At 49.1% G+C, this 67,707-nt stretch overlaps 2 protein-coding genes and 1 long non-coding RNA gene across 3 annotated transcripts; 2 read left to right on the forward strand and 1 right to left on the reverse strand.

Moving 5' to 3' along the window:
* Window positions 1-22,325: 22,325 nt before the first annotated feature.
* Window positions 22,326-23,842, forward strand: LOC136477240 (myb-related protein Hv1-like). Its single transcript, XM_066475352.1, has 3 exons — window positions 22,326-22,561; window positions 22,685-22,814; window positions 22,973-23,842. Exons 1-3 carry the CDS (start codon window positions 22,426-22,428, stop codon window positions 23,685-23,687), a joined length of 981 nt encoding a protein of 326 aa, XP_066331449.1. The 5' UTR covers window positions 22,326-22,425; the 3' UTR covers window positions 23,688-23,842.
* A 2,552-nt stretch (window positions 23,843-26,394) lies between these two features.
* On the reverse strand, window positions 26,395-27,486 carry LOC136477249 (uncharacterized). Its single transcript, XR_010763956.1, has 4 exons — window positions 27,359-27,486; window positions 27,096-27,269; window positions 26,632-27,021; window positions 26,395-26,547 (listed from the first exon to the last, which is right to left on the reverse strand). It is a non-coding gene; the product is annotated as an uncharacterized lncRNA (long non-coding RNA).
* Window positions 27,487-45,250: 17,764 nt separating this feature from the next.
* LOC136477253 (uncharacterized) lies at window positions 45,251-48,013 on the forward strand. The gene is made up of 9 exons (XM_066475372.1): window positions 45,251-45,549; window positions 45,649-45,710; window positions 45,801-45,862; window positions 45,959-46,817; window positions 46,911-47,000; window positions 47,090-47,188; window positions 47,277-47,336; window positions 47,425-47,573; window positions 47,670-48,013. The coding sequence occupies exons 1-9, from the start codon at window positions 45,393-45,395 to the stop codon at window positions 47,749-47,751; spliced, it is 1,620 nt and encodes a 539-aa protein (XP_066331469.1). The 5' UTR covers window positions 45,251-45,392; the 3' UTR covers window positions 47,752-48,013.
* The last annotated feature ends 19,694 nt before the right edge of the window (window positions 48,014-67,707 follow it).

The raw sequence follows: 67,707 nt of genomic DNA on the forward strand, positions 1-67,707 counted from the left end.
AAGTTTACACCCGCACACCATGCCTTCGGTTTTTAAACATAAGGAGGGGTCAGGCGAAGAGAACGTCTAAATGAGTAGACACTCTCAATAGCCCCGAGCGATGTCTGCGTCCCTACAGTTGCTGGGATCGGAGTCTCGGTAGTGAAATTAATACGTAAAGTAGGTAAATAAGCATGCTTATCTTTTAGCGGCTGTTTGGTTCCTCAACCCTATCGCTCGGTGTTCGCTTGTTCTGTCCGATCAACTCAGGAGGCCTGTTGGTCTCCCCTTTATGGAGGTTCTGTTGTTGGGCCCTTATAGGTCCTGCCTGGGAAGGCAGAGAGCTGCCTACATGCGGCTGCGCCTTGTTTCTCATGCCCAGCATGTGGTAGTGGTGGGCCATGCCCAGACCATGTCCCATTTGACCAGACGTCGTCTCATCGAGCAGGGCGCGTCCCATCGGTCAGGACACGTCCCATTGAATTCCCATCTGCATTGAATAGGGGAAGGGAGAGGGTTTTTTTGCCCCAATCCTTCACCTTCCTCCAACTACTGCGTCTCCTCCTTAAATAGGGGAAGAGTGAGGGTTCTCATCCCATTCCTCCGCTTATTCTTGAGCTGCTGCCTCTCTTCCTTCTTCCTTCTCGCTGAGTGCGTTCGTGCGTCGCGGCGGTTCCTAAGTGAGAGAGGGTAAAGCGAGGGAGAGGAGAACTCATAGATCCATTCGTGAATCAAGAGCATGATGTCAAGCTAGGGGTCATCCAACATAGATGAGATGGTGTTGGCCGCCTTCGCCGAGAAGGGGTCGCTTCCGTTGAAGGAGGAGGCGCACTAGAGGGTGCTGCATGTCACCGGCCTTGTCATCGTCTATGAGACCTTCATTGAGATGGAGTTGTACGTAGACTTCTCCTAGCAAATCTTCTCTGGGTGAGCCTTATTGGTGGGGAACCCACCTAGGACTGCGCCGATGGGGGTTTTGCCCTTGCAGCCACTTAGGACGACCAGTTCATAAAGTTTGATGAGATGTCGAAGACATCCACCAGCCATGGCAGCCATACTTCGGTGGGCAGTGGCCCCATCCAGGAGCTGCCTCATCTCGAGGTGCCATTGTCTGGGGTGTGGCTGATCACGATGGCGTAGTCCCTGGATGCCCTGGCGAAGACACCATGGTCGCCGACGTGTTGCTCGACATTGTAGATGATGGCACCCTCAGGGATCCCATAGAGCGGTAGGACGTTGTCGATGGAGAGCGTGGCGCGGCGGCCACAGTAGTATTTAGAGTAGAAGTTGTTAGCAAATGTAACTGTTTAAGTTGTGCAGGAGGCCCCGTGTGAACAGTTTTTTGTATTCATGAATACATCAGTCCCTTTTCGTGATGAAATCACTTTGTAAGGGGAAGCTTGTTCCATCTGTTTCTTGGCAATGGTCGTGTTGCTCGGTCGATTCGGTCTACCTGTTGAAACAAGAATTCCCTATGGATTTAAAGGATACGGATATCCTACGCAAGAATTTAGTTGGGTAGATAAGCCAAGCGATGAATTTGTGCGAAAATGAACAAGTTCTCAGATTTTGCTACAGCAAACAGCTTTTCAGCTCTTCTCCCTCTTTTTGTAAAAGAGGTTTAGTGCCTTCTGACCCTTCCCATAGTTAAGTTCATAAAAGCTTGAAGCACGGGTGAGCTAGCTCTGATCACGCTGGTGAGCAAAGGCGCCATAGCCGCTGGGGCGTAGGTGCCTCACAGTCCTCCCAGTTTTACTCAGAGCTTGTTCCCGAAATCCTAGCTCTTAGGATTTACTATGAGAAAAGAGGGCAGGCACAGAGGATGTTCGCAGGATAAATGTACTCATACCAGCCCCTGAGTGAGACCCAACCCCTCGCACTTGCAGGGGTTGGATGTCACAAAAGATCGGGGATTGCAATGATAAAAGTGATAAGAAAAAGTATGCGTTTATTTAGGGGTAAAAATGACATAGCTGCTCGATGTTCCAGGCATTGGTGAAGACCTTGCCATCGATGGTTTTCAGCTTGTAGGTGCCTGGCCAGAGTATTTCTGTGATGACGTACGACCCCTCCTAGGGCGGGAAGAGCTTATGGAGGTCCTTGTTGCTCTATATGAGACGGAGAACTAGGTCCCCGATGTTGAAGGCTCGGCCCCGCACCCGTCGGCTGTGGTACCTTCGTAACGCCTGTTGGTACTTAGCCAAGCAGAGGAGGGTGATGTCACGTTCTTTGTCCAGCTAGTCCATGGCATCCTCGTGGGATGCCTTGACTTCCTATTCATCATATGCCCTGATCCTTGGCGCTCTATAGTTGAGGTCGGTTGGGAGGATGGCCTCGGAACCATAGACCATGAAGAAGGGCGTGTAGCCAGTGGCTCGACTGGGAGTTGTCCTCAGACTCCAAAGTACCGTGGGGAGCTTGGTGACCCATCGTGTGCCAAATTTGTTCAACCGGTTGAAGATCCTAGGCTTAAGGCCCTGTAGGACCATGCCATTTGCATGCTCGACCTGCCCATTTGTTCGAGGGTGCGCGATGGCGGTCCAATCGACCCGGATGTGGTATTCATCGTAGAATCGAAGGAACTTCTTGCCGGTGAACTGTGTGCCATTGTCTGTGATGATGGAGTTCAGTACTCCAAAGCGATGGATGATGTCAAGGAAGAACAGCACGGCTTGCTCAGACTTGGTCGCGGAGAATGGCCGAGCTTCTATCCATTTGGTAAACTTATCTATAGTGATGAGCAAGTGGGTGTATCCTTTAGGCGCCTTCTTGAGAGGTCCAACTAGATCGAGGCCCCAGACCATGAAGGGCCACATGATGGGGATCATCTAGAGTGCCTAGGCCGGGAGGTGAGTTTGCCAAGCATAGTACTGACACCCTTTGCATGTGCGCATGATCTGCTCAGCATTGGCTACTGCAGTGGGCCAGTAGAAACCCTGTCGGAATGCATTTCCAACCAAGGTTCTAGGTGTGGCATGGTGATCGTAGACCCCACCGTGGATATCGCTCAGCAAGCGCTTCCCCTACTTAATGGGGATGCAGTACTATAGGATCCTGGTGTGGCTTCGTTTGTAGAGTTCGCCCTCCACAAGAACAAAGGACTTGGCGCTGCGTGTGAGCCATCGAGCCTCCACCTTGTCTATCGGCAGTGCATCATGGAGTAGGTAGTTGAGGTAGAGTGTTCTCCAGTCGACTAGAGGGTCGGGCTCTGTCGCTGGATCTTGTTCAAGCTCCATGACCTCAGGGCCAGACGGAGCCATCGGTTGGTTAGCCCCCGAGGCTAGATCGGGTAGACCATCATTGGCCTATTCTGATCCTTTGTAGCACATCAAGGGCTTGTGTTGGTCACTGGCAAAGACACCTATTGGCACCAGCTCTTGGCTAGATGCTGCCTTCGCAAGTGTGTCGGCCGCCTCAGGATGTGATTGAGTTCGAGGCCGTCGAATTTGTCCTCCTACCGTTGGACTTCTCAGCAGTATGCAGCCATCTTGGCATCATGACAGCTTGACTCCTTCATGACTTGGTCGACGACCAGCTGGGAGTCGCCCTGGACGTCGAGGCGTCGGATGCCTAACTCGATGGCAATGCGTAGGCCGTTGATGAGTGCTTCATACTCAACCACATTATTGGATGAGGGGAAATAGAGATGAACCATGTACCTCATGCGTACCCCAAGAGGCGATACGAAGACCAACCCCATGCTGGCACCCCTCTTCATCACCAACTCGTCGACATACATTGTCCAGTACTCTTGGTCGATGATCGTCAGGGGCATTTGGACCTCGGTCTATTCCATGACGAAGTCAGCCAACACCTAGGACTTGATCGCTATTCGGGAGGCATACATAATGCCCTGATCCATCAACTCGAGTGCCCATTTTGTGGTTCTTCCCATGGCATCCTGGCTTTGGATGACGTCGCCGAGGAGGAATGATGTCACGACCATCACCGGGTGTGACTCAAAGTAGTGGTGTAGCTTCCTTTTGGTGATGAGGACGTCATACTAGAGCTTCTGGATTTGGGAGTAGCGGGTCTTAGAGTTAGATAGTACCTCGCTGATGAAGTACATAGGGTGTTCCACCTTGAGGGCATGCCCCTCTTCTTCCCGCTCTACTACCAGGGTGGCGCTGACCACTTGTGTGGTGCCCGCTATGTAGAGCAGGAGGGATTCTCTATCAGTAGGAGGAACTAGGATCAGGGCCTTCGTCAAAAGCTACTTGACCAAGTCAAGTGCCTCCTGGGCCTCGGACATCGATTCAAAGTGATCGGCCTTCTTTAGAAGTCGATAAAGGGGGAGACCTCATTCGCCGAGGCGTGAGATGAAGCTACTGAGTGCGACGAGGCTTCCTATAACCCGTTGTACCCCCTTTATGTTCTGAATTGGGCCCATCCTTGTGATGGCTGAGATCTTCTCTGGGTTGGCTTTGATGCCACACTCGGAGATAATGAAACCAAGCAGCATACCTCTCGAGACCCTGAAAACACACTTCTCAGGATTGAGTTTGATGCCATTTGCTCGGAGTTTTGCAAAGGTCTACTCAAGATCGACAATGAGGTGGTCAGCCTATTTGGACTTAACCATGATGTCATCAACGTAGGCCTCAACTGTTCGCCCAATGAGGTCTCGAAACACTTGAGCATACAACGCTGGTATGTAGCCCTAGCGTTCTTCAGACCGAATAGCATTGAGACGTAGCAGAATAATCCAAAGGGGGTGATAAAAGATGTCGTGAGCTAGTCAGACTCTTTCATCATGATTTGATGGTACCCGGAGTACGCATCAAGGAAGCAGAGGGTTTCACACCCCGATGTAGAGTCAACTATTTGGTCTATGCGTGGCAAAGGAAATAGAACGTTTGGGCACACTTTGTTGAGACCCATATAGTCAACACACATCCTCCATTTCCCACTCTTCTTTTGTACAAGAATGGGATTGGCTAACCACTATGGGTGGTATACTTCCTTGATGAATCTGGCCATCAAAAGTTTTGCTATCTCTTCGCCGATGGTCCTGCGTTTCCCCTCGTCGAAGCAACACAGGCGTTGCTTCACCGGCTTGGAGCCTGGGTGGATCTTTAAGGTATGCTCGACGACTTCCCTCGGAATGCCTGGCATATCCAAGGGCTTCCATGCAAAGATGTCTTTGTTGCCACGAAGGAAGTCGATGAGCGCTGTCCTATTTAGAGGAAAGCGTGGTACTAATACGCACCATTTTGCCCTCGGACCTATCGAGATCTATGAGGACCTCTTTGGAGCCCTCCGTAGGTTCGAAAGACCCGGTCGACTTCTTTGTGTCGGATGCTTCCTCGGTGACCTCCTTCTTGACAGTGGTGAGCTCTCCAGAGGCGACGATTGCTGCGGTGTGACCGCAGCACTTGACCTCACACTCATAGGCGCACTAGAAGGAGGTGCCAATGGTGATGACCCCACCAGGGCCTACTATTTTTAGCTTGAGGTATGTATAGATGGGGACGGCCATGAACTTCACGTAGCATGGATGTTCTAGGATGGCATGAAAGGTTTCGGGGAACCCGACCACCTCGAAGGTGAGGGTTTTCATCCTATAATTGGATGGATCCCCGAGGTAACGGGCAGATCAATCTACCCAAGTGGCATGGCCTGCTTTCTGGGCACGATGCCGTGGAAAGGTGCTAAGGTTGGGCAGAGGCGTGTTCAGTCGATGCCCATTTCATCAAGCGTCTTGGCGTACATGATGTTGAGGCCGCTGCCTCCATCCATCAGTATTTTGGTGAGCCACTTCGGGCTAATGATCGGGTTGACCACGAGTGGATATCTCCTTGGATGTGGGACGCTCTCTGGGTGGTCGGTCCGATTGAAGGTTATGGCGGACTCTAACCACCAGATAAAGCCAGGTGTGGCCGGTTTGGTCGTATAGACCTCACAGTGCGTGACCTTCTGACGGTGTTTGGAGTCATAGGCCGCTGATCCTCCAAAGATCATGAGACACCCATCTGGTGTTGGAAAGTTGTCGTCCTTCTCCTCGGTGTCATCCACGGTGGGGGTAGGGTCCTTTCTGAGCTCCCCTTTATTGGAGCCCCTGGATAAGAACCGTCGCATGAGGTTGCAGTCCTTGTATAGATGCTTGACCGGGAAAGCATGGTTTGCGCATGGCCCCTTGAGTAGTTTTTCAAAAATGTTCGGAGTGCCCTCCACAGGTTTCCAACCACCCTTGTGGTTAGCAGCGGCCACGTGTGAGTCCTCATGTTGTTGTTTCTTGTTCTTCCTTTTGGCAGAACGATTGGAGGCGCCTTCATTGGCGCCCTCATCCCGCCTTGCCTTGCCATCGAGACGATCGAAGATTGCCCTGACCGCTTCTTCACCTGAGGCGTGGCTGGTGGTGATGTCCAAGAGTTCTTTGGTGGTTCGTGGGCCCTTGCATCCCAGCTTATGAACCAAAGACTCGTAGGTAGTCCCGGAAAAGAAAGCTCCTATAACGTCGGCGTCGGTGACATTAGGTAGCTCGTTGCACTGCCGGGAGAAGCGCTAGATGTACCCACAGAGGGTTTTACTAGCCTTCTATCGGCAGTTTTTGAGGTCCCATGGGTTTCCAGGGTGCTTGTATGTGCCCTGGAAGTTTCCCACAAAGATCTCCCTCAGGTCCTCCCAACTCTAGATTATGTTGGACGACAGGTGTTCCAACCACGCTCGTGCCGAATCGGCCAAGAACAGTGGAAGGTTGCGGATAATGAAGTCGTCATTATCCGCACCACCGGCTTGGAGGCAAGCCGATAGTCTTCGAGCCATAGTCTAGGGTTTATCTCCCTAGAGTACTTTGGGATGTCGGTTGGTGGTCGGTACCTTGGCAGGAATGCAGCATTGAGGATGTGCCGGCCAAAGGCCTGAGGCCCCGGTAGGCCAGGGTTCGGGCTTCGGTCCTCACCGTTGTCGTAGCGTCTACCACCACAAGGGTGATAGCCACGTCTGGCTCCCTCTCTCAGGTCGTTGTAGGCGTGTATGTGGGCATCGAGGGTGCTGCGTGCATCACGGTTGCGGCCGAGATGCTGATTCACTAGGACTGCGGTGTGCTACCTACTTCCTTATGGCTCCTGGTGGACCGACGCATCCCTGCCAGGGCATGCACTGGCTGGCATCGAGCTTGTGTCACCAAGACAACGAGCTTTTGACCTATTGCGCCGCCGCACGCTTGAGCAGCGTGCGAATCTCATGATGGACCCGACGATCCTCAGGCGTCGCGACCTCTAGAAGACCATGTAGCAAGGCAGTCGCAGTGGCGATGTTCTGGCTTGCCCGAGAAAAGCGAGGGAGGGCTTCGTCATCGGCGATGATCCTCCGGTTAACATCATGGGCCATGGCACATGCGCGTCCACTGTCTTCGCGGCGCTTGATCTCCTGATCGAGCTCCACGCATTCCTGCTCGAGCTGGAGTCGCGCTTCATCGAGCTCTCGGTGTCGGGCTCTCAGCTGCTCCACCCTTATGAGAGGTGGGGACGCCGTCTCCCCTTTGGCATCATCGTTGAGGTTGTTCGCCAAGGTAGCCTCCTCCTCAGGGATGCTTTTGACGTGCCCCTTGAGGGTGTCCGCCATGAAGCATTCATGAGAGGGGTGATGGCTCCCCCTACTAGAGTCAGAGCCACAGGACGACCCTGGCTCCTCTACGCGGAGGTTGTGGAGAAATTCCATGACGTGTTCGATCACCCCTACGAACTCATTGTTCGCGGGAGGTGAGACCATGCATTGTGCCGCAAGGTGGCTAACGGTCATCATGGCATTGCAAAGACCAGATGGAAGCACCGTCGGGGCGCTCCATATGTGTTCTAGAGAGAAGGGTTTCCCTCCGGCGAGCCATGCTGTGTTGTTGGCATCAAAAAAGGTGAGGTGGTGCCGGTCCTCCCTGGACAGGTGGGGTCCCAAGGAGACACCACGCTCAAGCCTCTCATGGTTGAGGTCGATGGAGGGGAGTGGTTGGATGGCGGCATGAGCCAACGCCAACTCTCCTCCCACCGTGACAATGAAGTCTAGGTCCTCAAAGCGCATGTGTGCGCCTAGGACCCAGTAGATACCATGGCTAACCATCTGTGGCCTAATGTTAATGTCGGAACACGTAAAGGTCCCCTACCTGGCGCTCCAACTGTCGGTGTTTCGAGTAAACACCAACTACTAAATTTGTATTTGTTGCACGTTGGGCCCAGATGGTGTGCTAAAAGACACAAGGTTTATATTGGTTCGGGCAGAATGTCCCTATGTCTAGTTTGAGGCTACTGCTCATGTTATTAGCACTAAAAGGTTTGTAGTAGGGGGTAGAAACGGTCGAGAGAGGGACGGGTCCTAAGTCTCTGATGGAAAGGTCGAACGGGCACTGAGAGCTTGGTTGCTGCTCACTTGTGTGTTATGGGGTGCATGGTGTGTTGAATCGATCGGTCCCCTTAGTGGGGTGCCTGGCCCTCCCTTTTATAGATCAAGGGGGAGCAGGGATTACAAAATGGGAGAAAGATGAAGAACCAGAGGCTAAGAAGGCCCTTTAAAGATGTTGGGTCTTCTTTTTTCTCTGAGCAAGTCCCGCTGACATGGCAGACGATGCTAGTGGTAGCACTTTTGCTGATCCTGATAGGGCCATACCCTGGCTTCATTCAGCAAGTGGTCACGTCTTGTCCCGCCCCGATGGGCGGCGTGACGCACTAGGGTGCCGAGCCATGACCCTACGGGGAGCAGATGGCATAGAGGCCCCATGTTCGTTACTATAGATGACATGAGTTTCCTTCTGGACTGTAGTGGTTGTCGTATGTTTCTGTCAGGATTCGTGTCCGAGGGCAAATGCCGGCGCCCATAACACCGTAGGATAAATGTCGGCGCCCGCAACACTGTTTGGGCTTTGACATGCCTGGAAGGGCTTAAAGCGCTCATCTGGTCATATCCTGATGGTACTTTCCTACAGGCATGTAGGATATGGTCCTCGATATTGCGGTTGACTTGAGTGCCCCGCCTTATCTGCACACGTAGTTATGAAGAAGCAGCACATAGACATCGAGCGAGGTGGAGTCTACCCTACGACATCGGGCGAGACAGAGTCTGCCCCTAGACGTCGGGCGAGGTGGAGCCCAACCCCTAGACGTCGAGCGAGGCGGAGCTAGCACTCAGACATCGGGCGAGGCAGAGCCTGTCCCCAAATGTCGGGCGAGGCGGAGCAAGCCCTTGGACGTCAGGCAAGGCGAAGCCTACCCCCACACGTCGGGCGAGGTGGAGCCAGCCTCGGACGTCGGGCGAGGCGGAGCCTGCCCCTAGACGTCGGGCGAGGCGGAGCCAGCCCTCAGTCGTTGGGCGAGGCGGAGTCTACCCTCGGACGTCGGGCGAGGCAGAGTCCAGCCCTCGGGGGTCGAGCGAGGTGGAGCCAGCCCTCAGAGGTTGGGCGAGGCGAAGCAAACCTTTGGTCGTTTAGGCAAGAAGTGTAGTTGCGTTCTTGTCTATTCGGAAGCATCAACATTTGATGGTTATTAGCTCCTCCTCTTTAGGTACCCTAGTATTTGGTCCTCGACATGTACGTTATGATCGGATGTGGCCTAGCACTAAATGACACAGGGTTTATACTAGTTTAGGCAACGTGCCCTACGTCTAGTTTGAGTCGGTCGATGACTTTATTCCTGAGCCTAGGTGCTCGAAGTTTGCTGCGGGGTTACAAATGAGAGAGAGTAAGATGGGGGGTATCAGAGGTCTGGTCGGACTCTGGACCGAAGGGCTAAGAGTGACGGGAGCTCCTACGTGCGCTAAGTATTGGAACGTATGCTCTGTGTAGCTTTAGAATGTCTAAAGCTAGCAGAGAGTGCGTCGGAATGATCTGTGTGTTGTCTGTTGTTCATCGAATCGAACTTCCTTTTGGGAGAGGGCGCATCCCTTTTTATAGATGAAGGGGATGGCCTTACAAGTGAGAGAGAGGGAGTGTGTGCTACCTAGTCTTGTTGCCCACGCCATCGGGTACGAGATGGTTTGTCGGCGCCTACAATACTGTTGACGCCCTGATGCATGTGGTTGGTTCCATCGTGTTCTTCTAGTATGGCAAATGTCGGCGCCTACCATACTATAGGACAAATGTCGGCGCCCACAACATTGTTCATGTCCTACCATGTAAGAAGGTTGCAAAGTACCCTTCTGACATGGCCTGACAGTACTGTCCTACAGGTGTGCAGGGTACGGTTCTCGGTATTACGGTTGACGTGTGCGCCTTACCTTATCTGCTTCGCCTGATTTCTTAGGTCCTCACCGAGCGGGCGTCGTAGTTCGGTCGTTCCCAGTTGGCTTCGACCGCGTCGGCCGGAGAAGACCGCAGGTAGAGGTTTGGTGTGTTCCCGGTCGGAGAGGCAGGTCGGAGTCGTAAGCGAGCGTCGCCCCTCCTTGGCCAGGCCTTCCGGTCGGAGAGGCGGGTTCGAGCGTCGTCCCTCCTTGGCCAGGCCTTCTGGTCGGAGAGGCGGGTCGGAGTCAAAAGCAAGCGTCGTCCCTCCTTGGCTAGGCCTTTCGGTCGCAGAGGCGGGTCGGAGTCAGAAACGAGCGTCGTCCCTCCTTGGCCAGGCCTTCCGGTTGGAGACTGGATCGCCTTTCCGACCTGTCGTTAGGTATCCGGGCCGGCCCAGGAGTTGCGCATCGTTCGCAACGTCGTCTGCTGGGCCGAGCTTTTGCTGGGAAGCAGATCCATTAGGAACCCGGGTTTATGAACCCGACAAACATGTATTATGATATTTATTCAATCATATTAGTAAATATAAGTAGCATAATTTCACCACGATTCCCGCAGCAACGCGCGAGACGTTCTTCTAGTTTTTTTTATTTTTATGGCCCATAGAGGTAGCCGAGTGGTAATCAAATAATTAGTTCTCTTCAAAAACAAACAAGAGGATCTATTGGGGTCATATTAGGTTATGGGTCAGTTTAGGTACAGTTATATTCTAGTGGCACGGTTCAATATAGTCCACGTACGGGCACCACCCGTTATTTCTGAAAATATAAAGAAATAGTTTTTAATGTCTGTAATATACCCTTCAGCATATCAACACAATACTGCTATTGCCTATGAGTGTGTTGACACGCAAAATGTGCCAACGTTAAATGTGGGTTAGACCATCAAGTTTCTGACATTAAGAATGTGCCGAAAAATATTTGGGACAATATAATTCGAAGCACCAAGTCAAAATAAGGAAAAAGGAAGAAGATGGCGTTGCCTTGGCCGGCCCCTTGCGGAGGCCCGAGGAAACCGGCCAGGCCGGTTTGCCTGCACTAGTACGAACCAATTTATTTCCAAATCGGTTTTAGATCTATTTTAGGCGTGGGAAACTTGAACACGTTTTAGAGTTATTTCCTACTAGGATCATGATCGATTGAGGATCCCAACTTTCAATCATAAAAAACACCACGCATACCCTCATTTGCCCTACTATACTTTCTCTCTACCTTGCTGTTCACCACGTCTCCCGGCAAGATTTGGCGGCGTTCTAGGTGGCCTTGTCAATCCAAGGACACGCTCTACGTGCTCAACATCATGTGCTCTAGGTGGCCGTGCTGATCGTCACGTCTCCTTGGAGGTGTTTGGGAGTCTACCGAGCGAAGAACGGGCTCAACATCGGTCTAACCGGTTCATCGGCCGGTTTCGTCGATCCGCTGCGTTCTTGCTACGATATAGGTTGTTTACAACCTCGGGCACGCTAGACCTTGCTGGTGTGTGATCCAGATCTCTATTCGACGTCAACAGAGTGAAACCAACTTTTCAACGCTATCACTCTAAAAGCCTATCATTGCCGGTTCTAGAGGCCTATCACTGCCGGACCTTGGAACCAGCAGTGCATAGTTGGCAGTGATGGTGAGGGGCTACCACTATTGGTGATACAAATTTGCAGTGATGTGCCTTAAGAAAAGAAAACAATCTGGAGTAAGCCGTTGTTGCTGCCTGCGCATCTTTTGTTGTTGTCACCTACCCTCCCTGCCTCCCCCATCGCCGCCTCTCACCCCCCACGCCTGGGACGCACCCATGCACCGAGAAGCTCCTCTGCTCGCGCCTAGAGAGCTTAACCCACACCGAGGAGCTCTATGCGCACTGGAACCGCATCCACCTGCCCTGGTGATCATGCACCAGATCCGCCTACACCCGCTGGAACTGCCACCACATCTTGACATGCCGCCACTCCTCACAGCTACCGCGAGTGGATGGTCAGCCTAGGAGGGACAGGTGGAGGAGGAATGGGAGGGGCATCAGGGGCTTCACGAGCAAGATGAGAGAGAGAGAAGGAGGAGGAGGAGGAATGGAGTCTAGAGATAAATTTGGCTTGAATTCAAGGGGTGATGACTTAAGTGTTCTTTATGTTAATTTTGAGTCAGGGCATACAATACTGTTGGTTTTGGTTCCCACCTAATGAGAGTCTAACATAGGGGTATGCTAAAAGTCCCCAAAAGGAGGACACGACAGTCCCGCTAACTCCCTGGCCAACTCTCCGAAGTGCATTTATATATGCCTCGTTCGGCTGGCTAAATTTTGGCTGAAACTGGCTGAAAAACACTGTTCTGGCTGAATTGTTGTAGAGAAAAACACTGTTCCGGCTGGAAAAAAAAAAAGAAGCCGAACAAGCTGAATATGGGGTAAGCTGAACGGGACCTCGGCTGAAAAAAAAACCGAACAAGCTGAATATGGGGTAAGCTGAACGAGACCTTTGATGAGACAAATTTCAAATACTCGAAGTGCACTTATTTTAGAACGGATCGAGTATACTGTAACAAATAGACTATGTAGCATACGGAATAGTAGCTAATTAGAGAATAAAAAGGCATTCAATGCTGATAACAGTTAACCAAAAATTCTCCCCGCCTTCAACCAATATCAATCTTGTGAAAGTGCCGGCACAAGTTAACCACACAATGCACACACTATCATGATTTGAAGGATGCATGTCCAATCAAGGTGTAAAGTTGAGATCTGACAGGATGCTCTAATTGCTTGTAAAAGTAAACTTTGGAGTAGGATCAGATCAGATCACTAACAAATACGGATTGGAACTTTGCACCAACGCATGAAGCCATGAACTTATCCAACTATAATAACTGAACAAGTGATATATATTCGAAAAAATCCCAAAAAAAGGCTTCAATTCAAAATATTTGCCTGAAAAAATTACCAGATCGAGATTAAGCTGAAATTTAACCCATACACACTACAACGGTATTTGATGAGGGAGAGGGACACAAATTAAGAAGCAGCTTAGCTAGAGTATGTCCCCCACCAGCTAGCCACACCGGCGTCCATCGGACCGGCCCTAGCTAGCACTCATCAGATGAGAGAGGAGACCGTGTCTTCTGCTCGTCCTGTCAAATCTAGCTAGCTCTCATCAGTAAAGCCACCAGCTTGCCAGCCAGCGTGTAGGCCTCAGGCCTCAGCCAGCTGGTGGACTGAACAGTAAATTTTAGATAGTTCTAGATGATTCCATAGGGGTCTGTAAGCTGAAATAAGCTGAGACATGAGCAACCGAACGTGGTGATGATCCCGCTCCCGTCTCGTCCCCAGCCAGTCGGCAATGCCTTGAGGATCTGTGCTATCTTGACCTATAGATCAGATGTCCTTGTTGGGCTCCAGCGCGCCTCAAGGGAGGAATATAACGAGCAAACAGCAAAACTGCAAAAGAGATCGCGTGACATATAGAAAGTGAACAACAAAGTACTATGACCGTCAGCATAAGTCGCTGTTAACCACCAAACAGCTGTAATTTGCACTGCCTAACCACCGGTCAGGGATCATTTATATATATGCAGGTACAATCGACCCGGAATTGTTCATAGATGCATGCATGATGCATATATATATATATAGAGAGATAGTTCTATATGCAGAACGCAGACTCGTAGTGTCACGATCGTGCATAGTATGTGTTTCATCTGAAATATAACCAAAGGATATAATAGTCAAAGAATCCCATGTCGAACTGTACGGATGGGACTTAAAGCCTTCCCTTATCACGTCGTCCTTTCGTGCACCCCTAGCTAGACAGTACCCCTGGAGTAGACACTACTATGCTATGGTTGATGCTACGTGGCCTCGTCTGCCTTGTCGTAGGTATCCTTTCTTTCTCGCAGTATTTTATGCGGTACGTACGTACCTGGCCTTTGTGTTCATATTACTGTTGATGTGCGTATGAAGTTAGCTCACCCCAGATGGATCCGACTATCTGAGTCCCCTATGTTCAAAACAAAAAAATGCACATTACATTATTTTCTTAGAAGTTTTAAGTTTGATCATATGTATAGAAAATATTATGAACATTCGTATCTAAGTTTACTATAAAAAATATACTACATGGTTAATCCTATTTTACATGTTTTGTACCATAAATATTAGGGAAAATGGTGTTCTTGCCCCTTACACAGATGTGCAATTGTGATTTTGCCCTCGTTTTTCTAACTTTGTGATTTTGCCCTTAACTGTTCACAAGTCAACGCGATTTTTCCCCTGGTCAACGCGAATTTGCCCCTGTTTTTACCGTTGACCAGGGGCAAAATCGCGTTGACTTGTGAACAGTTAAGGGCAAAATCACAAAGTTAGAAAAACGAGGGCAAAATCACAATTTAACAACAAAGTAGGGACAAGAACACAAGAGCCCCTAAATATTATACTTCTTATATTTATTTAATTATATTTAAGTTTTTTTACTCATCGAAAAGCGTGATATGCACTCCTTTTGTGTGATGGAGAAAATATATGCTTATATTATACAGAATGTCCAATGTTTGTTAGGCCCTATTTAGATCACCCAAAACAAGTTTAGATGGACTAAAACTTAGATAGTCCAGTACTATACATGGATTACAACAAGCAATGGACGACAGACTAATGTGCACCTTTCAAATAGTCCATATTAGTCCACAATTGCCAGATAACGAGCTAATGGTTATTGTTAGTTGGGTTGGAAACTAAAAATTAGTTAGGCCACCTCTTTGGAATCTAGACCTAAAATTTAGTCTATAAAGTATCAAACACGCCCTTAGGATCGTGGAGCTGGAAAAAGGGAAACCAAATCCACACCTCGAGTATTTAGGTTGTTCGTGAGGTACAGTAGTTCAAATGTCCATTTCATGGATTCCGAGCGAGGAGATTAATGGCAGATTTGTCGTTAATTACCCAGCAGCATTTGGGGAGGTGTTTAAGACAGTAAAAGTTCAGAAGTTCAGGCACCAGGATATTATATATGCAAAAAAAACAGTAAAATGCTAACTGTAGTATAAGACTAGGGCAAGGTCCATGCAAGTGCAAAAAGACGAAGGTGGTGTTCGGATCTAGTGACTAAAATTTAGAAAGTGTGTCGGGAGGCTGTTGTATGGGGTGTTCGGATACTAATAAAAACATAAATTACATAATCCGTCAGTACTCCACGAGACGAATTTTTAAGCCTAATTAAGCCATCATTAGCATATGTTACTGTAGCACCACATTGTCAAATCATGGACTAATTATGATTAAAAAATTCGTCTCACAAATTAGTCGCAAACTATATAATTAATTTCATAATTAACCTATATTTAATATTCCATGCATGCATTGGACCGACCAACAACAAAAATTTTGGAGGGGCACCCAACACCACCGAAGGCAAGCAGCCAAGCACGGTAACGGTAAAACAAGCATACTCCTGCAGGCATGCATGGCGGGACCTACGAGGCAGGGTAGGGTACTGACTGACAACTGCGGCCCTGAATCTGGTCGGAGCTCGGCGCGAATCGCGGGGGTTCGATCGAGCTGGCTCATGCATGGGTGCCGTGCCAGTGCCACTGCCGCAGACCGCGTGCAGCAAGCTATAGATGGGCAACCGGCCGGCCCAGCAAGGCACGGCACAGGCCATGGGCTTTGGGCCCGAGCACGGTACTCTGGGCTGGGCCGTCTTTCGTGCCATGCCAGCCTAAAAAGCACGGCCAGGCTAGCAGGTCAGGCTGGCCTGTGGCCCACTGGCGATAGAGAGAGAGCAGAGAGGGAAAGGGAGGCTAGGAGGGTGCCACCGCCGGTGCTTGAGACCAGCACGCTTGACGCCGCAAGGCCGGTGCCTACGGTGCGCCCGCGTGGGGGGCGTGGAAGAGGCGGCCGCGCGGCCGGTGGTGCGGGGGCGCGGAGACTGCCTCACGCCGAGGATAGGTCGGAGAGGACAGATCCAGACCGAATCCATGGAGGATGCCTGCGTGGAGGGAGGACGGTGGCGCCTGGGAGCCGGGCGGCATCGCGACGGCGTGGAGCGAGGACGGCGATGCCTGGGAGCCGGGCGGCATCGCAGAGGAGACTCAGGACAGGGATAGGAGCCATCGCGCTGGAAGCCGGTGTGCTATCGCCGCCGTGCTGGAAGCCGTCTCGGGCTATGCGGCTGCACAAGGGAGGGCGTGGAGGAGATGGTCGGTGGTGCGGAGCCGTGAGCGGGAGGCGAGAGCGAGCGGCTCGCGAATCGCGAGAGCGAGCGGCTCGCGAATCGCGAGCGCGAGAGGGAGTGCGGCCGGGGGGGGGGAGGGGTGAGGGGGAAATGAGTTAGCAGTGGGCTTAGGGTTAGGGAACAGGGTGGGCTCTTAGGTGGCCGTGGAGACCATCGAGCCGCCACCGGGCCATTTTATAAATGTCGTGCCGGCCATGCCGCCCGTCGTGCCTGAGTAGCGGGCCAGGCACGGCCTGCTCCTACGGGCTGGGCCAGCCTGGGCCCGCTTGCCACCAGCCCGGGCCATGCTCGGGCTGGGCCAAAAAGATGGGCTTTGGGCCGGGCTGCATGCCCATATATATACAGCTAGCTAGCGCAAGGCGCCCATGCACGGATGCACCCGTCCAAGCCATGGCTCGGCTCGTCGGCCGCAGATGAGATGCTGGCCCGGCCCGCCGACTCCCGAGTCCCACTCCAGCAACCAGGTCTCGTCAAATCTCTGATGGAATCACCAGGAATCCCTCCATGTCGTTCCATCATTTCGCTTGCTTGCGTTTTCGTTGCTCCGCTCCGCGCCCGCCTGACAGAATCAATCCCACGCGCCTGATGAGCACGCATGGCGAGAACTCAATTATTATTGGCGGCGAGTCCGATCCAGTAGCAGTTACGCTCTTGTTGGTTTTCTTCCTTATTTGCGAGCAGTACTTCCGGGGCCTAAGATGGCAAGAACACCTAAGCTAAGCTAGCTACTGTACGTACCAACCAGTTGGTAATCCAACTTACCTGACGTGCAATGGCAATTCCAAAACAGTGTGCAAGCAAATTAACCTGCTACGCCTCACTTCGATCATTGACCGGTTGTGGATGCTGCCCTGATCGATTTAGTGAATGGGTACGCATGCCCAAACTCTGCCTGCTCACAAGAAAAAGGCGGAGGTAAGCAGAAACTCGCTACTCTTATAGACGCTAGAAATATGAAAAACTCAGTTCATTCTATTGAGAGGGGGGGGGGGGGGGGAGACCTGGAATGCAGTAGCAGTTGGGCCTTGCAATGTTCATATAAGCTGGAAAAGGCCGGTAGAACAGTAGCCAGTATGGGACCGGTCGCTTCCCTCCCCCAATAGTGGACTAAAAATCTGGACTTGCTTCGCATTCACAGGGCCTATTCATCTCAGCCCACCAAAACACATGGGCCACTTTTCCCGTAGCCCAGTAAAAATGTGTAAGCTACCATCTTTTGCGAAGGCTGATTGATTGACTGAAGCATCTGTGACGACTGGGGAGGGAAGTGCTGTATCACCATGGCCATTTCCTTGTTGCAGACAAGCCAACTTCACCAGCAAACCAGTACAGTTTTTGTTTTTTTTGAAGACAAAGCAAACCGGCACGGTAGGGAGCGCTAGCTAAATGACAGCTTACTTTCGCAAAGATTCTTGAGAATGCGAGTGATGGCAAATATATACATACTTTTCTTTGTCATTGCTTCTGGCCTCTACTCTCCTCTGATCCGGTGTCACATTCTCCGAATTTTTTATATTTTAGCTTTTTTTTTTAAAGTTTCTCATAAATAGACCCCTGGTGGAAAGAATTCAGAAAATAGATCCTTAGCTCGGCGCCAGCACCAATGACGCCGAGCTAACACGTCTCGGCGCCAGCGTCTCTAGCGCCGAGCTCCTGGGCACGGTAGATGACATGACAGTGAGCTCTGCGCCAGTCACTCTGGCGCCGAGCTCCCTGTCATTTAACCCCGGCCAACCTTCCTGCCCGAGTGTTCTTCCTCTTCTTTCTTCTTCCTCTCGGGTTTTTTTCTCTCCCCACTTCATCCTACCTCACGAATCGGCATATTGGACCTTTAAAACTTTGATTTGATCCGTAGATCTTCGAGAGCAAGGTATCCTCGCTCCCCTTCTAGTTTTTTTCGCATCGATTCGGTATGTATTAGTCGGATTTTTAACGTAATAATCGTCATCACTTAGGGTTTCATTGTATCCATCAATATATGTATTATACAATCGTAGGATGATGTCAAGACGTGGAAAAACTAGCAAACCTAGGCGCATGTAGTTATGTTATGGGTTCATTATTGTGCATCAAATGAGAAACCCTAGGTTTATGGTTTAATGTTAACTGTTTTGGGTTCTTAGAACGAAATTGGTTGTATTGTAGTTATGGTTCTCATTGACATTTATTTGTAATGTTTTGATTTATGTTTGTTAAATAACTTCCGTTTTGTTAGATGCAAGAAATGTTTCAGGATGAGTTTTGGCGAAAACGGGGTCGTCCTCGAGAATTATACCCCGACACGTCTAGCAAAGATGCCTCCAACCCTCCTGACCTCCGTGTCCCTAACTGTGACTGTGGTTTCTCGGCCCATGTTTTCCTATCGAAACATCCAGACACAGCGATGAGTTGCTTCTACACATACAGTGCCTGATGATCCATTGCTGGGGTCGATGTGTGCCTGATGATCCATTGCTGGAGTAAACCCATGAGGGATGGGATCAACTAACACCCAACGTACAACCACGTCCAAACATTGCAGCTGGCTCTTCATAGCCGATCTCACATAGTTCTCCCACTGATCCGCACAACCAATTGCGATCATTCGCCTGAATATGTTGGGAGGAGAACCTAGGTATAGTACACCATCAACTGCAATGTCATCATCTCCAAGGCAATGCAGCTCCTCCCGAGCCCTTGCAACTATCTCACTAAATGAAGGCCTATCATTGAGTCCAGCCACGGGCAACAGCGCGACACGGGGGGGGGGCGGTGCGGGCGAGGGCGGCCGGTGGAGGCAAGGGCGGCGGCGGCGGCGGCGGAGCTCGCTCTACTAGGGCGAGAGAGGGAGAGGAAGAGAGGAAGAGAGGCGTGGGGCCCATAGGTATTAAAGGCTCGGCGTCAAGATGTACGGCGCCGAGCTCACTACCATGTCATCTACCGTGCCCAGGAGCTCAGCGCCAGAGACGCTGGCGCCGAGACGTGTTATCTCGGTGCCAGCGTCAATGACGCCGAGCTAAGAGTCCATTTTCTGAATTCTTTCCGCCAGGGGTCTATTTGTGAAAAACTTTTAAAAAAGGCTAAAATGTAAAAAATTCGGTCACATTCTCGTGCCTGAATTACTTTGATTGCAAATCTGTACACCTTTTCACCAGACACGTGTTCATGACACCCTTGAGTTTCAATCCAACAAAAAACCTGCAACAGTGGGCATATATATTAGGAAATACCATATTCTGAAAGGAAAAAGTCTACTTAACCCCCCCACCTTTCATACATGGTCTACTTCACCCCAACTATGAAACCGTCTGTTTTACCCTTTGAACTTTCCAAAACCGTCTATTTTACCCCCCGGGAGGTTTTTTGACAGCGGGTTTGCTACAGTAACCATGGGTTGCTACAGTACCGTGGGTTTGGATTTTTATTTTCGGTGAATCTTTGAAAAATCACAGTAAATCATAGAAAAATCATAAAATGAAAAATCTAATTTTGTTGGACTCCACATGAGTAGATCTACATAGTGAATATATAATACGGTATGCTTTAGTACAAATTTTTTACTGTAGCCTTAGATTAATTGGAAAATCTAATTTTGTCTGTAATTAATTGGAATAATTCATAGCTGCAGCTTCTATGGTCCAATTGTGGTGAAATTTTTATGGTATGCTAATTATTGTATGCTTGAACTATAGTAAAAATTTCGTACTCATTGGACTATGTATAACTTAGTTATAGATAAATTCTAATTAATTACAGACAAAATTGGATTTTCCAATTAATCTAAAGCTACAAAAAAAATTGTACTAAAGCATACCGTATTATATATTCACTATGTAGATCTACTCATGTGGAGTCCAATAAAATTAGATTTTTTATTTTATGATTTTTCTATGATTTACTATGATTTTTCAAAAAATCACCGAAAATAAAAAAAAAGAAAACTCGAACCAACGCCACTGTAGCAAACCCACTGTTACTGTAGCAAACCCGTTGGTGCTGTAGCAACCCGCTGTCAACAAACACCCGGGGGGGTAAAATAGACGGTTTTGGAAAGTTCAGGGGGTAAAACAGACGATTTCATAGTTGGGGGTGAAGTAGATCAAGTATGAAAGGTGGGGGGTTAAGTAGACTTTTTCCTAAAATCATGACGCATGGGTCGTGCACAAGCAGTATGATGGGAAAGGGAGATAAGAAACGATGAGAAACCTTGCGGTTTTCAAATTAATTTCACTCATCAAATTCACTATTACCTACCGAAAAAATCTACCTTTTTAACTGTATGTGACGAACAACGACATGCCTCATCTTAATGAAACTCGTGTCTACGGACACGTTTCACGTTCTCGAAAAAACGAACATGCCTAAAATGCAAAAGAAAAGGATAAAAATGCCCATGAAAGGCATAAAAGAACCATCCTGATATGAAAGCAAGCCTGCGTCACCACTCACCACTCACCACTCCATCAGTCATCGATAACGACTGCGGGGCCAAATGACAATTATTGTGGGTATATTTCAAAATACTTGAAAAACAAGCAAATTCTTTGACTTATGTTCCCCAAGAGTAGAGCTCAAAAAAATGCTTACAGGATTGGTCAGCATCCATGGACAGGTTCTTTGGCATCAAACACCTCCAGTCCAATAAATATAGTTCATCAGCTTTACAAGGAGCAAGTATGAATGTGACTGATTCCAACACAGTTTAGGAGTTCAGAAGATGCAACCTGGAGGTTATATCATCAAATAAATACTCCCTCCGTTCCAAATTGTAAGCCGTCTTTGCTTTTCTAGATACATATACAAGATCCATGTCTGAAATTTGGATCATATAAAGCATATTTTAGCTGATAATAAAGGGGTATTTTGCTATCCATCAAATTAAACGTGTGCTTACTGCATTTATTTCCACAATGCATGCAAATTATGTGCTGTGTTCATCAATGTTTTCAGGTCGTCTGGTCGAACCTAGTCGCCATGGGACCGACCAGAAGATTAATCACGATTAGTTGTCGACCAGGCTGATTAGTCGACCCTGGTCGTCCATGTATATCAGGATATATATATATATATATATATATATATATATATATAGTATACACAATAAAGCAAGCATCAAGACTGCATTAGTGTTTAGCTGATGACACTAATGTAGTCTTGATCTTGACGCACCTGAATAGCAGCACTGCTGCAGTAACAAAATAACTAACATTTAGCAGACCATAGCAGCCACACGGCCAGCATATTACATAATCAAATTAGTTTAGTACATATAAGCTAAAGTGCTCAACTCAAAGTCACAAACATTGACATTCAATAGTCCCACATGTCCACCCAGTTAAACAGGCCCGTCCCTGTCCTAGTCGGGTCGACTAATTGGACGATCAGCTTTCTGGTCAAGCTAATCGAGTCGATCCTCCTAATCAAATACTAGGGCACCGGACGACTAATCACGATTAATCACGATTAATCGGACGACAAAAAAAACCTTGGTGTTCATTCCGAGTGAAATCAGAATACGTATCTCTTTCTTAGCTGCGCCTTTTCTGTATGTAACATCTCGCTTTATTATTCTATTCTCCACGTACAGCTCAAACAATAGAATAGTGAACAGGTGCAATATATCCTATGCATGAGATCCCGGTATATATATCGTGTTTAGTCATCATCTAAGCAGAGATCAGATCAGATCACATAAAAAAACTACACGAATTGAAGCAGCAAGTCTATGGTGCACAAAGACCAGGTTCAGGAAAAGGTTGAGTGACTGCTGATGGAGATTCTAATCCAAGAGAAGAAACAACAATTAGAAAGAGAGAAACCCAGATCACCACCACCTCCGCTCAAACAGTATTTTATTACTATCAGAGCAGCCACCTTTTTCCATGCCAATAATACACCTCTCCCTTTTCGGGGCATAAACACACCGCCCAGACCGTCGTCATGACTAACCAAGTTTAGGCGGCCCTAATCAGCACTTGCTCGATCCACCGCTCGCTCACAAGAGAGAGAGAGAGAGAGAGAGAGAGCAGCTCAGAATCAGAGAGAGACGTCCACCATGGGGAGAGCTCCGTGCTGCGACAAGGCTACTGTGAAGAAGGGCCCGTGGTCACCGGAGGAGGACGCCAAGCTCAAGTCCTACATCGAGCAGAACGGCACCGGCGGTAACTGGATAGCCCTGCCGCAGAAGATAGGTGTGTATATGTGCTCCTCAGCTCATGGCAATCGCCAATTCGCCATGCAGTAGATATGCAGTGATAGCAGCAGCAGCAGCAGTAGAAGAAGAAGAGTCTAATCGTGTATTTGGGGCTGCGCAGGTCTGAAGAGGTGCGGCAAGAGCTGCCGCCTCCGGTGGCTCAACTACCTCCGGCCAAACATCAAGCACGGCGGGTTCTCGGAGGAGGAGGACAGGATAATCCTTAGCCTCTACATCAGCATAGGCAGCAGGTAAAGTTCAGTAGGTCGTCGTCCTAGTGTTTTCTCCGATCAAATCCACACTGTAGAATTAGCTGCAAACTAACTGTTAGGCACGCACGCACATGGGTGTGTGTGCTAGAGTCTAGCTACGACCTGAACGGACCACTCATGCTGCCTGCTGCCCGTAGGTGGTCGATAATAGCGGCGCAGCTGCCGGGGAGGACGGACAATGACATAAAGAACTACTGGAACACGAGGCTCAAGAAGAAGCTCTTCGGCAAGCAGTCCCGCAAGGATCAGCGGCAGCATCAGTTCATACGCCAGGCGGTGGCGGCAAACGATGGGATGATGAAGCAAGAAGCAGCAACTACCGGGGATGCAGCCGGAAGCAGTAGCATGGCAGTGGCCAACTACAACTGGCATCACCAAGCCATGGCGGCCGTGCCGGTGCAACCAATACCAGGTTCGATAATAGAAGGCCATCGCGCAGGAGATGAGGTAGATGAGTCAATTCGGAAGCTTCTGTATAAGCTGGGAGGAGCAGACTCTTTCACAGCACTGTCGGTCGTTCCTCAGTGTGTTCCTCCAATGTACGAGGGAAGTCCAGGCCTCATGCCGCCGTCGTATTGCCCGGCGGTGGACGCCGGCACCTCGCTTGATGAAGGCGGCGTGCAGGGTTCCGGCGTGCTGCCGGTGCTGGAGCTGGACCAGGGCTTCCACTTCAACCAGGTTAAGCTGGATGGCCTGGAAAGCTTCTTCGGCATGGGTACTGATCAGAGCATGAGGTGGAGTGAGGTGAGCCCATTGGTTTGCCCTAATAACACTGTGGCGGCTTCGAGCTCCCAAGGGATGCAACAGTACTGCCTTGTTGTTGATGAGCCGGGAAACCTTGGGATGAAGTAGCCACTGGTTTATGTTTTCATGTACATGCATGATTGTGGTGTAAATTTGTACTAGAATTCATTGGGAATGGTGAAACATGAGAGTTTATTTGAATTAAAAACAAAATAAGGTTTCTCACCCTACTGCTTTAAGAAACATTTGCAATTTTGGCTTGTACGAACTGCATTGTTCTGTTAATTTATCTGATGTGAATACAGTATTGTACCGAGTACTGACCCTGAACGCTGAGTCTATATGTTTATACTGCCTGTCCCTAACTACCTAGCAGAGCCTACAAGGTTTGCCTAATTTTGGTATAGAAGACATGATCTGCACTTCATGTGATAATAAGGATTTTTTTTTTTTGAACTGGCAACGGAGGGGAAAAGACTTCCCCACCTGATATATTGCACAGGAGCACCAAAGAACTTGCTGTTCAAATTAAGGGAGTTTACAGAGCAAGAGTTAAGAAATTAATTGGGCATGTACACAAACTGAATCCTACTATTCCTTTTTTTTCAAAATGAGAAAGAATGTTAAACTGATTCAAATAGAATCCTTGTATCAGTTAGAATTTTTTTCATAATCCTCTATCTTCTATAGTAAATCTCTAGGCATCTTGACAGTGATGAATTTTTCCAACTGAGTGCCACAAGATTCATTTGATGGCATATGAAATGGAGATATTTCATTGCCATATATAAATCTGCTCACGTAGTGTCAGTACTTCGTTGTGTTGACAAATTATATTTGAAGTTGGAGTGTGAAATGAAGAAATGATCATTTCGTTTCTATGCCGCCATAAGAAATGATCAAAAGGTTGCTTCCATTTCACTTGTTTGATTCCATACTTCGTTGCACTTCCAGAGTTCATACTCCGAAGGCGTACTGTCACTTGTCACTACCCAATTTAGTACACATGCTGCTTAAATTAAGTAATCCCAAGAATAAAATACATTCATGGCTTGACTTTCTGCCTTAATGATTAGCCATCATTGGAAAAAAAATATTCATGGCTTGACTTTCTGCCTTAATTTTTTGCCTAAACTGTACATTTATATTATATATGCACTTTTCCTACGACCAAGGAAAATGTCAGTTCAACAAACAGAACAGACTTGTCAATCACTGGCTACATTGTTCTAGAGCCAATAGCTTAATTAATTAATGTGTGCACATTACTTTTCCTTATGTATGCTTGCATAGATGAAGAATTTAACATTTTGGGTTAGATTCATAACATGTGAATTGAGGATAAAAGAAAGATCTTAGAAGTTATTGGGTGTCTAACACCTATTATTGTTCTTTTTTTAAAAAACTATTATTGTTTAAACCATTAAAATGGCATTGATGATATGATTTGCAAAATAAATCATGAAATGTTATTTCAATCAAAACAGAAGCTAGCAATTCTACAAACCTGCCACAGAGATGGACATGAATTTTCTCAATCCTGGAGTGCCTTGTCCATATATATAGTCAGCACAGCGAGGGGACACCCTGAACTTGAGAAAAGGGATGAGCAAATACAGACATTAATCTCTAATCTCAAAGCATATGTATCATGAGGAACTAAAGCATAGGAGTAGCTCCTAAAGCAAGAAAGGCTTTAGGCCCCATAGAAATATATTTCATTTACTATAGTGATAATGTAATGTTAACTGATACCACTACCGGATTCAACTTCTTTGCCGAGTGCCTGAGGCACTCGGCAAAAGCTGACATACACTCGGCAAAGCCTTTGCCGAGTGTTACACTCAGCAAAGGACATTCGGTAAACAGTTTATCGGCAAAAACCTCTTTGCCGAGTGCACTTTATCAGGCACTCGGCAAAGGCTTTGCCGAGTGCCAATTCGACACTCGGCAAAGAAAAGTAGCCATGACGGCGAGCGCCACCGTGACAGCGGCTTTGCCGAGTGTCAAGGTCAAGCACTCGGCAAAGGTACCCGATTTGCCGAGCGCCGTTGACTTAGACACTCGGCAAAGGTGGCCACTTTGCCGAGTGTCACCGACAAGACACTCGGCAAAGGTGGCCACTTTGCCGAGTGTCGCTGACAAGACACTTGGCAAAGTGGCGACCTTTGTCGAGTGCCTGGCCAGTGGCACTCGGCAAAGCATGTTTCCAGGTAGTTCCCAGATGATCACTTTGCCGAGTGTCATGGCCATTGCACTCGGCAAAGCATGTTTCCAGGTAGTTCCCAGATGGTCACTTTGCCGAGTGTCATGGCCATTGTACTCGGCAAAGTGACTGAAAATAGCATTTTTTATTTGTTTTTTACATTCCATCCAAACAAACAGAAGATATATATAACAAACATCACCAACATCACATATATATCATCAACATCACATATATATCACCAACACCACATATATATCACAAACGTCACATGTCTCACAATATATCACAAATAAGTTCATAAGCAATCCAAGTGCTCCATCATCGTCAACCACAATTGCAAATAGAAGTATCATTAACAACCACAAGTATCATCACTAATTTGGTGAAGGATTCGCTGAAGCATGAGGATCGTTCGATGCCGCCGATTGATTCTACACAAAGGAGAAGAGATTGCATATGTGAAACAAGATAAATATATACCATACATGAATAAAACTTTCATACTCCACTAGGTTTGACCGTAAGCATGAACATACAAACTATAGCATTTATACTCATAGGAGTAGAATAGTGAGGAGGTGGAGATGGAGGTGGAGTGAATAGCGAAGGTGGCGGAGCTACACCCGTAGCGGCACCAAGACTTTGCATGTACTGAAGAATCTCCGCCATTCTCCGATGCTCGGCCTCCCGCTCGGCCTCCACCCTCTTCATCTTCGCCTGCATCTGCTCCCGTATCCTCCTCTCTTGTTCCAGCTGGGCCTACAATATATTCACCCCAATGTTACAATAATGCAAAAGAAAGGTATAAAAAAACCAATGAACGACGAATAAACCAGGAATAACCTCAAGTGCCTCCACCCGGTGGTGTGAAGTGTCCTACCGAGGTCGTATGGCCGGGCTCCTGCTCGTGCTGCTTGCTCGAATCTAGGAGAGACTGGGAGTAGCGGCCAAGTCGATTGCGCTATCGCCAATCCAGTATCGCCCATGCTTCTTGCCTCCACCCACCCTCATGATGACTTCTCCATCAAGGTCCTCGGTGCTCGGATCGTACTCTGACCCATGGACCTCCCTTGCCATCGATGTGTACTCACTGAGGCAGTTGTGGACGGTCGCATTGCTGTACGCCTTGGGCCTGTCCTCCGGGTTGTAGTTGACGTCGGATGTCGCCTTGCCCTTGTGGGCCATAGCAAATGCCTTGAAGATGGAGCAAGGCTGGCTGCCATGTGACGCCGACTGCAAGAAAAAATACAAGATAATTAGAAATCATGCAGAATTGAGCGTTAGAATAAATAAATGAATTTGCGTACCCATGTTTCTGCGTATCCGCTAAGGTTACGGCTGCCTTGATGGTGTGCTACACCTGGCATCATCAAACGCCGCTCCCGGCACAAGTTGTGCGTCTCCTCCCACTCGCGTGAGCACCACCTGTCCACCATTTGTTCCCAGCACTAGGGATGCGCGGCGCACCAATAAGGAATCATCTACAGGCCATCAAGTACATGACATATCAGAAGATGAAATTAAGCCTACTTAATTTCAAAAGGAATCAGTGTTAATGTTCTGTATTTACCTGCAGGTACTGGTTCCGGGTCAGCGTCATGGATCTTGCGTCCCTTTTGGTGACCTTCATTCCAAGGATGGTCCCGTGGTAAGTTACGACGACCTGGATACGCGCCTCGTAATGCATGTCCACGATGAGTTTTTTGCAGCATTTGGTAGCCACCGCATCCGCCCTAGCCTCATGTCCGTCCTGGCATCTAAAGAAATCCTGCATACAAACACGATGTATCCATTTGTTATTTCAAGAATGTATTGAGCAATGTAGTGCGAGCAAGACTTACCCACAGCTCTTGCTTCACCCGCTCTGCCTTGTTGTTGAATACCCTGCGGGCCCGATCTGTAGCATCGGGGGTGTGGCGTAGTGGTCAAACGAGTAGGTCGGACCCGTCACTCCGGCGTACTCAACCAGACCAGGGAAGTGCTCCTTGCACAGAAGACCAAGGATGCCATTGACTTGGCGTGTGTGACCACCTCCACTCGCCACAATCATCCAGTTCCTGCCCAAGTGATTAAGAAAAATTATTAATTTCTATTTTGATTTTCAACATATCATATAAAGTAGTGATAACATCTAAAGTTACTTACTTTTCCCCCTCGGGTCGAATCAGTGGGCGTCTCTCACGAGGTAACGGTCGCTGAGGGAGGCTCACGGGACCTCGCAAGTAGACGCTCGATGAACTAGAGGAAGCGGAACCTCCCGTTGTCGCCTCATCCTCGTCGTCCTCCTACACATTCTCCTACACCTCCTCAGCATCCTCATGCACCTCCTCGGCGTCCTCCTGGGGCACCTGCTCCTCCTCCTCCTCCTCACGCGACGGGGTGGTAGGCGACGACTCCCTCCTACGGCTGCTCCTCCTCCTACTGTCCCCCGGTGCAGCGGTCCTTGTCCTTCGGTACAAGGACATTAGCTTCCTCATCCCACCGCCCACCATCTTTGTTCAATCACCTGCAATTAAAAAGAGTAAACCAATAAGCACAGATAAACAAAAAGTACTTAGAAATAGATGTAAAATAAACAAAACGTAATTACAAAATAACATAGTATTACATGTATTAGAAATAATCTTCATGATCGGGATTAGCTGGATCATAAGTCTCATCATCACTATCAATCATGTCGAAATAATCTACACTATCCGAATGAGCAATGTTGTCATTGTCATTGTCTAAATGTAATCGCTCAAGCATTTGTAAGTCCTTCACATTTTGCACCTCATCTCCAGCGTCCTCTTCAATAACCGTTTCATTGTCTACTTCCATTCCGATCGTTTCGGTTAAGTCTAGCTCAAACCTCCCTTCTAGTCCCTCTTCTTGAAAGAACTCTCCGTCATATGTGTTTAGGTCTAAGTTGCAATCTTCATTATTTGGGACAGGCACTTTACCGTGTGGCGATACCCTGTGCACAATATCCCAACCCTTAAGATGCCTTATGGTTTGACACGCATATGGGAGATAATAAACTTGCGTGGCCTGTTGGGCCACAATATAGACATCGTCTCCTGGTAAGACGAAATCATGTCGAATTTCGACTAGCCCAAGATTAGAATATGTCCGTCTCGTTACTTCAGGATCAAACCAATGGCATTTGAATATGACGGGATTAAAAGGTTTGGAACCATGAAACTTGAGTTCGTATATTTCTTCAATTCTTCCATAATACTTGACCTCATCAATGCCGGGTGTAAAAACTCTAGAACTTGTGGTTCTTCGATTGGGCCGACTCTGCTCGTAGCTTGTTGTGCAAAAGCGATATCCATTCACGCCATAACCAGAAAATGACCTGACCCTATAGGCAAAGCCATCGGCAACCTGTCTCAACTCGGCATGCATAGACGCATCCCTCTGGCCCTGCAAGCTCAAGCAGGATACATCATTATATTATTCGCACGTACGATTAACTTGGAATGTCAAACTAAGTACGAGCTAAATTGGATGGTACCTTCCATTTGAACCAAGAAATGAAATCGGGCATTCCATTTCCCGTACCCTATCTAAGAAGGGTATCTACCTGCTGTGGGGTAGGATCCCTTGATTGACGCCAGAATTCATGAAGAAATTCCCTGTACCAACGAGAAACAAGGGGTCGATGCACTTGCGCTTTCGAGTTGCCCTTGGAAAAGGCTGAGGTTCGATTCATTTTCGCTAGCATTGTAACGAGAGGGTGGATTATGCACGCTAGGGAGGTTGTCACCATAGTATGTTGTTGTGAAGTTCGCCACCTCCTCCAGAATGTATGCCTCTGCAATGGAAGCCTCGATTTTGCATTTATTTCTACATTTCTTTCGAAGAACCTTTAGACATCTCTCGATTGGATAGCACCAACGACCCTACATGGGCCCCCCCCATTCATGCCTCATATGGGAGGTGCAAAATCAAATGCTGCATCGGATTGAAGAAGCCGGGTGGAAAGATCTTCTCCAACTTACAGAGCAACACAGGTGCCATTCTTTTCAAGTCAGCAATCACGGCCCGAGATAACTCCTTGGCACAAAGCTGGCGAAAGAAATAGCTCAACACTGCCAGCACTAGCCAGACATGCTCAGGGACATAGCCTCGAACCATCGCCGGAAGAAGCCGCTCAATCCATATGTGGTAATCATGACTCTTTATCCCTAAGACTCGCATAGTAGATAAATTCACTCCCCTCCTCAGATTAGCTGCATACCCATCAGGGAACATTAACGTTTGTATCTATTCTAGTACTTCCCTCCTTTGGGGCTTACTCAAGACAAAATCGGCCTTAGGCCTTCTTCATGTCTTGCCGCGACTAGGAGGCTTCATATGTTGGTTTGGTCTATCGCATAACGTTGCCAGATCCACTCTAGCCTTAACGTTGTCCTTTGACTTATCAGAAATGTCCATGATTATTTCCCAAAGTGCCTCGGTGACATTCTTTTCAGTGTGCATTACATCAATGTTGTGTGGAATGAGAAGGTCATCAAAATAGGGGAGCTGAGTCAAGCCTGACTTATGAGTCCACATATGTTGCTCTCCATATCCCATAAACCCACCTTCTGGATTGACCACGAGACCATCTATCTGTTCATGAACCATGGCACCAGTCATTATCGATGGTGCAGGGTCTGTCACTACGACATATTTCGTAAAGTTCTTAATGTCTCGTCTGAATGCATGGTCAAGAGGGAGGAATTGCCGATGTTTGTCGAACGATGAATACTTACCACCCTTCTGCAACCAAATGAACCTCAGACCTTCCTTGCATACTGGACATGGAAACTTCTCGTGAACACACCAGGCGTAGAATATCCCATACACTAGGAAGTCATGCAGGGAGTAGTGGTACCAAACATGCATTTTGAAGTTTTTCTTTGTAGCTCGGTCATATGTCCATACCCCTTCCTCCCAAGCATGGACCAATTCATCAATCATAGGCTCCATGAACACACCCATATTATTCCCCGGGTGTCCAGGAATTATCAACGACAAGAAGACGTTCTATCGTTGAAAGCATATGTCGGGGGGGGGGGGGGGAGATTGAGGGAGATAACGAACACAGGCCAACATGTGTATGGGGCAGTCATCATTCCATAAGGATTGAACCCATCTGTTGCTAGTGCAACATGTACATTGCGAGCCTCTTTAGCTTTCTCATGATAAATGTCATTAAAGTGGGTCCATGCTTCACCATCGGATGCATGTACCATCCTATCAGGATTGTATCGTTTGCCATTTTTGTGTCATGTCATCTGTTTCGTGGATTCCTCGATCATGTATAGTCATTGGATCCTCGGTTTGAACAGAAGGTGTCATAGGATTGTCACAGGAATGTCAAGCTGCCTCTTCTGGCCATCACCAGAATCTACATCCAGGAACCTAGAGGATTTACACTTTGGACATTACTTTGCTTCCACGTATTCTTTCCTAAATAGGACGCACCCCTTCGGGCAAGCATGTATCTACTCATACGACATCTTAAGTGCACGAAGGAGTTTCTATGACTCGTGCATGCTCTTTGGCAGAAGGTGACCCTCCGGAAGCAGGCTGCCAATAACTGTCAACATATCATCGAAGGCGTCTCGACTCAGGCTATACTGGGACTTTAACGCCATTTTGTGTCCAATGGCATCTAGTTGAGAAACCTTTGTCTGGCCGTGAAGGGGTTTCTGTGCCGTGGCAAACATGTCGTAGAACGCCTTTGCGGTTGCCTCTGGCTCCTCCTCCGTACGTCCTTCAGCGAACTGTGCCTCGTGATAGTCATTTAACATGTCTGCTACCCCGACATCAGCATCATAATCCTCGACGCGTGGTCTCACCACCTCCTCTCTCATATGATCGGCTTCACCATGGTAGACCCACCGGGTATAGTCTGCCGTAAATCCATTCTTCCAAAGATGTTCCCCCATGACCTTCTTCATTTGTCTTTTTCCTGTTTTCACATTTGCTGCAGGGACAACAAATTTTACTCGCTCCTTTAGCAGCCACGCTAAATGCCCATTCCAAGAAAGCATCGGTCTTGTCGATCCATTCATTGGTGACCTGACCCTGACTTGCGTGGCCTATGTACATCCACTCACGGTCCTCCATCCTCTAACATATATAGCGATGAGTAATACAAACATCAATTGCATCTATACGACGTTCCTACTATCTAATAGGTGAGGATAGGTCCTAATCCCACGCGAGGATGCGTAGGTGGGGTTAGTTTCTATGCTCTACTCCTATTCGAGATAGAATTTCGGCAGCACATCCCCGCTGTTCTCCAAATACACGTCCTGCCAGGGAGAGTGTGTATCCGGAGAATAACAGGGAGATGATGCCAAAACTCTGTCTTGGATCGGAGCAGACCATGGAAACTAACCCCACCTATGCATCCACGAGCTGTCCAAAAAACATGGACAATTCAAAACAGATACGGTTTTGAATATGGAAATATCTGCATATTTCCAACCGTATTTCTTTTGAACGGGAGACGCCTAACTGGGTTACGTGATCTACGACCATGATACGAAAAGAGGGGTTATACCTAGGGTGGCGGTGGAGTCAGGCTAGCGGGGCCATGGCGGGTCGGTGCAGTGGCGAGGCGACGCGGTGCAGGCAGACCCGCAGCGGCGAGGAAGGCGATCGGGGTCGCCGAGGTACTCCGGCTCCGCTCCGACGGGCTCTTCTCTACAAAAAAAAGAAACATAAAACTGTCAATATAAAATTTTGGCAGCACCTCCCCTGCACGGTGAGGTTTCCAAAACCTGCAAGAAAACTAACCGCACGATGACCGACATGCACATATATATGAATGGCACGATGGCCGATATGCACAAGATTATATCCAATCACACATATATAACAATGTCACAACCACTCCTACGACTACCACCACTGCTACTGTACACCACTACTACCGTAACTACTAGTAATACTACGACGACGACGACGACTGTAGGGCATACCTAGTGGGAGTCGTAGAGCGGCGGTGGTGAAGGGGCCAGGGCGTCGATGGACAAGGCGACGGCTAGGGAAGCACCGGGGATGGCGCGGGCATGGGCGGCGGCGGCGCAGGCATGGGCGAGCGCCTCCTTCTTCCTCCTTCCTCCTTCCTCCTTCCTCCTCCTCCTCCTTCTCTTCCTCCTTCCTCCTCTCCTCCTCTCCTCCTCCTCTCTTTCTCCTCCTCCTCCGGCGGCACGGCGTGGGGGGCGGCGTGGGCGGGGGCGGCGGCGTCAGGGCTGGCGCGGCAGCGCGGGCGGGGGAGGCGTCGGGGCTTGCGCGGGCTGGGACGACGGCGGAGCTGCCGCGGGCTGGGACGACGCGAAGCTGCCGCGGGCGCGGGCGCGGGCGGCGGCGGCGGCGGACGGCGGCAGCTCGGGCGCGGGGAAGGGCCAGGGCTGGCGCGGCGGCGCGGGCGGGGGCAGCGGCGGGGCTGGCGCGGCGGTGCGGGCGCGAGCCGGGGCGACGGCGGCGCTGGCGCGAGTGTGCGTGTGTGCGTGCGTGCGATGTGTGGGACGGCTGGGCCGGGAGGTTAAATGCCTTCTTTGCCGAGTGCCCCCGATCTGGCACTCGGCAAAGTTTTTTTATTTTTTTTTATTCTTTGTCGAGTGCCACCTGGTCAGGCACTCGGCAAAGAGGGTTTTTTTAATTTTTTTAAAAAAAATCTTTGCCGAGTGTCATAGGTCCTGACACTTGGCAAAGAGACTTCTTTGCCGAGTGTCTTATCCTGACACTCGACAAAAGAGGCTCCTTTGCCGAGTGCCATTTTTTGACACTCGGTAAACCATATTTTTTTTATTTTTTGACCTCCAAACTTTTTCTGCAGTCCTCAGACAATACCTGGTACTCCATGTTCTAATGTGGCACATTTCTCGGACTTTTTCTATATTTCTTTAATTTATTTCATTTAATTGAATTTTCTTGTATAATTCAAATTATAACCGCTAGTCATTCGAATAGTGAAAAAAATGAATGAAAAATGATATTCATGTTATTTAGTATAATGTGAGGCCGTATCCAGGAACAGACCACCAATTTCGAACATCTTGTTCACGAAAGATGACCACAAACTTGCGATCGAGTTGTTTTTAAATTCTATAAAAAGCAAACGAAGTCCGAAAATCATGAAACTTGTCAAGATATCATATGTGGAGGCTGTGATAAAAAAATTGAGGAGGTTTCGCGCAAGTTGTCACGTACGATGCTTGCAAACCGAAGTCGGCCTCTTCACGAAATCGATTGGTGGTCTATTCCTGGATACGGCCTCACATTATACTAAATAACATGAATATCATTTTTTCATTCATTTTTTCACTATTCGAATGACTAGCGGTTATAATTTGAATTATACAAGAAATTCAATTAAATGAAATAAATTAAAGAAATATAGAAAAAGTCCGAGAAATGTGCCACATTGGAACATGGAGTACCAGATATTGTCTAAGGACTGCATAAAAAGTTTGGAAGTCAAAAGTGAAAAAAAAATATGGTTTGCCGAGTGTCAAAAAATGGCACTCGACAAAGGAGACACTCGGCAAAGGATTAACGGCGGCGGCCCTTTGCCGAGTGTTATTGTTTGACACTCGGCAAAACTGGTCTTTGCCGAGTGTTCGGCACTCGGCAAACCACCTTTTTGTCGAGTGCCATTTGTTTGTTAAGTGCTTTCTATATGGCACTCGGCAAACAGCCTCTTTACTGAGTGCCTGATAAAAAAACACTCGGCAAAGTCTGAGACACTCGGCAAAGAAGCCGTCTCTGGTAGTGTGCCAAGTTAATTAGTTTATGCTTGCTCTATTTGAATCACATTGCTAAAGGCATGTTCCGAGAGACGGATCATCTTATCAGAAAACTGGTATTCTAGTCATTCAAATAAACACATGGATGGAGTACTAGAGTTAGTGTGTATAGTTTTATTCTTACTAAAAGTTCATAGGTTCAAGAAACACTCCAAGTCTGTATGGGTGTATGTATATATGAAGTATGATACTTAGGAAGCATCAATGACAAACAAATCAACAAATAGTTAGAAAGAAACAATAAAATAGTGCATGCTTGAGAACAGTCAAGGCGGTAATTTCACAGTTCAAGCCATAAAGGAACTTTGTATATATATATTGAGAAGTCAATGTTGCTTTGGTTACCTAACCTCTGCGTAGGTGAGTTATAGGCATATGTTTATAATGATGACTTGATGGGGCAAAGGTCATCTCATCTGTCACTACCAGTTGGTCAGTGAGGAAACTTGTCCGCGCTGAAATCATGGGGTGAGTCAATCCACGCTAGCCAACAATTTGATATTTCTTCGAGTTGCTATGGTCCTATTACAGTTGTTTACTAGCTCCGTTGCCAAGCTCTCATTATAAACCTATTCTCTTTAATGTAAACAACAGCAATATATGTGGAGAAACTGTGTTCCATGGAACTCAAGAGGAGGAATGCTTGTTAACAGTGACTCGGTGATATCATTAGATCAACCTGTGATCGATAAAACTAGAACACTAGCGCTGTCACGACTTAGAATAGACCCGTGTGGCTAGCACCCACTGTCAAAGGTTAGAATAGAAGAACGGATATAAGAGATCTCCTAAAGATATGGACAAGAAACCCTTATGTGGAAAACACTTTTTAATATGAGCACACTGATGATATATACATCAGTGGTGACATGCAGAGAATTTCAAAGTGGACGCTACAACTATATACGATGGTCTTCTTCAGTAGAGTCAACAAGTAATTGATGGTACTGCTTTGTTTTTCATTAACCTCAGTCAAACTCACAAAAGAGGACCATTTTATTATAGGATAAACTATAAAGGGAACAGCTGCTCACTAATTATTGAGGTTAGTAGGTTGCTAAAATTAAGAGCTAATGCATGTTGCTTGAAGGGACTAGTAGATATATAGCTAGACTGTTAGGCAGCGATTGCTTGCTTACTTACTGCAACCGAACTTCAGTGGATGCATGCGAAAATAAGAATATTGTAATAATTAATAATTAATGTTAAGAGCATGTATTTGTAAAAATAAAATTAATTAGGAAAAGATAGGCAAGCAGACATGTTTTTTGGAAGTATATCCTGTAACGAATCAAGGGCCCTGAAACTTATAACGAGAACCGCCCTTAGACAAGCGTGTTCGGCTGATCTGGTCTTGGATTGTTTCAGTTTATTCTCTCTCACAATCGAAATCAGCCGAACTACAGTAGAAATCTGTACCAGCCGAACACCTGCAACAAGATAATTAGCTCTACACGCACACCAAAAAGAACATGCGGGCTACACAAATTTCATATAAAAACCATGACCATGGCTGTAAAGTGGTGAGAATATCCCTGCCCAACTAGGTTTCTGCTAGATAGGGCGCCTTGCAAAACGTCAAACATTCACAACTTGATAGCACATGCCGTCAATACAGCTGAGTTTAATTCTAACAAGCCTGGACCTGAGACAAGAACTAGACAACTAACACTGTGAAGTTAAGTACTGAAGAAATCGGAGAAGGGCTCATTGTTTATTGCTTGACAGGGACAGTCACTAAGATCGAGTGTGATGTTGCTTAGCTTTTCTGAAGCTAGCACGAAAGTGTTTGATCTAGCGGCCTCCTCCCCCCAACATACTCTATTGCACCTATAGAGGTCATAATTATTTAATGATTTGTCATAGGGCAGCTACTTTGTTAACTTGTTGGTTGTTGTATTACAAGAGGAAGATGTCGAGATGGCTCTGAATATGTTGTCTAAAGGAAGGATAAAGGAATAATCATAGTAACATACTAACCTCATTGGCTATCCTCTTCTGTATGGCTGCATCCTCAATAATTCAATCCTGTAATTCTTTCTATTATATCTGAATGCCAGCAGCAAGTTTGGTGCATTAGAAAAATTCAATTACCTCTCATGACAGGAATGAAAAGAATGTTATGATGACTGTTGCTGTACTATCATGTCATATAAAAAAATAATGAAATGCAAAAACACGGTAAGATGAAAGATGATGCAGCATATGAAACAGCCAGGAAGAATGCATCATGCTGTTGCAGCTGTCACAAGTTTCACAAGTTGGATCCATTCAGAATATGAATGAACTGGAACTGACATCAACTGAAGGGCTCTTGCCATAATCACTGCATTCCTACATTGTGCAAGAAAGATTGATGAGATGCAGTAGTTACAAAGGAAACCTTTTGTTTTGTTTGTTTATAAATTATAAATGAGTGTAACACTGTTGATTCAATACACATATTCCATCCTGCTGCAGAACAAGGCCAGTAGCATAGTTATATAGCACCAAGCTGAACAAAAGAATAATATGCATAACAGAGAATTATACCCAAAAGGCCTGTGATGTAGACAAGGCTCGATCTTCCGATAGGTACGATAGCGTCGATTGGTGGAGACTCGATGTTCACAATCTAGGCTTCGAACCAAGACTGATTCGGACCCTCGCAACCGTTACACCACAGCTCCGTTGGTTATCAACCACGCAAACGCGATTGACCTCGCCGAGAAGTCTTTCCTGCAAGCGAATCGAGAACACAAGCAAGAACGGGATGAACACAATCTGAAATTGCAAATAAATATGAGGCTTATGATAACGAGAAGGAGTTCAAGTCTTTATTTGAAAGGACTAATCGCCACAGGCGAACAAGATCAAGAACTGGGGCCCTCGTTCACAACAAGCGGCCTTGGCGGCACAGTTGCAGCAAAACGATGTCTGTTTCATGAGGAAATCAAGAAGGAGAGCGACAACTGCTAATTATAGAGTCTTGGGCGTCACCCCCCTGGACGCGCCCCCTAAGGGCCCAAACACGATACACGGTCCAACGTACCAAAAGACGGTGTCGCAGCACCCTGGCAGATTCTGGACACTGAATTATTTCGACGATTCCCATTGATTCCGAAGGGCTTTTGACGTGAGACCACTTGCATTGACTTTCTTATCTAATTAGCTTTCCATCCATATGTGGATCGTCGAAAACGGAGCCCGGACATGCCCGTGTGACCAGTTTTATGACAGACTGGTCCTGGAACCCGAGATGGGCTCCAACTTCAGTTGGACTGGGCCTCCACCATGAGAAAGATGAATTGGACGCCCATCCTGGACTTCCTCCTCTCCTTGGCTTGTATGCGACGAAGTAGTGATGTCCTCATCATCCTACCTGTCTTGAATTGAAGTCGTCCTCGACTGAAGTAGATCGTCTCCTCCATTGGATGACAGCAACGATGGCTCCGAAAGAAGACGTTCATCTTGGCGCCTAATCCTTCGCAAAGACGGCTGCCATGGTGGCCTCCCTGCTGGGAATTCATTCTCCTTCTCCTGCAAAAGGTTAGTACCAACAAAAGGCATAGCACTAGAAGTAGGACCAAGTGGACATATAGATGATGCACAAGTTAAAGCATAACATGGTTCATCATGATCAGCAAGAGCAGATTTAAGAGCAAATAAAACTTCTTTCATGTTACTTGATGGTTCATTCGCTGGTTTGCTAAAATCTTTATCATGGACTTTCTTTTTCTTTTCAGCAAGTTCCTTTTCATATTAAACAATTTCAACAGGAGTTAAAGGAAGTAAAGCAATTGTATTTCCTTTAAACATAAAAGTATATCTATTTTGCCTACCATGATGTACAACATTATTATCATATTGCCAAGGGCGGCCTAACAAAAGTGAACAAGCTTGCATAGACACGACATTAAAATCAGTATAATCATGGTATGATCCGATAGAAAAATACACACGAGCAGATTGTGTTACATTTGCCTTACCACTATTGTTGAACCACTGAATATGGTATGAATGTTGAAGAACACGTGTAGATAAACCAAGGGTCTTGACAAGCTCAGAACTTATCAAGTTATTGCTGCTCTCTCCATCAATTATAGCATGAACACGGAAATTATTAACAATGAGAAACATTTGAAACAAATTATGGCGTTGTAGCTTGTCTACTGACTCAACTTGTATACTCAAAACACGCTGAACAATGATTGATTTGTAGTTTATAGTGCATGCCACACTATCAATTATCTCATTAGGATTTTTAGTGACATCAGGATTCTTCAGCACATCATCAGTAGCAATATATGCACGTTTGTTGGGGTATTCTTTAGCAATATGTCACATGCCCTTACAGCAGTGGCAAATAACTTTAGAAGAGCTGCTAGAGGAAGGTGTAGCAAATCCACTGGAAGAAGGTGTGATAGGAGAACTCTTCTTTACAGGCGCTGGTGGTGTCTGCACATTAGAAAATTTACTCACCTCGATTGGACATGAAGGAGTGGACGGAGTCGTGGAACTCCTAGGTTGTCGTCCCTGTACTTCCCTTTCAGCTTTAAGAGCATAATGATATAATTGGAAAAATCTAGTTTATTCTTTATAGTCAAGAGCATCCTGTATTTTACGACGCAAACCTCCAAAAAATCAAGAACACTTATCCATTTCATCCTCATGTATCTTACTACGTGCTAGACCAATTAAAAGATCATGATAATATTCCTCAACAGTCTTACTACCTTGATTTAAATGTTACAGTTGTAATCACAGATCACGCTGATAGTATGGAGGAACAAATCTCAATTTCATTCATCATTTAAGTACGGTCTAAATTTGAGGTATTTGAGCATTAGCATTAGCATTAGCATTATTGCAAATATCATTCCACCAGAAAAGGACAAAACTAGTAAACTCACTAGTAGCAAGTCTAACTCTATATTCTTCGGGTATTTGATGGGAGCTAAATTTTTTATCTACAGCCATCTTACAATCTAAATATGCTTTCGGATCAGCAGAACCAGAAAAAATGAGGTATCTTAAACTTGGTTTTAGAGAAAGGATCATTATTACCTTGGTTATTACCTCCCATACCGTGTCGGTTAAAGTTCAACCGATTACGGTTATGTGCATCCTTAGCATCAGCTTCAGCCTCCGCATCGCCATCCTCCTCCTCAGAGAGATCATCAGCAGCAGCATCTTCAGGACGTGGTTTAGGATGTCATTGTTTAACATCTTCAATCCTCTTGGCCAAGTTGGTGATTTGCCGAAGGATCTCATTAAACTTGTCATCAAGAACGGCACGAAGCTCATTCTTGGAAACACAATCATTGAAATCTGTAGGTATGTCCTCGTTCCCTTTGTCGCTGTCTCTGGCTTTTCGTGACATGGTTAGTAGAAAGAAGAAGACAACACAAATAGTATTATCCCTACCAACTACTTAGGTTGTAGACAAAGAAAAACAAGGCACTCAACTCTCAAGCGTTTTACCACGGTCTTACAAGTGTTCTTACCAAAGCAACAGGAGGTGCAATCGGTCGGTGACTGTGATACCGTAGCTTGGGTGTAATAGTTGCAAGGCGAACCTGTACTTGGTTAGAAGAAAGTGGAGCTTGGACAGGCATAATATAGTAGCAAGGAATAGCAATATTCACAACTGAATAGCAAAGTTGAATAAGTATCCCGAGTACTTGTCTTAGTTGCTGGCCTATTCACGTTCCAAGTACCAGATGTATCAAGTGATGTGAACAATAGGAATATGATTAGAAACAAGGCAGAAATCAGCACATGTAAACATAGCTCAAATGGCGCTCTTTATGTGCTCCTCTAGATATTGTTCTACTTTTGCTCCTCTCTTTTTTCTCTATTTTTTTGTTGTCGTTGTTTTTTGGGGATTCTTTGACTTTTTCTTTTTTTGATATTTTTTCTTCACTTAGGAGCACAAAAGAAGTAACCACAGAAAATATGAGCTTAAACAGGTGAAAGATGTGGCCTGTGGAAAATTCAGAAAACATGCTCAAAATTAAAAAAAAACTTGTGACCACGAAAAGAGGATCTTGTGACCAGTTTTTGGCCAAAATAAAATTTTCCAAACCCGACACTAGGGGGACGAGCGGATCCAAAAAAATCTGATCGATTTTGATATATGGAACATTAAAATCCGAGTTTGTATGGAACAATGCGCTCAAAAGTTGTTGCGGCGGCTATGGATAGATGCAAACAGTGAAGATAAGTGTAACAAATTAGATGGCGTGAACTAGGGTTTGATGGATACAAAGAAAACACAGCAAGACTTAAAAGGTGTTCACGGATTATGATGAACAACAAAGGAAAAGACACAAACTGGACTAAAAACGATTTAAAACCAGCAACCAGAACTTACCCTAGGACACGAACTCAACAACGCGAAACAGAGACGAAATTGCACGGCACAACGAGGCTATAGGACAGGGAATATGTGGCGGTGTTTTTTTTTACTTTTTGTGGACTATAGATAATGCAAAAACAGTAACAATCTAAATAGAAAAATAAAGTTATACTTAACGGGCAACAAGGTCTCTGATACCACTTGATGTAGACAAGGCCCGATCTTCCGATAGGTACGATAGCGTCGATTGGTGGAGACTTGACGTTCACAATCTACTCTTCGAACCAAGACTGATTCGGACCCTCGCAACCGTTACACCACAGCTCTGTTGGTTATCAACCACGCGAACGCGATTGACCTCGCTGAGAATGCTTTCCTACAAACGAATCGAGAACACAAGCAAGAACGGGATGAACACAATCTGAAATTACAAATAAATATGAGGCTTATGATAACGAGAAGGAATTCAATTCTTTATTCGAAAAGACTAATCGCCACATGCGAACAAGATCAAGAATTAGGGCTCTAGTTCACAACAAGCGGCCTTGGCGGCACAGTTGCAGCAAAACGACGTCTGTTTCACGAGGAAATCAAGAACTAAATAAAACCTCAAACCCTAAGGAGAGCGACGGCTGCTAATTATAGAGTCTTGAGCGTCACCCCTCTGGACGCGGCCCCTAATGGGCCCAAACACGATACACGGTCCAACGAACTAAAAGACGGTGTCGCAGCACCATGGCAGATTCTGGACGCTGACTTGTTTTCCCGTTGATTCCGAATGGCTTTTGACGTGAGACCACTTGCATTGGCTTCCTTATCTAAGTAGCTTTCCATCCATATGTGGATCGTCGAAAACGGAGCCCGGAAGCGCCCGTGTGACCAGTTTTATGACAGACTGGTCCTGGAACCCGAGATGTGCTCCAACTTCTGTTGGACTGGGCCTCCACCATGAGAAAGATGAATTGGACGCCCATACTGGACCTCCTCCTCTCCTTGGCTTGTATGCGACAAAATAGTGATGTCCTCATCAGCCTGTCTAAAGCATAACACTGACATATTCATGTTACAAAAAATGATTTAGAGTTTTCTTATATTACTCAATATATGGTTGATTTAGTTTTCTTATTTGTGAGCTATAATAAGCTCGCTACTCTATCCAAAACCATGTCAGCCATGTCTAGTTTCTCATGGACCAAAATACTAACCGGTGGAAGTGCTGTTGGGCCTTTTGGTCAAAGATGCATCTGAGCCAATAAAGTTATCTATGCCAGTAAAAAGGAATCCAAAGTTACTGTCATGCATTCTCAATCAGAGTAATTGATTTCATCCCTGAACCACATATTGTACATTTGACATGCTACAATAAACCTAGGATCTACCACTTGCTCTTTCGGCACAAGATTGGAACCTCTTTTCATGATCTAGGATAATCAAATGGTCCCTACTTATCAAAAAAGAAATAAAAAAGTGGACATGATGCACCCTTTTACTTGGTAAACGTGCTTCATCAACATTTCTTTCTAGGGAAAACCTAACCTAATGGAGACAATTACTCTGGTGACCAATGGGTCCACCCAGCATTTGCCACGTTAGCTGTACAAGAGAGTACGAGATGTCAACAGTACTGTGTATATGCAAGCAAATTAGGACACTAACAAAACTGCTACATGCAATGTAAGGAATCTCTCTCAAACACAAATGTTTCAGTAATAAAAAAGAGAGTACGAAATGGCAAATAAAGTTCAAATTATTAGACTACTGAACTATGCTAGCTTATGGGTCAAATGTCAGTTCTGAATTGAACTCTGAAACACTGCTACACCAAACACTCCTGTACTGATCTCTGAAGAACATTGCAGCATGTCAGTTCTAGTAGATGCATAAAATGCACAGTCCGATGGCAAGATCCACTTTCAACTGAATAGCTTGTGGCCGCCAAATGGTACAACATCTGTTCAAGTTATTATATTACTGTACCATGCAGAGCAGTCTTGCCCCCTTCTCAGCCTGTTCAGCAATTAGAAAGTCGAACAACCCCCTTCTCCTGCCCTCATCGATACACGACTTGATCGATTTGCGACCCCTACAACAACCCTGGTAATGTAGAGTTCGTTCGTCGATCGACTCGCGAACAACAGCTATCCATTCTCTCCGTGTACCGTACATCGAGAGCAGGAACCCAGAGACTGCGAGCAATCACGTGAACCAGCCGAACTAGAGAATGACGAATTGGATGAAACTTTTTTTATAACAAATTGGATGAAACTTTGGCACCTGTTGTGATGTTCTAGAGGGGAATTTGTCTAGATGGCACCGTCGGGTCAGCACGAGCTAGGGAATCATCGAATCGGATAGTCTTCCGCCGCCTCTCCGAGCTCCCACCGGCCGCCGCCACGATCCCCTTGCCTGCCCGATCGAGACGACAGACGAGGCAGCGAAAACTTTGGCGGCACGACGGAGAGGCCAGCGGGGAACCGAGCGTCGGAAGCGGCGTGGCCGCGTGGGGGAAGCGGAGGGTTGCGTGGGCTCTCTGATCCTGATGGGCTGAATGCTTTCGGCCTAGAAGGCCTCCAGTGTTCGAGTGGAATGGCTTCTTGGGCTTCATGTTAGAAGGCGAATTATGAAGACTCTAGTGGCGGTGAAGAGAGGAATCGGTTTGACCCAGGTAATCAGGTTGCGCTGGGCTCGATTGACATTGGGCTTCTCTGCCACGCTGCGGTTCACAAATCACATGTACATTTCTAGTGAAGTTTGGACCAAAATATCGAGGGGCACACAAAGATACAATCTGCCAGTGATGAATTTATCTCTAGACATGAAAATGAATAGGTAAATTTTGCTCACGGGCAGTATTCTTGTGTAGGATTTACTGAAGCACACGACCAACGTTCGAATTTATCTAATACCATTATAGGGTGTGTTTGGTTTGAGCAATGGGGTGGTTCATCATCTTCTCACTCCTCACTCCTTGTATTTGGTTTGTGGAATGGAATGAGTTGATCCATCACCACCTCATTCCTCACAAGCTAATAATTAGTATATGCATGGTGAATGAGTTGGCTCTACCAAAATTCATGGGATGAACTCATGATGCATCAGCTCATGATACATGGGGTGACTCCACAAACCAAACACACCCATAAAGCTTGAATCTTCATCGGTGGACACCTCAACAATTAAAATAGTCATTTATTCAATAGCCGAGAGAGGGAGGATTATGTCCTCACTCTATCTTATTCCTCCTCTCTCTACCTTCTATGTTGTATCTTATGACCGATTTAAATTGGTGGAGCTAGAGCATGCAGCATTGGGGTGGCTACCATATTGGGGTCACTGAGGTAAACGAAGGGTGAGAGATAGAAGGTGTGGACCTTGCTGGCGAGGCAGCATGATGGACCTTGCGAACATAGAGGCGTAGATAGAGTGAGATAAGAGGCGATAGTCACCAAATAGGAACTTCAGAAAATCCATGAGCTAGTTTTGTCCATGTAGATCTCAACAGAGATGGAGGCACATAAGTCATCGGCGATTGAGGCTTCACACACGCAATAGAGGAGGCATGTGTGCCGCACCAGGTTGAGACCGCTCATGGCTTCCCTCACCCTCCTCTTCTACCTCTTCCTCGTCTCGCTTCTCGCCGTCACCCAGTAGATGCCCTCTTTCGCCACTAACAACACGGCCTGAGCAACAAAGCATCCTTTTTCTCAATGATAGTATTTTTAGGATACAAGTTGTATCACCACCCTCAGGCCTCAAAGCCTAGAGCGCTTAAGGTCGCGTCGTTATTCAACCATTAAGCAAAGGATGTGTAGCTTACAAATCACGAGGGTACAACCTTAACTTCTAATAACAAAATTCATTGACGAAGCTACTATAGGAGTGGGACAAGATAGTAAAACATGTGATGAGGACACTTGCTAATTTATTTTCACTAGAGTATGAACCATGTGCTAAGCCATGTAATTATACGGTCACGCGGCTAGTTCTCTCCAACCCTATGGATCATCACCGTCTGCTTTACTTGTTTTCCTACTCCAGTAACCCGGTTCGTTTTGAAGATCTGAACTCTGAAGCAGTTTTGACCCTCCCTACATGTAAATGTAATCCCACCGATCCATCGAGTTCAATCAGTTCAAGTTGCAGCCGTTGCCAACGTCTCTGTAGCCGTGGAGCTGCCATGTGCCGACACCCACCGTTTTATTTAATAAAAAAAATCAAAAAGTAATAATAATCCCCTCCAATCCAACGCAACGCCGCCGCTCAAACGGCTAGTTGCCCAGCCTGCCGACCCTCCACCCGCTCAAACTCCCCTCTGCGATCTCAAATTCACCCAGCACCCGCGCCACCAGGCATCATCTCAGATTCTCAGCCCAAGCACCGGCACCTTGCCGCCGCCGCCGCGCCAGCGAGCTCAGCTGCCAGCTCGATCGCCCGCCGGCCGACCCCGTCGAGGATCCAAAAAAAACTCCATGGGGATCCCGTCGAGGCACCCGGACCACGAGGAGGAGGAGGAGTACGACGATGCCCTGTTCTACGAGGACATTCAGGCGCCCAAGTTCGTTGACTTCACCGCGCTCGACGCCGGCCGCCCCGACGACGACCCCGCCTGGTTCTGCCTCCGAGTCGGTAAGTGATCGACAAACCCCCTCGCAAGTCGTCTCGGTTCTTCGCTGCGTCGCGGGTTCTGCGCTAGCGAAGGGTCCTGATCTGTGCCGTGGCACGCAGGTTGCGACCAGAACCATGAGCAGGTCGATCCGGAGGCCCTGGACAGGAGCTTCTTTATGCGGGTTTGTCCCCTTCTCTCTCCCATATCTCAATCAACCTAGGGTACAACGCGAATGTCGTCGATTGATCAATGGTGGGATGCTAATTGACAGGTCATGGCGGCGAGAAGCCCCAACGTGCGGCTACAGAAGGCTATCAGCAGGAAGAACCAGAGGTACGGTACCGACAGCATCCACTTGAGCTGGATGCTCCATTTGAACTCTACAGTCTTAGAGTCAGATTTATATCCCGGGTTCTAATTTTGTTGCAGCTCGATGCTGAAATGCCCGCACTCTGCGCCGCCGAAGCCTCCGAGGGCTCGGTTCGCGAGGCTGAGCGCGGGGACGGAGGCCGCGGAGAAGGCACCGGCGAAGCCCAAGCCAAGGGTCCAGCGGATCTGCGCCCTGCGAGCATCCCCAATCCGTACCAAGGCTGCGAGGGTCGAATGTCCCAGCGAGAGGAAGAAGGCACTGACGACGCCGCGGAGCAAGGCCGTCCGGCCGAGGCCGGAGCTGTTCCACAGCATGAAGCACCAGAAGGAGCCGTTCGCCGCTGCGGCCAGGAAGGGGACGGTGGTCAAGGCTCTGTTCATGAGCACGCCAAAGAAGGAGCCGGTCCAGACGCCGGCGGCAGACAAGGGCAAGGAGACGGTGTCCGAGGCCTGTTCCAAGCCGAGGAAGCTGAACTTGGCGTGCCGGGAGGTGCCGAGCAGGTACATGAATCAGCAGAAGAATCCGAAGGCTGCCAAGAAGGGCGAGGAGACGACGGTGGCCAAGAGCGAGAACCGGGGGCAGGAATCCAAGATGAATGCCAAGAAGAAAATTTTAGGACGCTCAGTGAAGTGTGCTAATGCCGAATCTGGTAGAAAGAACCGAAATGGTTGTAGCAGCACTGTTGCAGACGAGAACTCACTCGCAGAAACTGCTAGCTCCGATCAGGAAAGGAAGGTGGTGCTGCAGGAATTGAGAATTGAGGTGGATACATCGCGATCTGACAATTCCGATGACAATAAGGAAAATCTGTCGAGTGCTCCGACTGAAGAAGCATTGGACAGTTCACATTCTGAAAGTGAAAACAGACAGTTGGAGAACAATGAGAATGTTCCTCTGAAGGAGAATGTTGCTCTGAAGGTAACTATGACAATGGTACTGAAAAAGAAATGGAGCTTTTTTCCTGCAGTTCGGGTGTGAACAACCTGCCATGCTGTTGTGGATCAAATGCAGGTGGCTAAATTGCAGAGCAAAGTGCATCAAGAGCAAGCAGGAAAGCTCAAGAAAACTACCAATCCTAGGCCATTCAGGCTAAGGACCGATGTGAGTTTCTACACCCTCAGATTCTCATTGTACTGCAGGATTAGTTACTAGTAAAAAATCTTTGCCTCTCACTGGTCCATTCTCTATAGGAAAGAGGAGTGCTTAAAGAAGCAAAACCAGAGAAAAGGCAGCCGTTCACTGAGAATAACTCCATGGCAGTACTCAAGGATTCGAATAGAGGAGTGACGGTAAGTTCATCAGCTTCTATACTCCCAGCATTTTCAAGTTTCAACAGCCAGGTCGCTGACTGCTCTGTATGTTTGCAATACGATGCAGCAAATGGACAAACACACCCATGGCAAGGGACGAGACAAGCCGACCTGCGGCAAGAAACAGGTGAGCATTGATGCTGCCAAACATTTCAGCTCGAATTCAAACAAGTACTGGAGTTTTCATGCTGATCTGTGCTTACCATATTGTTCAGAAGAAACAAAGCACCCAGATTGTAACGGGTCAGCAGCAGCTAGGTGAGTCCAGGCCGGCCTTCAACAGCATCCAATGCAAAGCTGTGAAACCGCAGACAGTTTCTAGGGTTGCTGCATCATCATCAACACGAACAACCAAAACAGCAAGGTTTGCAGGACTCCTCGCTGAGTTCAAACAGTCTAACTTTCCGTTCCACTTCCACCCCTCACGCCTGACATAACATTTCACTTTCCGTTTGCGCAGTGGCCTTATGGCACCTTCCCGGGTTGGGAAGGAGAGGAAGGCTACCGTGAAACTGTCGAGATTCCAAACAACAGTTGCTTGAGTTCGTGCAGGATCAGGGAGAGAGGAGACTGTTGACAATGGTTTTATTGTCTGCTCCAACGACGAGTTCTGTATTTACGGCGTCGAATTCGTTTTCTGGATTTTGTTGACTTATGTACACTGATCATTTCTTTTCTGCGAATCATGTGGTGGAATTCCTCTACTTTGTTACTGCACCACAACCTACCAAACAAGATTCTTTCTGTAACATGTTTTGGAATTGATTCTTTTTTTTTCGGAATTGATTCTTTCTGTAACTTAAACTGGGAAAAGGAGGCCCAGCCCATGAGGAGACATTTTAATTTAGCTGTGTGGACTAGGAGCCATTTTATCTCAGTATCGTGTTGCCCTTGGCACCTTGTTCTGTGCGGCTTGCGTCCCATTTCCATTCACGTACATGAACAAGATCCAAATCGTCACAGCACAAATTCAGGAAACTAGTCCATCAACCCGTGCTGTCGCACAGGTTAAATTATTCGATATGGGCTAACTTTGAGAATACTTCAGCAATAGAAAACCATGTTTAATATATGTTTTAATAAAAAAAAATACTTCATTCAGTTAACTTTTATTCGAATCCAGAGTTATAGAAATGTTTAGAATTGGCATTGGTATGTCTGAGAGAGATCGCCGTGGTATTGCTAATAGTGTTCATTAATTTGATTCCACGATTGGATATTTTCTTTTCTTTCTTTTGTTTTGTGCCCCAACTGACTTCGCACATTATTTGGACGTGTTGGATATCTCCCTTTAGTAATTGAACCGTGTGTATAGCAATATTAAAAGATTATTATTTTTTAAATAACAGATGTCAACAATTTAGATACAAATTTAAGGATTATTTTGAATTGTAGTTCATAATGGTAGAGATACATGATTCTCTTTCTTATAAAACATACTATATCATATAGCTAATATTGATAATTTTTAGGATTTAGCTTTTCCTAGTGTGTCATGAAAGTTGTCAAGCGAAAAATATTATTATTAATTGGTGACTCATACAAAATCAAACCTAATTCTTCTCAAGTTCTTCTATTGTACTGCATTTGCTCCTCCAATTTCCCTTTTAAATGGTCATCAATATGAATCTCTTCTATACTATACCACTTGAAGATAAGCTTTTTTTATACAAAGAAATTTTACCATGTTAGAGTGTAAGCTACATATACAAAATATAAATACCACTATTTTAATTTGATTTACCTGTTACATGCATCCATAGCTTCAGGAATTGGTAAATCTACAAAAACTTGTGTTGCATTGGTTGATGACAAAGAATATTCTGCAAAATAAGAATTATTTACTTTCCTTAGATGCTTGTTGAATGACTAATATTATTGAATTATTGATATTAAATGAAGACTTACTGTCAATTTTTTTCATGGTTGTAGATGTTATTGCAATGACATGAGATTTTGCGCTCTCATCAGTTTGCTCAACTTTGGACCCCTAAAATCGAACCTTAACTTCTTGTCCACTGTAAATTTTGAAGTAAAAAATAATGTAATTTAAGATTACTGAAACATTAGGGAAAATAATCTAATTTAACGTGTGAAAAACAATAAGGAAATATCTTTAGTTCATCAGGGTTGCTGCAGTAGCATTTGGGAAGGAAAAAAATCCTACTTGATCAATATCACAGATTTTGGTCACTTGCTCCAAAGTATGTCCTGGTTTCTTCCATCGGTCCAATGTGTGCTGCAACTCCTATGATATCTATGATAAATAAATATGAGTTCTTATTATCAAATAGTGATCAAATGAGGAAAAGCATAAAAAAATATAACATTAGCAAAAGTTTACCTGGAGGTACATGTTGTTATTTGTACTCTATTAGAAAGCATGTTTGTACCAAAGAACTGGAAACTATACTTTGGAATGTCTTGTGTATCTTTGATCTTCTTTATATTAGTTGTCGGGAAGAAGTTTAGTACCTTATCATTCTCCACATTGGTCGATATTTTGTGTGCAGCTGTTGTGACTGACATTTGCAGCGATCAGTGTTTTGAATTTTTCCATACATGCCTTATTGATAACTCCATGCATCTTGGTCCCCTAGTTTTTTTATTATTATCATTAGCATGTAAACTGGAAAATTATACCTGATGGTCAATAAGAATCATATTGAGACTGATTTGATTGCCACTACCTAGCAAGATTGCATCCGACATTCTAGTGACCCGTGCTTTTGGTTTTCCACAATTCCTTTCCTGGACTAATCTCACTTAAGGTTTTGCTAATCATTGCAACTTGTAAACTAAAAATAATAATGATTCATGTAGATTGCAGGAGACAGATTAGATTGCAAATGGATGAATGATGAAAACAATAGACCTTTGGTTGGTGATGATAGAAACAACCTAATGAACAGTGAATAGATGGATTCCTGCGGTGAATAGATCGATGGTGATGATGGAAACAACCGGGCGAACAGCGTGAATAGATGGATTCCAGCGGTGAATAGATGGACTCTTGTTTGCTGGTGGTTGACAAAATATGTAAAGGCGGTCTAGATTGGCTAGATGGGTTCCTATATTTAGGAGTCCAGTAGATGTGTATCTATTTTGTTGGTGTCGATATATTGCCTTCGATATCTTTTATCCAGATTTTGTGTTAATACATTTAGTTCTCGGTTGGATGGATTTGTTGGCGTGGATGTAATAACCAACCATGGACGTAGGACCATAGAGATATTTGTCTATATTTTAATCTATAATAATGGCAGAGGCCAACCATGGACGTACTACCACGGTATCTTATTAACTATACTATATGACGTCGGTATTTGGATGGATTTTCCCAGAATGACGGAATCTGTTTTTCTCCTAAAAATGATATATTTGTCTATTTTTTAATCTATAATAGCAGATGTGGGTAATTTTTTAAATAACAAAATAGATCCAATGGTTAGGAGTGACTACACACTTTAGATTTGATGACTGGATGGTGAAAATTTCTAGTATTTATTTTTTTCTTATCGTATCTGATGAGAATTAACGTGTAGTCCGTTGGAGCCTCCAGTTTAATAATAGTAAGATTTTTCAACCAGGGTGTCGTCACGAGGAGAGCATTACTGGCGCGTCGCCGCCCAACCAATCCGAAAACCGCTACCAGGCTTGCTGGTCCCTCGACACAGAGGACGACAGCGTCGCCAAGCGCCCGAGCCCGGCATGGAAATGGAAGAGGAGGCCCCCTCAAGGCAATGATGGACCACTGCATGTACAGTACAGTACATTGCACGGAGCAGAAGCAGATATATTTCCATCGCACGGATACAGCAGCCCCGCCATGAAGTGAAGCCATCCCTCCATGGCTGGCCCTGGCCCTGTCTCCGGGCACCTCTGATCAATGCTGCCATGGACACGGCTGATCGAGCTGCGCAGCGCAGCCGGTGATCCGGTTAACAGTGCCACGGATCTCGGATTGATTGCTGGTAATAATCGAGCGCTGCGTGTCGCGTGGCGCCTCGCTGCTCAGCTCATCAGCCAGCCGCGACGCCGCAGGAGCATGCATCTCTCATTCTCTCGTGCGTGCGCGCACGGTGACTCGGGCCCGGGGTGCCCTACACGCGTGGGTACGTATCGACACGCCATTGTTCGGTGTCGGGTTTTCTCACTCTCTGATCGCGATCTGTGATAGGGTTAGCATTGTTACAGTACTAAGTTGGTAGGACACCTCGTGTTTGCTTGTAGCCTTGTAAATGTAAAGTGCCTCGTTTTTTTTTGTTCGTAATATTTGTTGCTACCTTTTCAAGAATAAAAAAAACGATATGCCATCACGATCGACCGCTGACTGCTGGGTTAGCATTCCGGATGCCCCGAAACGTTCCAAAACCGCCGGCCTGGAGCGGCGTGGTAGACAAAATTGCAGATGCGTGCGTTCAACACACATAAACGACGCTGCAGCTCGTACGCTTCTGCATTAAAACAAATGGAGGCACACTAGAAACAAACGGATGCTGCTAGTGAACACCTGTGCAGAAAGGTTACGAAAAGCTCACGGCGTGGACGGCGGCACATCAGGAACTGACTTCGTCGTGGAAGACGTTGTGCTATTCTTATGCACTGGGCTAGGTTTTTGACACGGGATGGGAGCATGACGGCGGCGGCAACCGGACGGGGCGCCGCCGGAGATCGTGCAGACATCACGGAGGACGTCCGAATTTTTTACATTTTAGTCATCTTTTTTTTTTTTGAAAGTTTCTCACAAATAGACCTCTGGCGAAAAGAATTTAGAAAATGGACTCTTAGCTCGGCGCCATTGGTGCTGGCGCCGAGCTAACACGTCTCGGCGCCAGCGTCTCTGGCGCTGAGCTCCTGAGCACGATAGATGACATGGCAGTGAGCTCGGCGCCATAGTGACTGGCATCGAGCTCGGTGCCGTAGATCTTGGCGCCGAGGTCGGCGCCAGTCACTCTGGCGCCGAGCTCACTGTCATTTAACCTCGGCCAACCTTCCTGCCCGAGCGTTCTTCCTCTTCTTTCTCCTCCCTCTCAGGTTTTTTCTCTCCCCACTTCACCATACCTCACGAATCGACATATTGGACCTTGAAAACTTTGATTTGATCCGTAGATCTTCGAGAGCAAGATATCCTCGCTCCCCTCATAGTTTTTTCGCATCGATTCGGTATGTATTAGTCAGATTTTTGAACGTAATAATCGTCATCCCTTAGGGTTTCATTGTATCCATCAATATATGTATTATACAACCGTAGGATGATGCCAAGACGTGAAAAAGCTAGCAAACCTAGGCGCATGTAGTTATGTTATGTGTTCATTATTGTGCATCAAATGAAAAACCCTAGGTTTATGGTTTAACGTTAACTGCTTTGGGTTCTTAGAACGAAATTAGTTGTATTGTAGTTATGGTTCTCATTGATATTTATTTGTGATGTTTTGATTTATGTCTATTAAATTACATCCGTTTTGTTAGATGCAAGAAATGTTTCGGGAGGAGTTTTGGCGAAAACGGGGTCGTCCTCGAGAATTATACCCCGACGCGTCTAGCAAAGATGCCCCCGTCTCTCCCGACCTCCTTGTCCCAAATTGTGCTTGTGGTTTCCTGGCCCATGTTTTTCAATCGAAACATCCGGACACAGCGACGCGTTGCTTCTACACATGCAGTCGTTTAATGTAAGAAATTGTTTCCACTATTATTTTTCTTTATTTGTGTAAGTATGCTACTAATATTGTCTGGTTTATAAACACGGGGTCCCTCAGGGAACGGCTTCCACGCCAGGGCTCGGCCTAGGAAAACGGTCTTTCTTTCTTCTGGACCAGCCCGAGAGTCTAAACTCAACAGACCGTAGCACTCGCTTTAGGCCCAAGCCGCCTTCGCCCTATCTCTCCGACCGGAGCACTAGCTCAGGCTCAGACCAACTCCGAACGGCCTCTCCGATCGGAGCGCTAGCGTCAGGGCCCGGCTGCCTCCACTCGGAAAGCCTGACCCGAGGACCGCCTCCAACTTCGACCCCACGTCTCCGATCGGGGTTCATAGAAAACCCTGTTCATCGCTATTCTCCGACTGCCGCGCCAGAACCGACTGGGGACCATCCGACCGGGGACGCCCGCTCGGAAAGAACCAGAAGGCGTACGGAGAAAGGCAAGGCATGGCTCACAAGTCAACACCACTGTACCAGGGACCATACTCTGCGCGAAACAGTGCTCTGCAGCCACCCTGGCACAAAGTATTGTAGGGGCCACTAGAAACTCCCATATGGTAAGCCCCCCCCTCGTGTCTCTGGACATCAATCGTAGTATGGGCTCGATGATTTGCCATACCGGGTGAACATAGCACGGCTGCTCACATGCCGCTAGGCATCCAGAAGTATTTGCAGGTACTGGCGTCCATCCTTCCTGAAGAAGATAGCTCGACCCCCCGTGCACATCTGACATCCTACAGCGACATCGACAGTATTGGGGGCGTCAACCATTATCTAGTTTACATCACCGTAGGCAGCAAGGCTTAGAAATATATGTACTCTCCCCCTCTCACCTGTAAAGCCATCCCCTTCATCTATAAAAGGGGATGCGCTCCCTCCAACGAGGGGAGATCGACTTCTTCAAGCTCAGACTCACTAGATCAACATCAACACTCCCAACCACAGGACCACCAAGTTCCGACCGCGACCCTTTCGGTCGGAGCCAACCGAACCTTTTGCACACCCCCTCCTTTCTCATTCTCGTTTGTACCCCCACTACAGACTTCGAGCACCTGGGCTCAGGAATAAAGTCACCGACCGACCCCCACTAGACGTAGGGCACGTTGCCTGAACCAGTATAAATCTCGTGTCATTGAGTGCTAGGCCACCTCCGATCACAACGTACAGCAAAACTACAAATATTTACTAGTTGGTCACTTTCTGCACCGACAGTTGGCGCCCGTCCGTGGGGAAGACGATGTACGTTCAACACTTTTTTGGTAACCGAATGGCCCATTTTTCTGCCACCCCCGCCGTGGCGGGCTCGGGCGATATGATTCGCTTCGGCTCGCTGGAGTTCCCCGCACTCTCGCTCGCCAGGATGCGGGTTCCACCCATCTTCGAGCCATCCCAGGCCTTCCGCTTTGGGAGCCTGGACTTCATCGCCGACCGGCTCGGCATACTCCACCTCCTCGAGGAAGCTCACGACCCGGCACCCATCGGAGGGACGTCCTCCATCGACTCTAGGACACGCGATTTCAACGGCACGACATCTGCGCTTTATTCTAAGCAAACTCTCTGCTCAAACCCCGCTGTAAGTAATATGCGTACTACTCGCTCTTTATTTACTATCTCTCACCAGTCACCCGGAGGAAATGTACCGCCCACACTACAAGCGCCATACGATCGGTTCCCCTACGGCCTTGCGTCCTCCGCGGACGCCTACGCTCGGGGGCTTCGAAGGATGCTGGCACCATCCCCCCTCACATCCAAGTTTGCACAAACTCCCGGATGGTGATGGCGAGAGCGACGGTTCAAGCATCGGTGACATGGCACCCCACCACTGTTCGTCCCGAGAGTGCGCTATGGCGGACGCTCCGCGACAACCCCGGTGGTTGCGGAGTCTGTGCAAACTCACACCCCTCCATGCCGACTCTGTCTTGAATGACGAGCACAGGTCCCGGTCAGACATTTCCGACTGAAGCTCTCCGAACCCCGTCTCTCAGGTCATCAAGGTAAGCATATGTTCATTAAATACAAAACTGTTCACACGAGGACTAACCCATGATTAACAAGCGTAGGTCCTAGACGGACGTTTCCGACTGGAGCCCGACGAACCCCGTCTCTCCAGTCTTCAAGGTAAAACACTATCAAAGCCCCTCTATTTCAATTTAAAAACATTTATACATCCATACGTGCATTTCATTCCATACGCCTGAATCCCCCGGATGGTTAGGGCATGAACCGCCCGGGGGCTCGGGAACTAAGCATCGCACGTGTAGCGAAATGCACCAGAACGCTCCGTGTTGTGCCACGAAGTGGTGGCTTGCCTCATTCGACATGAGCAACCAAACAGAGCCAGGGGAAAAAACCGTAGATGAGCACCGTGCGGCCTTCGCTCGGTCTGGCAAACCGGGTCATCTCAACCTTCTCGTTCGATCCTAAACCTCTCGCCAGACCCACAGAATCCCCATCGAGGGGAGGCCGTCAGGCCACCCGGGTCGCTCTGCGGAACGACCTAGGCATCTGCCGGGTTGCAAGTAAAGGAGTAGTGGAATGCCACAAGAGGGCTATGTCGACCCCGTCGCGAATGATGGACCCAGATTCCACTCGATCACACCCGTTAGCGAGCTCATTGAGCTAGTCTTCGAGCCCTAGCGACCAGGACAGGCGATGAAACTCAACCCCTCCGGTTGTGAGGAACCGGATGGGGTAGCGCAAAACAACTCACAACCCCCACGAAGGCCCGATAAGGCTCGGGGGTTTAAATGCCATGGGACCGTGACTCTGAACTCGCGTCGACGGGATAGGCAACATCCGGCTACGGCTCTTGGGACCATGACTCCTAAACTCGCGTCGACAGGATAGGCGACATCTGGCTATGGCTCTTGGGACCGCGACTCCTAATCTTGCGTCGATGGGATAGGCGACATCCGATTACGGCTCTTGGGACCGTGACTCCTAAACTCGCGTCGACGGGATAGGCGACATCCGGCTATGGCTCTTGGGATCGTGACTCCTAAACTCGCGTCGACAGGATCGGCGACATCCGACTACGGCTCCTAGGACAACGACTCCTAAACTCACGTAATGGCTTCCTGAATTAACTAAAAACTAACTCTCTCGGTCCACGGCGAGCACCGACGCCTAGGACTACTCGCGACTCCACCTTACCCGATCCCACGGCGCGCACCGACGTCAAAGATCAAACTCTATTGCATCCAAAACTAAGCTGTCTCCATCCACGGCGCGCACCGACGCCAGGGTTTGTTTCAAAAACTAAAAACTTCCTTGTCCGATCCCCGACGAGCACCGACGTCGGGATCAATAAGTTCTGTCTCAATCCAATCCCCGCGCTTAAAAACACCTCGGCTGCACAACGACGCTGTGGTTAAACAAATTCCGTCTCAAACTAAAAAACATGCATACACGCCTGCTGAGACAACACCCCCAAACCGGTTCAGCCCGGACCGCTTGGGGCTCGGGGGCTACACCCGCGGGTGCGCTCGCGCGCACCCGCCGGCAAGACAAAAATCCCCCGGACGATTCTACCCGAATCGCCCAGGGGCTCGGGGGCTCCTGTCGGGTTCATAAACCCAGGGTCCCTCGAGGACCGGCTTCCACGCCAGGGCTCGGCCCAGGAAAATGGCCTTTCTTTCTTCTGGACCGGCCCAAGAGTCTAAACTCAACAGACTGGAGCACTCGCTTCAGGCCCAGGCCACCTTCGGCCCATCTCTCCGACCAGAGCACTAGCTCAGGCTTAGGCCAACTCTGAATGGCCTCTCTGATTGGAGTGCTAGTGTCAAGCCCCGGCTGCCTCCGCACGGCCTCTACTCGGAAAGCCTGACCCGAGGACCGCCTCTGACTTCGACCCTGTGTCTCTGACCGGGGTTCATAGAAAACCCTGCTCATCGCTATTCTCTGACTGGCACGCCAGAACTGACTGGGGACCATCCGACTGGGGACGCCCGCTCGGAAAGAACCAGAAGGCGTGCGGAGAAAGGCAAGGCATGGCCCACAAGTCAACACCACTGTACCAAGGACCATACCCTGTGCGAAACAGTGCTCTACAGCCACCCTATCACAAAGTATTATAGGGGACGCTAGAAACTCCCATATGGTAAGCCCCCCCCCCCCCCCGCGTCTCTGGACATCAATCGCAGTATGGGCTCGATGATTTGCCATACCGGGTGAACATAGCACGACTCCTCACATGCCGCTAGGCATCCAAAAGTATTTGCAGGTACCGGCATCCATCCTTCCTGAAGAAGATAGCTCGACCCCCCATGCACATCTGACATCCTACAGCGACATCGATAGTATTGGAGGGCGTCAACCATTATCTAGTTTACATCATCGTAGGCAGCAAGGCTTAGAAATATCTGTACTCTCCCCCTCTCACCTGCTAAGCCATCCCCTTCATCTATAAAAGGGGATGCGCTCCCTCCAATGAGGAGAGATCGACTTCTTCAAGCTCAGACTCACTAGATCGACATCAATACTCCCAACCGTAGGACCACCAAGTTCCGACCGTGACCCTTCCGGTCGGAGCCAACCGAACCTTTTGCACACCCCCTCCTTTCTCCTTCTCGTTTGTACCCTCACTACAGACTTTGAGCACCTAGGCTCGGGAATAAAGTCACCAACCGACCCCCACTAGGCGTAGGGCACGTTGCCTAAACCAATATAAATCCCGTGTCATTGAGTGCTAGGCCACCTCCGATCACAACATACAGCAAAACTACAAATATTTACTAATTGGTCACTTTCTACACCGACAAATATTATGTTGGAATCTCGTTGTGTAGGACCATGAGAGGTGCTTTTTCTTTCAGTGGATCGACGGTGCAGACAAGTTTGATCCTAGGTACCTCCTTTTCGACAATTGGTTTAGAGAGAGACATCCACGTGAGCACTTCAAGCGGTGGGTTCCACCCCCCCAACCCTCCGCCAATGACGGCTAAGGAGAAGCACCTAGCCACAGTTAGACGACTCGAGGAACATCCTCTGTGCGATTGTGGAGATCGAGCTATGATAAACCTTGAGAATACGTTGGAGTTTGTGTATCCAAACAAACATGAAGTAAGTGCAAAGTGTATGTGTTGAAATGTTGAGCTATATGTGTTCATGTACTAATGTCTATTTATTTAGGTGTTTTCAATGGTGAAGTGTCATTTCAAGGAGTGGTTGTATGGTCCTAAGAACCAATGGCCGGAAGAACCGCGAAAGGTTAAGGAAAAGAAGAAAGAAAGGGTAATTTACAAAGCACCTCCTGTCATATGCGAATGTGGTGTTAAATCCAACTATGGTCTAGTCCCTTCGGAGCTTGGAATAGGTTATTATTGTGGCCATATGGTTGAGTATGATGAGGTTGATTATTTTTGTGGTAAACATGAAATCGTATTTTGTTTCTTTTGCTAAGACATATATGATAGAATTTTCCGTTTGAACAGAGCACTAGGAAATGCAGGTGTGAATGTTATGATGGTCAAGCTAAGTTCTTGGATGAACTGAAGAAGAGGCAAGTAATTGCATGGAAGAGGGGATATGGACCTGACTACGTCAACCTATTCGTTAAACATCACAAAGAAAAGATGCGTTAGTTTGCTAGACAACGTGGTATTTGTAACCCGATTGATGTTGGGCTTAACAAATGGGGATTGGAGAGATGGATGACATTAGAGGAGAAGAGGGCAAGGAATGAGGTAAGGGAGGAGACAAGAGTACAGATGTAGGTCTTGAGCGAGCATGTTGTTGCATTATGCGGCAGTGAGTGCTTGAAAGTATTTTTTTTATTGCATGATTTTAAATATAATATAATCACGTTGCTAACTTATTGTATTTTATACATGAAGAGATTGGTTGCAGCGAGGAACATGCCGTAGAGCTGGCTCGTGCAAGGTATGAGGAGAAGTTAGATGAGCATAGATCGCGAGTTGGTCGCACCGTTCAATCACTGATTGTGTTGTCTGATGAGGAGAACGAGGATGAGGACGACACTGGCAGACTTAGTGTCGGTGCTTTGGAACCAGGGGTCCCTCAACCAACGAGTGAATTTGTGCTGCGTGCCCCTAATCCCGGATGGTGATGCAAAGAGACACAAGGTTTATACTGGTTCAGGCAATCGAGGCCCTACGTCCAGTCCGAGAGATCGATCTTGTATTCCTTGCACTGGAGTGCTCGTAGTAGGGGGTTACAAGCTAGGTGAGAGAGGGAGCTAGCCCCAGGTCTCGGTGAGGGTGGCGCGGGCTGCTTGAGGCGTTGTTCTCAAGCAGCGTAGGAGTGCGTAGTTCTATCGGTGTTTTCGTCTTTCTGCTTCTTGCCCTCCCCCCCAGAAATGGCCCCGGTCCCTCCCTTTTATACTCTAAGGGAGAACTGGGACCGTACATAGGTTGCTACATAGCGCTTTTTGTAAATGGGGTGGCGTGTCCGAGCCCTGTAGCCGGCCACTGTTGTGGTATGGTCGATGGAGTGGCCCCGTCCTTGTCGTGCAGAAGTGACGCGCCGGTCATACTCGATTTTGTGCGTCGTGGGGCTCCAGTACAGCTTGATGTAGGACATGGCGGGCGACGTGCTGGTCACCGTGCGATGACGTCGTAGGGAGCAGCGGCTCTGCAGGTGCTGAGGCTGAGCCATCGCGGGGGGCTTCGGCGGACATAGATCCTCAGGCTGCCGAGCCCCTGAAGCAAACTGCCGAGGCCTTGGAGGGAGTTATTGGTCCTGGGTACTGATTCCGAGGCCACAGTAGCCTAGACGTGGCTCCCCACGCTGCGTTGTCCTCGGAGCAAGAGTTGGCAGCATAGTGAGGCATGGGCGTCAACCATGTGCATGGTGGTTAGTACAGTGGCGGGTAACCCCTGCCCAGTCCGGGCGACGTGCAGGTCATCGTGTGATGACGTCGTAGGGAGCTGTGGCTCTGCAGGTGCCGAGGCCGAGCCATCGCGGGGGGCTTCGGCGGACATAGATCCTCAGGCTACCGAGCCCCTGAAGCAAACTACCGAGGCCTTGGAGGGAATTATTGGTCCTGGGTACTGATTCCGAGGCCACAGTAGCCTAGACGTGGCTCCTCATGCTGCATTGTCCTTGGAGCAAGAGTTGGCAGCTCAGTGAGGCATGGGCATCAACCATGTGCATAGTGGTTAGCACAGTGGCGGGTAACCCCTGCCCAGTCCTGCCTCCTGTCCCGTCGGCCATTCCGCTGTACTGTGCCGAGCATGCGGCCGATGTCAGGGGCAGCAGTTGGCTGAGTTAATGCGACACGACGTTTTGTCAGAGGGACGGGAGAAGGAAGAGGCAGCGGAGTGCTGCCGAGCCCGCCTCGCGCGAGACGAAGGGTCGGTGGCCCGGCCGAGGCCTTTGGTGGGGGATCGCTCGAGGTCAGTGGTGAGGGGGCCTCGGGCGAGTCGGAGAATCGGCCGAGGCCAGCGGTGTTTAGCTGGTTTCGATTTTTACGAAGTCTAAGCAGTCGTTTTTTGGGTCTTGCTTAGGGTACCCCTTCTCACGGTATCCGACAGTAGCCCCTGAGCCTTGGGGGGAGTGGAGGCACTCCCCCCGAGGTTCTGACGAGAATTGGCTCTTGATAGTTCCTGTCGGGATGGTGTTTTGTATTCGAGGTTTCGGTGGGTGCGCGCGAGCGCACCCGCCGGGTGTAGCCCCCGAGGCCCTGGAGGAGTGATTTCACTTCTTCAGGGGCTTTTTTCTCTTTCGAGTGAGGCGTTTTCATTGTGTTTGCCGGGCCCGTGGGTGCGAGTTCGGATCGTAGGGCCTCGATGATGCTGCGGAAAGAGCCCCTTAGCCTCCGCCTAGAGCGAGAGGGCCGTCAGGGGTTCCCCCGGCTTTTTGTACGACCCTCGTGCTTCCTTTTCGCTCGGAAGGAGAGGTGGAAGATGCCATGCTACCCTCGGTGGGCGCGAGCGACGGCATTTCCGGTGAGCTGTTATCGGGTAAGTCCGAGTGGAGGCCCGTACCCCGTTCGCTGGGGGTCGGCTAGCGGTCCGGAGACGCGCTCCAAGAGTACCGGCGGGTTTCTCTAGTGGGTGCCGAGGCCATTCGCTGGGCCTCGGTGGCTCGGTGCCTCCCTACGGTGGGATCCCATTCGGAGACCTCCCTGTCGGTCTCGGACACGACACAGGGCGCGCCCGTACAGGCTCGCCCGTAGTCGTCCCTGACTCTTTTGCCCTGGGGCAGCTGTCGAAACCCCTGGGGGCCCAGCCTTCGAACCCCTGGACCGTAACGGGCTTGGGTCGCTTTGTCTTTATCTTGGGTGCAGGAAGAGCCCCCGAGCCTCTGCACAGAGCGAGAGGGCGGTCAGGGATCCTCCCGACTTTTTTGTCCGTCCCCCGCACGTCCTTTTCGTTCGGACGGGGGGGCTATTTGCCGAGCCCACTCGTGTGCGAGCTTGAGCCGCTGGGTCTCGGCAAAGTTGCAGGAGGAGCCCCCGAGTCTCTCGCACGGAGCGAGAGAGCGGTCAGAGGTCCCCCTGGCTTTTGGTTCGCCCCTCGCGCGTGAGGGTCTGTCTGCCGAGCCCCCCTCGGGTGCGAGCCTAAGTCGCGGGGTCTCGGCGTCTTTTGTAGAAGGAGCTCCCTAGCCTCTGCACGGAGCAAGAGGGCCATCAGGAGTTCTTCTGGCTTTTTGAACGACCCTCGCGCTTCCTTTTCGCTCGGAAGGAGGGTTTGTTTTGCCGAGCCCCCTCGTGTGTGAGCCTAAGTCGCTGGGCCTCGGCAATATTTTGTAGGAAGAGTCCCTTAGCCTCTGCGTGGGGCAAGAGGGCCGTCAGGGATTCTCCTGACTTTTTATTCGACCCTCGCGCTTTCTTTTCGCTCGGAAGGAGGGGTGGAAGATGCCATGCTACCCTCGGTGGGCGCGAGCGACGGCATTTCCGGTGAGCTGTTATCGGGTAAGTCCGAGTGGAGGCCCGTACCTCGTTCACTGGGGGTCGGCTAGCGGTCCGGAGACACGCTCCAAGAGTACCGGAGGGTTTCTCTAGTGGGTGCCGAGGCCGTTCGCTGGGCCTCGGTGGCTCGGTGCCTCCCTACGGTGGGATCCCATTCGGAGACCTCCCTACCGGTCTCGGACACGACACAGGGCGTCCCAAGCGTTTCGCTTGCTTGGGCCTCGGCCTCGTATAGGCTCGCCTGTAGTCGCCCCTGACTCTGTCGCCCTGGGGCGGCTGTCGAAACCCCTAAGGGCCCAGCCTTCGAACCCTTGGACCGTAGCGGGCTCGGTGCCCAGATCCTTTGCCTGAAAGGAATCGGGGGGGGTTATTTCTCTCCCTACGGCTAATAACGGCAGGCGCGTCTTTTGAGGCGGCTTTTTCGGGGAGGCGAAACGGCGCCTGCTGCTGCTGCGGTTGGACGTGACGTGGCGTCAGCCGACGGGACGTATCTGCACGCGCGATTTAATGAGGAGGGAGTGGGCGCGTGGGTGGTAAGACCGGATCTGGATAACCGCGCCAGATTTTTTGGGGGAAACTTCCCCGATTTCGTCGCCCGGTGGTTTCGTCTTGTCCCTGCATAAATACGCAAAGAACCTCGCCCTTCCCCTTCTTACCTTTTCCGCATTCGCTTTTGCTGCCTCCGTGCCGTTGCTGAGAGCATAGAGCGCCGAGGAGGAGAAGGGCGAGGGTGAGAGACTGAAAGAGGGAGGGAGAGAGATTACCGCCGTAGCAGCATCCTCCGCCGCGCAATGGCTGGTGGTCCCGTCATCCTCCCGGCGGATCCCTGGGAGCGGTCCGACGTCACCGAGGAGAAACTGCAGTCGCTCGTGGAGGCCGGTCTTCTTCGCCCGGTCACCGACCCTGACGAGCCGGAGTGGATTGCTCTGGGGAACGAGTCGGAGCTGAGGCCGCGCGACGGCTACGTGGTGAGCTTCGTCGTCTTCCACGAGCGAGGCCTCGGGTCGCCGGTGGATAACTTCATGCGGGCGCTCCCGCACTACTATGGCGTGGAGCTTCACAATTTCAGCCCCAACTCCATCGCGCAGGCGGCCATCTTCGTCGCCGTCTGTGAGGGGTACTTGGGGATCGCTCCCCACTGGGAGTTGTGGCTCCATTTGTTCCGAGCGACGTTCACCACCAATCCGGGGGGAACGAGGGGGGCTCGGAAGGTGCAGAGGGCCGGCGGCTGCACCCTTCACGTGCGCCAAGACCGGCAGTCCCTCTACATCCTGGCCCAGCTGTCATCGTCCAACCGTCGTTGGTATGACGGCTGGTTCTACCTCCGCAACGACGGCGGAGGACTTCCCCCTTATACCGGGCGGGTTGTAGAGAGTCAACCAGAGAAATGGGGATACGGCATCATCAAGGTCGATCAGCCTAGGCTGGAACCGCTCTTGAGGGCCTTGGGGAAGCTGCGTGACCACGGCCTTTCGGCGGCCGTGGTCGTGGCGGCTTTTCACCGCCGGAGGGTGTTGCCGCTGATGGCCCGGCGGCGGCGGCTGTTCGAGATGACCCCGGGCGATCCGATCACTGGTGTCAAGATGTCCGCCTTCACCCTTACCGACGATGAGACCCTGCGTCGGGTGAGAGAGGCAGTAGACGGGAAGCCGAAGATTGACGATTTGATGCCATTCCCGATGCGCCTGTCGCGGGGGTATGTCTCGCTGGTAAGTTGGATGTTGCCGAGGCTTTCGCGGCCTTCTTGTTTTTCGCCTTTTTTTGTCTGTTGTCTTACTTCGTCGTTCCCGCAGGGGATAAGAGACGTGCGAGGCTCCCCGCCGCCCGTTCCCGAGGACGCCCGGTGGCGATCCGTGAACAGGGCGCGTGCCGAGGAGGAGAAGAAGAAGAAAGATGCCAAGGAGGCGAAGCGCACGAAGAAGCTCCTCGCGCGCGAAAAGCTGGACGCCCGTCGTCGGCGTCAGAAGCTCGACGGTCTCCCGTTGGAGCCGTCTCCCTCGTCGTAGGTGTCGGATTCTTCGAGCGACGGCGGCGGGCGCGAGGTGGGGACGGCCTGCCTGGAACACCTCCCCGACATTAGGGAGATGGTGCCTGGGGCGCCGGCCAGGAGCCTGACGCTCCTAGGAGGAGGTGTCCCGGGGCCGGTGGCGGCCCGTCCCGGGGCCGATGCCGACGCGCCCGAGGCGCGGGTGTCGGAGGAGCGTGCCGTCAGCCCGATGGGTTCGACGGTGGAGGTGGAGCGAGCGACGGTGGGGGCGACCCCATTGTCTTCGCGAAGGGTCGAGGAGGTGCCGGGGTTCAGCGGAGGCCAGCTGGCACCGGTGGACACCGAGGCCGCGCTGCTGCCATCACCGCCGCCGTTGCAGAGGAGGCTGGCGGTGTCGAAGCGGCTGCATCCCCGTTTGCGGTAAGCGTCTTTTCTGGTGGAGTCCGTAGTACTTCTTGTTTGCCCCTTGGTCGCATGCTGACCTTGGGAGGGTCTTTGCTTCCAGCCAGACGCATCTGGTGGAAGATCCTGCCTTGGCGCCCCGTAAGGCGCTCAAGGTGAGCGTTAGCTCCTCCGCCCATCAGGCAGCGGAGGCGCAGGCTGGAGTGCAGCGTGGCGCGGCGTCGGGTGGGGCCGTTTTGGAGGAGGCGGCTGCCCAGGAAAAGGGTGCCGAGGCGGCCGCGGAGTGAGTGGAGGAGGAGGAGCCCACGCCTCGTGATGTCGTGGGTCTTGGGGCGAAGGAGGCTGGGGCGTCTACCATTGCCGAGGCCATTGAGGGTGAGGCCGGAGCCCCCAAGACCTCCGAAGTCAGGGCGGTGGACGCCGGGGCCATCGAGGTAGAGATGGCGGAGGCCAGAGCCCCCGGGTCCGTCGAGGCCGAGGCGATGGAGGTGGAGACGGAGCAAATTTTGGCGCCGCCCCTAGTTCAGACAATCTCGTCTGATGATTCTTCCCGAGGGAAGGAGGCGGCAGACGTCGAGGCGGCCAGTACCGTGGAGCAGCCAGTCCCAGATCCCGCCGAGGGGAGTTCGGCCCTTGCTCGGCTACGGTCCGAGCCCCGTGGGTGGAACTTCCCGCGTGTTTTCTGGCGGAACCAGGCTGATCCCGAGGGGGAGCCTGTGTTCGCCCTTGAAGATATCGCAGAGGGGGGGCGGTGGGATACCCTCGAGCAGTACCGCCAACTGGTAGTGCGGTCGCTGCAGACAGTGATGACTGTTATGGAAGGGGACTTGCCTGGTGTCACTCGGGTAAGTACTTTCGTGTCTCGTGCAGAGTTGTCCTCGCAGTGTTTGACGTGTGTTTTTACCTCTTTAGGAGCTCGAGACCCGGTCCCTTGGGAAATCGGTGTTCCTACGAAGGGAGAGGGATATCTGGGACCAGCTCTGGCGGCAGAAGGGCCTGCTTGCCGATGCCCAGGGGCTTTTGTCGGCGCGGAGTGCGGAAGTGGAGGACCTCCGCCTTCGTTGTGCTGACCTTCAGGCCGAGCTGGTCACGGCTAAGGGGCAGGCTGCCCCTCTGGTGGCGAAGATCAAGGAACTGGAGGAGGAGCGAGACTCCTTCAGGTCTCGGGCCCAAGAAGCGACGGCCTCTGCGAAGGCCACAGCCGGGCAGCTGGGTGCGGAGCAGAGCGAGCATCAGGCGACGAAAGTCGCCTTGGCAGAGGCTACCAAGGCGGCCGAGGCCTCTCGGGTCGAGGTCTTAGCCTGAAAGAACAAGGCCGAGGGTAAGTTCCGCTGAACCGTGTTCCTTGTTTCATTTGTTCCGGTTCGCGTTTGACTCCTGACCCCTCGTTGCGACGTAGATCTGGAGAAAGAGGCTTCCTAGGCGGCCTGAGGCCTCCGTCGCAGCACAAGCGGCGCTGGATGTTGAGGTCCGGGAGCACGAGGCGCTGCGCAGCGCTGTCCGTACCGCCTGCGAGGCCCTGGACGTCGAGGAGGTCCAATCAGCCAGCTCCCTTGGGAGCCGCCAAATTGCGTTGAGCGGTCGCGTCCACGAGAGGCTCCGAGGGGCGTTGCACACGGGTGTCAAGCGCGCCCTGGCCGTCATTTCCTCGCACTACACCATCAACCTCGAGGCTGTCAGCGACGGCTACGTGTTGCCAGAAGATGACGAGGAGGCTGATGCGGAGGTAATGAAGCTGTTGGAGGCGGCCGAGGCACCTAGCACAGCGCTGGCCGGTCTATTTGAAGAAGAGGTGGTCCCTCCCGCGCCGGCCGCCGATCCTGGAGCTTTGATCTGGGCCAAAAGGGGCCATGTAACCGGATTGGGTTAGTTGTCATACCATGACGTCTTTGTGGCCGTCGAGGCCTTTAAAGTATTTGCGTATGTGCGTCTTTTAACCGTTTTCTGTTCTACTTCCGAGCCTGTGCCCTCTGTCTCGATTTTGGGAACCCACAAAGAAATCCCTCGGGACCTAAGCCGTCCTTCGGCGAAGGGTGGTGAGGGAGCTGCCGTAGCCCAGAGGCGTAGGCCGTTCTCACGACTCGACCGGCCCTTTGGCCTTCGGACAAGCTTTTGGTCTTTGGGTTTCTTGTGAAGGTCCCGTCGGAGCGCGAGAGAGTTTGGCGTAGAAATTTTTTGAAAGACCATTAACAAACGGTGTTCGGGACTTAGGGGGTTCCCCCTTTTTAGCCCCCGAGGGAGGCTCGGCTTTGCAGAGGCAGAGCCGAGTCTCCCTTATAGCGCTATTGTGACATCGAGCCCCTATTGATAGACAAGCTCTCTGCATAGAACTTCCTCGGAGCCTACGCTGCCCTTTGGGTGAAAAGGTGGTGAGGGAGCTGCCGTAGCCCGGAGGCGTAGGCCGTTCTCACGGCTCGGCCGGCCTTTTCACCTTTGAGACGATCGTACGGTCCTTAGGTTCTATACAATCGACTTGTCTATAAGGGGGTTCCTCGAAAGATTATAACAACTAAGAACGCTTCTTTATTGTATTTCGAGAAACAATGTAAACAACGTTTGGAAATTTAAGGGTAGAAACGACGTAGCTGTTCTATGTTCCAAGCGTTGGTGAAGATTTCGCCCTTCTCGTTGGCTAACTTGTAGGTCCCGGGCTTCAGCACTTGAGCGACGATGTACGGCCCTTCCCAGGGTGGGGTCAGCTTGTGGCGGCCCTTGTTGCTCTGCCTCCATCTCAGCACCAGGTCGCCCACCTTCAGGTCTCGTCTTTGGACGCGCCGGGCTTGGTAGCGTCGTAGGGCTTGCTGGTACCTGGCTGAGTGTAGCAGCGCGACGTCTCGGGCTTCCTCCAGTTGGTCGAGGGCATCTTCGCGGGTAGTGCGGTTGCTTTGCTCGTTGTACGCCTGTAGCCTCGGGGAACCGTATTCTAAGTCAGTGGGGAGGATGGCCTCGGCTCCATAGACCAGGAAGAACGGTGTGAATCCCGTGGCTCGGCTCGAGGTATTCCTTAGGCTCCAGATGACTGACGGGAGTTCGGCAAGCCATTTCTTGCCAAACTTCTTCAACTGATTGAATATTCTTGGCTTAAGGCCTTGTAGGATCATGCCGTTGGCACGCTCTACTTGGCCATTCGTCCTTGGGTGCCCTACGGCTGACCAGGCCACCCGGATGTGGTGGTCGTCGCAGAACGTTAGGAATTTGCGACCGGTGAATTGTGTCCCATTGTCAGTGATGATGGTGTTAGGAACCCCGAACCTGTGGATGATATCCGTAAAGAACGGCACCGCTTGCTCGGATTTGATCTGAGCGATCGGACGAGCCTTGATCCATTTGGAGAATTTGTTGATAGCTACCAGCAGATGGGTATAGCCCTCGGGTGCCTTCTGCAGGGGCCCAACCATGTCCAGCCCCCATACAGCGAATGGCCATGTGATGGGGATGGTTTGGAGGGCTTGGGCCGGGAGGTGCGTCTGTCGAGCATAGTACTGGCATCCCTCGTAGGAGCGTACTAGCATCGTGGCGTCGGCCACCGCCGTCGG

The sequence above is a fragment of the Miscanthus floridulus genome, chromosome 1 (assembly GCF_019320115.1).
Source record: "Miscanthus floridulus cultivar M001 chromosome 1, ASM1932011v1, whole genome shotgun sequence".
In the NCBI taxonomy this organism is placed as follows: Eukaryota; Viridiplantae; Streptophyta; class Magnoliopsida; order Poales; family Poaceae; genus Miscanthus; species Miscanthus floridulus.

Excerpts from the sequence above, each read along its gene's own strand:
- LOC136477240 (XM_066475352.1), top strand. The coding sequence starts at position 22,426 with ATGGGGAGAGCTCCGTGCTGCGACAAGGCTACTGTGAAGAAGGGCCCG. Across the intron at positions 22,562-22,684 it reads AGCCCTGCCGCAGAAGATAG|GTCTGAAGAGGTGCGGCAAG; the intron begins GTGTGTATATGT and ends GGGGCTGCGCAG. Across the intron at positions 22,815-22,972 it reads TACATCAGCATAGGCAGCAG|GTGGTCGATAATAGCGGCGC; the intron begins GTAAAGTTCAGT and ends TGCTGCCCGTAG.
- LOC136477253 (XM_066475372.1), top strand. The coding sequence starts at position 45,393 with ATGGGGATCCCGTCGAGGCACCCGGACCACGAGGAGGAGGAGGAGTAC. Across the intron at positions 47,337-47,424 it reads CGACCTGCGGCAAGAAACAG|AAGAAACAAAGCACCCAGAT; the intron begins GTGAGCATTGAT and ends CATATTGTTCAG. Across the intron at positions 47,574-47,669 it reads CGAACAACCAAAACAGCAAG|TGGCCTTATGGCACCTTCCC; the intron begins GTTTGCAGGACT and ends CCGTTTGCGCAG.